Source organism: Impatiens glandulifera, chromosome 1, assembly GCF_907164915.1.
Source record: "Impatiens glandulifera chromosome 1, dImpGla2.1, whole genome shotgun sequence".
Lineage (NCBI taxonomy): Eukaryota > Viridiplantae > Streptophyta > Magnoliopsida > Ericales > Balsaminaceae > Impatiens > Impatiens glandulifera.
In genome coordinates, this window is record NC_061862.1 from 45,369,520 (window position 1) to 45,441,608 (window position 72,089).

Genomic DNA, 72,089 nt, shown 5'->3' on the forward strand with positions numbered 1-72,089 from the left:
CTCCCATTTCAGCGTTTAAGATAATAATATCTGCGGTTAAATTATAATTTCAGCGTTTTTCTCTCTCATCATTTTTAAATATTTTTTTATTTATTCTCTTTAATCTATTTTATTTATTTCTAATCATTTTATTCATTCTCTCTGATTTATTTAATATATTTCTAATCATTTTATTCATTCTCTCATATATTCCATATATTTATAATATTTTTATATAAAATTATTAAAATAAAAAACATATATTTAAATATATTTTTATTTATTATTTATAATCTATGTATCTTAATATATACAATAATTAAACAAAATATAAAATATAAATACATTTTGATATTTTTTATTTATAATTATAATTTTAAAAATCAAACTAGTTTTAATTAAATATCTAAAATACTGATTACAATTAAGATAAATCCCAAATAAATGATAATATTAAAAGTAAGATGAATCACAAATGAATGATAATATTAAAAGTGTGAGAGAGCACAAAAATAAATTGACAATTAAAAAATTGAGTTATAGTGGGAGTGAGAAAATGTGAAAAATATATATTATTAAATATTATTAAATACTTATATTTATATATATATATATATATATATATATATATATATATATATTTTATATCATATTTATATTAAATATATTTAAAATTATATATTTATAAAAATTAATATATTCATATCATTTATTTTAAAATATATTATTTTTTAATTTAAGTCATTTATTAATAATTAAAATTATATATTAACAATAAAATTATAAAAATAATATATTAATAATTTATTTTTAAATATATATTATTTTTTAATTTAAATCATTTATTAATATTTAAAATTAAATTAATATATATATATAACATTATATCTATATTTAATATTAATTATTAAATAATATTAATTATTAAATAATATATTATAAATATTAAAAATAAATAAGTTGGACATACAAGTTGTATCAAACATACTCAAGCTTAACGATTAAATAAGCTAAAATCATATCAAACGTATATCAAACCTGAGAATAAGTTGACGTCAATAATATGAGAATAAGCTGAATTGTCAATATATATAAATATTTTTTTTAACCAATATTTAAATGAGATATTAAAAGAAAAAAAATTAAAACTTTTTTTTTCTTTCGAACTAAGTTCGGAGACATGTTTCCAAACTAAACAATAAGTAATAATAGATATGCTATCAAAATTTAATTTATTTGTCTCATTTATATTTTTTAAGGTAGAATTGTTTAAAAAGATTATTTAATTCGATCATAAATCTTAAACCTATTTTGTTTAAAGACATTGCATGTATAATAAAAAAAACAAATATATGTTAATGCAAATGTAAGACATATATATGAAAAATCTCATAAAGCTAAAAGCTATTTTACATTTAATTTTATTATTAGAAAAAAAAGAAGATAATTTGCATTGTCTTGATATTCTATTTAAATCACATACACAATACAATTCAAGTGAAATTTCACTTGTGCTAACATGATTAGTAATAAAAAATATTTTTAAAGTATGAATTTTATAATAAAATAAAATAAAACAAGAAAAGTAAAAACTTAAAGATTTTGATCGGTAGGTTAACTACCAGGTGACTTGTCATAGCCAATGCAACGTGGCAAGTGAGGTGTCTCGATCTGGGGTCTCTGTGTTAAATACTTTATTTATCAACTCTTTAGTTAATTGATTATTAGCTTTATTCTTTATTTTTTTTACTTTAATTTGATGTACGTTTTATTTTATTTTTATGTACGTGTTTCTTAGGTTAAATTGTTGTAATTTCAATTTCAGTTTTGTATTTTTTTTTTTTTTATCATTTTCGGATCTTTTTAATTAATGACTGACGTATGTCATTTTAAAAAAAAATACTTATTTATTATTTAAATATTTAAATTAAATTAATCTTCCACTATTTTGTAATATGATTTTCTAATATGACTGTTTTTGTTTATTTCTAATAGGTTGTCTTATAAAGAGTAAACCAAAAAATACACAATAAAACTGTAAAATATAATTGATAGAAATATATATTTTAGTTTAAGAAACTAATAATCTAATAATAATGATTTTAATTTAATTTAAAATATTTTTAATAAGAATAAATTTATGACATTGGATTTTTAAGAGTAATTATTATATTTGAGTTAGGTATTATGTTATTAATTTTGTTTTATTTTTAGGAGAAAAGAAAATTTAAGTAAGAAAGATTGTTTGTTTGACCTAGGTTATTTTTTTATATTGTACAATGATTATTATTAAATTTAATTAAATAAATTAAAATATATATATATATATATATAATATTAAAATAGATTTTGCAATAATTAAAAATTACAATCCTTCAATTATTTTTTTTATCTTTTTAATATTAAAATAAAATTCTCTAATTTTCACATATTCATCACAGGCATCCCGACTACTCCATATGCAAGCATGCACATGGCAACTGTACACTTCTGGATCGGTGTCAATCCAAGCTTTCCTGCATTATTCTGCCTTTGGGTGAAGTAATGGTTGTAATTTGTTACGGCTTCTACAATTCGGAGAAACAATTGCCTTCTCATACGAAATCTACGTCTAAATTGCATTTCAGTATAAGTGCATGGCTCATCGAAATAGTCGGCCATGAGCCTCTGATGGGCAGCTCTATGGTCCCTATTTATAAAATTTCTTTTACGTGATCGATTGTTTCGCCTTTTAAGCTATTCGAGAAGTTCTTTTTGCCTTTTGAGTAAAGATTCCTCCAACTCCTATTGTTGTTGAATCTCTTCGAGATTGAAAGGGTCTGGGGGAATATCCATATGATGATATGAAGAAAGGTGATACAAAAAATGATGATAATATGGTGGAAAATTTCAGAATTTTTTTGGTGTCTAAATGACACAAACCAAGTATCTATTTATAGATCTCGAAAAATAAAAAATAATGATATATATATATATATATTTTTGATCAATTATTATACAAAAATGTATTTAAAAAAGAAAACAAAAACAAAAAAGTAACCACCATCGCTGCCACTTGGCACGCTGTGATTGGGCCACATCAAATTTGGTCCCGTATCAAAACTTGATACCCATATTTTAACACTTAATTTTGATACTCTGCTGCACCATTTGATATTTTTTTAACACTAATTTGATACCTTATTTGACACTCTGCTGTGGATAGTCTTATATTTTGTATAATTTTTTATTGGTTCTATTTTTTTTAGCTAATTGAACATAAAATATTTTAAATATGACAGCAATCACATAAATACATTACACAATATTTTACAAATGTTATTCAGTTAAACATGAAATAATAATAAGAACATAAAATAAGAGATTAATTTCCTGCATTATTCATGCTTTTGAGTGATTATCTTGATTTAGTTTGTTTATGTATGCATATTATTATTGTTGAATATGATTGTAACTAATTTAATGATAAAAGAAATGTATTATTATTTTAGAATTTGTGAAAAAAACATATTTAGTTATGTTCTGTTTTATATATATAATGAATTGAAAAAATAGATTACTAGAGAATATAATTTTTAAAAAATAGTTTATGTTAGAGAAGGTTTTTAAAAACATAAAATAAAAGAATTGAGTATGAAAACTAGAGATAATTGTTATTAGTGAAAATTTTGGGATTATATCAAGTCCAAAATGTTATTATTTTTATAATAAACAACATTATTTTAAAATTTTCCATCTAAAAAATTTTCAACACATTAATATTAGGTTTTTTAGCATAACCAAAACAAGATGTTAAAATCAAACTCTAAAACCTTACTGAAAATTTGATGCAATACAAATTTGAGTTTGCCAAATTTTAGAGAGTACAATAATAATTACATCCATGTAATCAATAAAAAAATAAACATTCAAATATTTCAATCAAACCATACAAACACTTATATATATCCCAAAAAAACAATTTGAATTAAAATTAGAATCATCGATGTCTAAAGTTGGATAGAAAACAACATATTTTATAACCGTCAAACTATTCTAAAAATTGGAACAGATGTACAAAAATATTATATGAATACCCTGATTAAAAGAAAAGAAAAAACAAACAAGCCTAGAGTTTGATCTAGGTTAAACAATCAATAATAATAATAATAAAAATAAAGGTGTCCCATAAGCCACATGGAGGGGTCATGACTTTTGTTAGGTTTCCCTTTTAACGAAGAAACCAAAAGCATACAAAGGCTTTAAATATATATATTAATCCTCTAATATATATATAGTACATAGTAACAATCAATTTCAATAAACAAAAATTTATTCACCTTTTAATCCAATTATTTTGATTGAGTAAGTACATATAAATGAAATTTTAATGGTTGGAACTTTAAATTAATTCAATGAATTCCAATAATGAATATAAATTAGAATTTGTGTAAAATAAAATCAAATAAAAATCATAATAAATTTAAACGTGAATTAAATGGTAAAATTTGATTTAAATTTAAATTTATATTTAAATTAATTAATTTAAAATAAAAAACAATTAACAAAATATTGTTAATTTATAGTTATTTTATGAATTGTTATGGTAATTTTATATTATTATTACCAATTAAAAAAAAATGTTAGATTAGTATTAAATAGTATATGTTTTAATTAATATTTTTTTACAAATAATTAAGAATTAAATTCTAATGAATAGAAAATTTAAAAGCAAATAAAGAGGTCAAATGTTATATCAACATATGATTTTATCTTCTGAAACAATATAAAATATTATCTCTCTCTAACTCTTCTTAACATACACAATATTATTTATCTCTGTTAGGGCGTGGAAAATTACCGATATTAAAGGTATATCAAAAATATTGCACCGTAATATATCGAAAATATCAACTTTTAAGGTATACCGAAAAAAATAAGATATGATATCGATACCGTAATTATTGGTACGGTAAATGTATGAGATTTTTAAAATTTTAGTATATCGAGATATACCGAAATAATATTTATAAGTTAATATATATATATGTATATATATATATATATAATATTTATAAGGAAATAATTAAATAGATTTGAAATTAATTTAATTATGAAAATATAATTTTTGAATAATATCAAAATATAATTATACTGAAATATTATTTCATATAATGAAATTGATTTTTTTTAAAATTAATATATTTTTTAGGTATCAAAGTTTTAATATCGATAACGTACCGAAAATAAGGTATATCGAAATTAAGGTAAGGTAAATGTATGATTTTTTTTATACCGAAATTAAGGTATATCGAAACAAGGTATACCGAAATCAAGGTAAGGTAAATGTATGCATTTTTTGCATACCGAAATTTTAGGTAAGGTATAAGGTATGGATAAAATATTAAGGTATACCGTACCGACCCACCCCTAATCTCTATATCTCTTAAATTTCAATTGATAATTTTTTTTTTATATTTTCTTTTGAATTAGTTGATATTTCAGTTATTTTGTCAAGTTAATCGCATATTTATTCACTACAAGATTCATGGTAACTTATTATACAAACATTTACGATAAATAATAACAAAAAAAAAAGGAGACGGTGAAATTATTTAAAAAAATATGATTTAATTTCAAATTTGTAGAAATAAATAATAACTAATAAAATTATAAATAATTATATTTTAATTTCATTTTAATGCACGCCGCCTTTATTATTATTTTTCGATAAGATCAAACGAAAATCAATAAATCAACCAATTTTAGTAACATAAATTCATCCTTTAACCGTATTTGATGTTCAACTTTCAAGGTATGTATTCAGTTTTTCTATTAATCAGTTTATTTTCGTTTCTAAATAGATTTGATATTAATTTAATTGAAGAAATATATTTTTTTAAAATGAATTCAATTAAAGAAATATATTTTTTAAAATCAATTCATTATTATTATTATTATTTAACATTAATTGTATTATCAAATTCTAATATAATTGAATATAATTGAAGATCGTTTTAGTTCTCTCTTCTTGTTCCTACTTTAGTTTAACTTAAATACTATTATTTTTATTAATGTTAATTTGAATTCTTTTAAACTAAATTTAGATTTTAACATTGAATAATTTCTAAAAATATTGTATTCTTAAAAAGAATATTTTATTTTATTATAGATGTATTTAATTTTTAGTTTTGTCTAATGTTTAAGTAATAATCATTTATTTTTTATTTAAGTAAAATGTTTTTCGGTATTATAATATCGATACTGTACTAAAATAAATATATGAATTTTCCTATACCGAACTGTAAATATGAAAATTTGATTTACCATATTTTCAAATAATATTATTATTTTTAATATTATTAAAATAATATTTTGAATTTTTATATTCAAAATAACTTTAAAAAAGAATTAAATCCTAATTAAGAGTTAATTATTGTGATAATTGAACCCTAATTAGGAAAATTATTCAAATATCTAAAAATAATTTGAGGATAAAATATTGTATTTATTTTATCCAAATTAGACCAAAGGAGAAAATATTTAACTGTGATTTAATCATAAATTATGTTTAGTTTATGACTTAAAATAATTAAATAAAATACCCAAAATTCTCAAAAATACCGAAAAATATAAGATATGATCATAATTTTTTTTATGATTCTAGAAATATTTTTTTTGAAATTTTTGGTGAAGAAAAAAATGTAAAAAAGGGAATTAAAATCGATTTTGAATAAATTTTTTTAATAAAAATAAAATATGATAATCAAGTGTAGCTGATTTTTGTTAAAATTCTACATCAGGATTCTAGGCCAACAGATGAACGCCCAGACTTCATCAAACAACCAAGACGCTCCCATGCAGCCGGGTAGCAAAGTCACGCGCACGCACCTTATTGGATCAACTAACGGGATGGACTAACCCCGTTAGTCAATACCACCGACCGCTGATAGAATGCGGATGTCGTTAGCCTAAACGACGCCGTTTTAAGCATCTTCTTCGCTGGGACACAAGGCTCGCCAGAATCGTGACTTGTCGGCGTACGATCTTCCTCAAGAAACAGATTATGCTACGTGCGTCCTTATCCCTTCAAATTTCGGCAAAGTCTCCGCCTCATCCTCGTCTACAAGACGCCCTCATCCTCCAGCCTTATCCTGCCCTGGATAAGGCTGCCACTTTTTACGAATAAGATCGTTGGAGGATATTTTTGACCTTAATTACCCCTCCCAAACGCGGTAAAGGCAGTATAAATACTCCCCCATGGTCTACAGACCAAATCATCAAACCATCACAGCTCCTTACAGCTTCAATCGACAGATTCAAATTTCGGCCAAGAACAGTTTTTGTGAAAACTGTCTCCGTTGATCCCAGCTTCGATCCAAGCTTCAGGAAAGCTTTCAACATCTCCCAAGAGTGTTTTCCAGCTGTTTGTATGCTTCAAGATCATTTGTATTATGATTTGTGATAGAAAATTTGATTTTTTTTTTCAAATTTTTTAAGGTTTGATCTGTTTTTGTACTTGATTATAGAATTTCTTTGTTTAGAATTATATATATATCTTGTATGAATATTTCGTTGAAATAAATCAGATGAAATCGCTATAATCCAAGAATTTAAGAAATTTGAGCTTAAAATTGGATTTTTAAAAAATTATGTGTTCTTGATTTAAATCGGGATTTTCAATCCAAATAGTTGATATACATGTTTGTTGATATGTTATAATATATTCCAAGCAACTGTAATCACGTTTGATCAAATTGAAAATTTGAAAAATAAAGCTCAAAAATTAGATTTTTTAAATTTCGTGTTCTTGGTTTTAATCATGATTTTTTGATCCAATTAGTTGTTATACATGTTTGTTAACATGTGAGGATGAATTCCAAGTAACTGTTTCATCAGTTTGATTAAATTGTGTTTTTGAAATTTTTTGGATTTTGATTGAATCTTCAAAAATTGTTTAAATGCTTGAATGATGTTATTGTTTTGGTTAAGTTCAGCTATATTCATCATTTCAAAGCTAATGGAATAAAAATCAGCCTTTGAAATGACCTAATTTGAAAATTCCCAAAATTTGACCTAGAAATGGTATTTTGAAATTGATCTTTGTAAAGATCTTAAAATCATGATTTATGTTAGGGCTTTTGTTCTTCATGATCATATGTACTAACTGTAGCTTACGGATCATGATTTCATGATCATAATCAAAAGATATGAGCTTCTAAAATTTTGACCAAATTAAGAACACCTCGGTCTTGCATTCGACCGAGGAGTCCGACTAAAGAACTTAGCCAATGACCAAGGAGCCCGACCGAGAAAATTGACCTAGGACCGAGGATCCCAAGACCGAATTTTCAGACCCAGGACCGGTGTTCTTTAGCTCCGACCGAGGACCAAGACCGGTGTTCTTGAGGAAAGACCAAGCCCCATGACTGATGGTTTTAGCTTAGGACCGTGGAGACGACCAAGTTTTTAACTTAGGACTGAGTCCTCCCTTTAGCCTATGATCGATATTTCTAACCTAGAACCGAATCTTGTTTTAACCTAGGACCGTGAGCCTTCAGCCTAGGACCGTGGACTAGGACCGATAACCTGTAGCCTATGACCAATGATTAGGACCGAGCCTCTTAGACATATGACTAGTAAAACTAACCCTAACCTTAAACCTAGGAACAATAGTTGCTTAACCCTAGGACCTAGTGCCTAGACCAATAAACTTTACATGGGACCGAGCCTCCCGAGCCCAGGACTGAGGTCTCCGGTCCATTGACCCATGCGACTGAGCCCTGGTCCGGACCACTCCGGTCTTGACCAAGTTCGACCGAGCCCCGATCGACTAAACCGGACACATACCTTAGGACTCCGGTCCGAAGGCCTATTTGGTTCCACTTTTCAAAATCCAAAATTATTTTTAGAATTTCGAAACCCGAACCTTTTTTCAAATAATCCCGAAAGATCAGAAAATGATATTTTATTTATTTATTTTCGAGATATTTCTTAAACAAATATTTTGGATAAGGCCTGTTTGTGATTTATTTTTAAATTCTAACATTCTCCTCTGATATTTTCAGGTTTGTTAAATCTAAATACCAACGCAACATTTATACACCTCTTTAATATAATTTTGTACAATTATTTAAAGCTCATCTTTGCATAGGACCCTGGACTACTAATTAAAGGTAACAAATGTTATAATTGGATTTATAAGAGCTAAACTTTGTTTATTTTAGAATTTGTTTTGAAAACTGTCCTTAGGCGGGCACGGAGGACATAACACGAAAACCCTTTCCTGAGTGTAAATAGACAACGAACCACATTTTTTTCAAAAACTCTGGTCTAAATACATTTATACACATATCATTTTATTGATTTTCATAAAATCTCTTGGTGACTCCGATTTTCAAATAAATAATCTTTTAAATTTGTTATCTTTGATTAATTTAAATTGGGTTCAAGTTAAATTGTTATTTAGCCTCTTAGATTATTTGAAATTTCAACAAAAGATTAATTATTTTTAGATAATTAATTTTTTATCGCTTAAGATATTTTCAAATATTTTAAAAACTAAATGTTTATTTAAAAAGATGTCTAACATGCAAACCAAAGTTGAAACGGATCAAACCTCGAGCCATCCCGCAATATGATATTTCCCTCTATATTTCCACGTGTCCGCTCACCGCGGCACGTGCTAAGCTATGAAACCAGGAGATGGAGATCTCGTCCGAGGCGTTACAGAACTTTGGTAAGGTATAAATAAAAAAATACGGTACACCCATATACATTATTACACACTGTTAAAACAAATTACAACAACCAACGAATATTAAATAATTAGTGAGAATTATTTACAATCTTTTAATATAAAAGATAAATAAATAATGTATATGTATAAGATAAAGACAATTTTCTTCATAGTGTCTTCTAAAGATACAAATTGGTGAAATTATAAAATTAAAAGTATTTTATTTGTCATTGAAAATGACAATTTCAAACCGCAATAATCTGAACTGAACTGAATATTGTGATTTTTCTCACGTTGATCGGGTCGAGACATATCGAAAAACACAAAATATGTTGACCGGAATTCGGAATGGATATGATATTAACATGCTCCGTACCAACCTCCGAACCAAACCCAAAAAATACAATTATTTTTTTTCAATGACAATTATTTTAAATAATTAATATATACTTATTCATTACCATCATTATTCGGTTTTCCACTCCTATAAATGTATATTATTATAATAATTTAAATATCAATTTTATAGTTTGAGATTATTTATAAATATGATCAAATTTATTGTAATTTTTTATTTTTTAAAAATATTTTAAATCACTTTTATAATCTATTTTGTGTTTAATCATACAAAAACTCTTTATTAAGTCCTCCATATTTTGTATTATTTGAAATAAATATAATTTTAACTCTGTATAATCTTAATTTGGCTTGGGTTATTTTATATTAATAACTCAAACAAAATTAAACATTATTTAACTCCCTTCTCATTCATTAAATCACTTAATTTATTAACTAAAATATTAAAATATTATATATTAAAAATTATTATTATTTATTTTATTTATATATATTAATACTCTTTAAGTTGTTTACAAAAATAATTATCAACACTTCAAAATCATCAAAATTATCAAAATCGTTATTTTTTCCTCACTCTAGATTGTTCAAATAACTTCGATCCAAACAAACTTAAAAGAGGAAAGGAAGTGTCAAATCGACCCTATTTAGTGATTTAAGATTACTGGTGGGCTGGGTGTATGTTTCATATATATTTGATTCAACTATATTGCTATCCTATTTTCAGTTGGTTCATAATCAATTAAAAGGTAAAGTTTACATTGATGTTGGATTTTCTTTTGGGTTGGTTGGGCTTCTTCATCATGTAGTCCGGCCCACCTAAAACAGATACCAAATTTAACATTTAAAATTCGCATTTATTATATTTTATTATTACTTTTAACTAATTTTTAATTAATAAAACTAACTACAAACTACAATTTATTTTTAATAAAGATTAGAAATATAAATAAAAATAATAAATAATTCACAATAATATACATGAGATACATAATTAAAACTTATTCATCCAAAATAAATTATATATATATATAAATAAATAATTAAGCATACAAATTTGACATACCCTAATTTATAAATAATAATATTATTTTAAATGATATTAAAATATTATTTTCATTTTTTAATTTAAAATAACCGAAAGAGGAATTAAAATAAAATTAAGGATTAATTATTGTGATAATTAAACCATAATTAGAAAGTTAAATAAAAATTCAAAAACTAATTTGAGGTTAAAATATTGTATTTTTTTTACCCAAATTAAATCCAAGAAGGGGTTAAAATTATTTAATTGGATTTAAACATAAATTATGTATAGTTTAAAAATAATTAAATAAATACCCCAAAAATTCCCAAAAGTACCAAAACAAATAAAATATGAACATAATTTTTATTATGTTTCTAGAAATATTTTTTTGTGGAATTTTTGGTGAAAAAAACGTAAGAAAGAGATCAAAATACGATTTCAAATAATCCTTTTATTAAAAGTAAAACTGATAATCGGGTGCAGCCGAAATCATTTTTAATTAATGCAATCAGATTCTCATCCATCAGATCAATGTTGGATTTTCATCCAGCACCCTGGAACGCGCCACACAGCCCGCTATAATGAAGCCAATGTGCACCCGCTCCACTAGATCAACTAACGGGATGGACTAACCCTGCTGACGGACAGGAACAGACGTCTAACTACGCCACGAAACAATTCCGTTTCAACTTGTGTTCTTCGCCGATGTAGGACGCTCGCCGAAATCGCGACTAATCAACGACGATTCTTCTAGAAGGCTTATCTCTGCCTAAAACCATCCTTATCCCTCCATTTTTCTTCCACGTGCTTGCCTTATTCCCGCCAGAAATACTCCTAAACCTAGATTGAGATAAGACTAGGGATAAGAACATAGATGGCCAAATTAGACTTGAATTGAACTTCCTCGACCGACCTAGAGCTTGTATAAATAGTCTTTAAGAGTTTCTTAATCAAACCATCACAACATATTACACTACAAATCAAGGATTTGATTTTCAGCAAAGAACTATTTTTTGTGAAAATCTTCTCCGTCTACCAAAGTTCTGATCCAGACTTCTGGAAAGCTTCCAACCCATCCAAGAAGTGTTCTCCAGCTGTTGGTATGAATCAAGAACCTTTGTATATCAATTTGTAATTAAAGATTTGAATTTTTTTCAAAATTTTCAAGTTTGATCGATTTAATATGTTCTAGGGATTATTTATTTGTTTTTTTGTTTAGAATAACTTCCTATATCATGTATGGACTTTCTGTTAAAAGAAATCAAATAAAATCTACCTAAATAAAAAATTTCGAAAAATCAGTTTGAAAATCTGAATTTTTGAAAATTCATGTTGTTGAGTTTTATTCTTAATTTTTTGATTCAAATAATTTCTAAACATGTTTGCAAACATGTTGGGAGGATTTCCCAATCAATGTAACATCATTTTGATCATGTTTTCTGTATTTTTAAAATTTTGTGTTTGATTTTCATCTTAAAAAATTGTTGTAATAATGTAATGATGTTCTTGTTTTGGTTGTGTTCAACTAAATTCATCATTTCAAAGCTAATGGAGCAAATATCAGCCCTTAAAATGACATAATTTAAAAGATTCCAAAATTTTACATAGAAATGGTTTTTAAAAATTGATATGTGTAGAGATTCATTAATCGTGATTTAGGTTATGACTTTTGTTCTTCATAATCATATGAACTAACTAAAACTTACGGATCATGATTCCATGATCTACATTAAAAGTTATGAGACTTGCAATTTTTTCATAGAAAATGAAGAACACTCGGTCCTAGGACCGAGACTACAAGGGACCAAGAAACAAGACTGAGGACTGGTGTTCTTGAGCTAGGACCGAGAATGACGACCGATATTCTTGAGGAAGGACCGAGTCCCATGACTGATACCCAATACCTAAGATCGAGAAATACGACCGAGTTTTCTAACTTAGGACCAAGCACTCCCTTTAGCCTATAATAGATTTTTCTAACTTAGGACCGAGTTTCATCCTGACTTAGGACCGAGAAATACCTAACCATAGGACCGAGGACCTATACCGATAAATTGGACCTGAGACTGAGCCTCCTAGGCCTAAGACCGAGTAGCCTGAGTTTGGAACCGAACCTCCCGAACCTAGGACCGAGCTCTCCTGTCCCTTGACCCATGTTCCCAAGCCTTGGTCCAGACCACTCTATTCTAGACCGAGCCCGCCCGAGCCCAGATCACTATACAGAACCTAGACCCTAGGACTCTGGTCCTAAGACCTGTTTGGTTCCACTTTTCAAAATCTAAAATTATTTTTGTAATTTTGGAATCCAAATCTATTTTCAAATAATCCCGAAAGGTCAGAAAATGATATTTTATATTTTCGGGATATTTCCTAAACAAATAATTTTGCTAAGGCCCTGTTCGGAATTTATTTTTAAATTATAACATTTTCTGATTATTTCCAGGGTTTATACTCAGTATTATATCAATGCAATCGCATGTACACCCTTTTAAGTAATTTTGTACAATTATTTATGCAATCTAAACCTTTCTTTGTTTAAGACCCCGAACTACTAAATAGAGAAAATTAATTTTATAAATAAATCTTAAATAGCCATACTTTGTTTATTTTAAAATTTTAAAACCGCATTTGATGGGCGTGGATGACATAGCGCGAATTCCCCTTCCTGGGCGTAACCAAAAATATGATCCCTTTACAAAAATTCTGGTATAAATACGTTTATATACGTATCATTTTATTGATTTTCATAAAATAATTTTTCGACTATGATTTTTTATAAATAATATTTTAAATTAGTTATTTTTAATTAATTTAAACCGAGTTTTAACCAAATTGTTATTTGGTCCCCAGATTATTAAAATTTGAACAAAATTAATTATTTTTACATGATTAAAAGCTCCCAGATATTATTCTAAAAATCTTTTAAAATAATGTTTTCTTTAAAAGAAGTCTGACACTCAAACCAAGGTTAAAACAAATCGAACCTAGAGCATCCCTATGATAATCCCTCGTATTGCCACGTGTCCACGACATGTGCTAAGCTACCAGGGGAGCGATTTCTGGGGTAATTGAATCCGTTTCTTATATTAATTTGCACAAATAAAAACAAAATTTTCTCATAGATAATATTTTTAAATCAATCACAAATTAATATGAATAAAACGAGTGTTGATTATTATTTTTTTTAAACTTAGATAATTAAATAGTCAACCAAATTTTTTTTAGAAAGAATTTGAAAATTATAAGACATGTCACCTAATATTATATTAAGTACCATTCAATCACGTCAAACTTTTATCTTATAAAAAAAAAAATATAGAAAAAAAAATTATTTGGTGTATTTTACCTCAAATTAAGAAAATTAGAAAAATTGAAGCCACCTGTGTTTTTATTTTTATTTTTTTGTGTGCTAAAGAATTCACGTCACGTAGGCGTGAAATAGCTTTTGATGAAAATGTTTGAAGAGTTGCTTACAAGGATAATATATTACTCCACTTAAACTAATATAAATATATTAACCTGGTTTTTTTATTTATTTATTTATTTATCTTAATTTATTTATAACATAGTGAGATGATACGAGACAAAGTAATACACATTTAAATTGAAAATTATTTCTTGAAAGGTTGAATAATTGAATTTTAAGGGTTGAATTAAGTAAGTATTTAAAAATTAAAGATTGAACAAATGAAAACTATTTGAATTTTTAATGATTTAATAAAATGTGAAAACAATGTAAAAAAAAGTATTTAAATTACTATTTTACTATTAGATAAATTATGTATTTTGAGAAAGCTTGAAATATAGTAATTTTAATAATTTGAGGTTTTGTTTTAAAGACTATTTTTTGCATGTTATCGCGATCTTAACATAGAAAGGTTGAATCTTAATCCATTCAATCTCTCGTGATTTCGAATAGTTCCAATCGTTCGGGAGGTTGAACTAAATGATGTTAGGTAGTTCGGGATTGAAGATAGAATTATCGACCATGATAAGTTGTAGGGGTTGAAATCGCAAACGTAAGTGTAGGGGAGGAAAAAATGACAGAGTGAATAAAAAATATAATATTATTTTAGTTTAATATCATTTAATTTATGGGCTCGACAAATTAATAAAAACAATTAGCAAGTTAAAATAAAAAGATAGATGATTCCAGAGTTTTGGACAGAATCTGGAATAATTAAATTTCAATCTCATATAACATAATTCAAATTCTAACATCTTAATCAAAGTCCTGCATTTGTACATATTTTATCGGTTAGAGAGACCCCTTCACAATGAGCCAACATATAAAGTCAGAACCATTTCTATTTCTCTTGTGATCGATAGTAAGTTAAAAAAGTTTGTTGTGTCCTCTATGATAACCACCCTTTTGCCAGGTCTCTAACGGCCAACCCTATTGAAATTAGGTTTCACCCCTTATTTTATTTAAAATCTCTAACTCTGGCTGTCTTTTTAGACTGGGTCTTAAGCCAGGGAGTTAATTTCACTAGACGTAGCTCATCAGGTGTTAGACTAAGATGGTTAAGCATGCTGAAGTTGATGGTTGAGTTAATAAATGTTTTACCCTCTTAACAAATAAAAATTTGAAATAGGCGGTATTGGTGTGGAGGTGGGATGACCAAATTATTAAAACAAAATTATAATTTTTTTTTTGATATTTGATATAATAAGTATGACTAATCTTATAAAAATGTGTGTAAAATTTTGACAATTGAATTATTATTTTTTAGTTACTTTGACAAAAATATAATATCAAAAAGATTTGATAAGTTTGAATTAAATCGGTTCTTACTAACTTGGGTTGAGGTTACATTTCACTATCAACATGAACAAATACTTTAATTTCATTAAAATAGGAGGGAGTTGTACTGAATTATATAAAATATATCTAATATAAAGATATTAATTACATTTATAAAAAAATTATAATAATATAATAATTAGATAGATATTATCATAATATTGTAATATTGTGTTAATATCTTTAAAATATATTATTCTATATTATAACCTCCCTTCTCAAATCGGAGAAAATTATATATATTATAATATTCCTTCTCAAATCAGAGAAAATTATATAGAATGATATATTAAATTACATAAACATAGACATTACACTTGTTGAAAAAAATCCACCTAATAACAATCGTAAAATAATTGTTTTTCTTTTTCTTTATATACTACAATGAGATAATCAAGAATCAAATCAAATAGCAAACAATAAAATTAAGCATATAGAGTCACATCAATTTTAATATGGAAATCGAATAAGGATTAAAATTACGGAACCTATAAACCTCTTAAAAACATATTTAATATATTATAGTGAGTTACATAAAAATATTCTCTAACACACTAGAGTTTCACTAATAAAAATCTTCACGATTAATGATGGATTATAGGAATAAGACAATAACAAGAACAAATCTCACCGAAGTGGAATACATAAACGAGTATTTGATAGAAATCCAAACAAATATCTAGACATTTCGGATGATAGAGAACGCCGCGAGAATTCATAACATGTGATTTAAGCCAAACCGATACAATTTGAATGTCCAATCGACTAGTAGAATCTCTTAATATATAACCCTTCTTTTATTTTCTCTCTATTTCTTCTTATTATATATTTATTACTATCCTCTTACATAAGAAAAAAAATTGTTTAAAAAAACTTTAATTTTACTTTAAGCTTTCAGTCCATATTGTCCAAGATTATCAAATTAATTAACCCAACAAACTCCCCTCCAGGTCCTAGGACGAGTTCTCACAAACTCGCTCTTCGCCGACGAGCTTCAAACTTTTATTTTGACAAAGGGTTGGTCATCATATTGGATACATTCTCAATGTTATGAACTTTCTCTAAGTCCAATTCTTTTGTTTCGAGCTCATCTCAAATCTAGTGGTATCTTATTTCAATAGGCTTGGATCTCAAATATAATGTGGAGTATTTGAAAAGATAAATAACACTCTAACAATCAATGTACACTATGTACTTTTTATGTTACATACCCAATTCTTTTATGATTTTGTTGGGTCCAGCTCATGTGATTGGCTTGTTCCATATGGGCTGAAAGCTTAAAGTAAAATAAAAGCTTTCTTAAAAAATTTTTGTTTAGAAGATGACAGTTATAAATATACAATAAGATGAAAGAGAGAGTGATAGAGAAAATAAACAAAATTAAGGTAATATATTCAGTGTTTTGGCAAGACAATTAGGCCATCAAAATCGGTTTGGATCAAATCACATTTGATGATTTTTGCGGCATTTTCTACAATCTAACTAGTATAGAATTTTATTTTGATTTTTCTCATATACTCGTTTGAGTATTCCATTCGGTGAGTTTTATTCTTGGTATTGTTCTTTTTCATATAATCCACCATTATCTATGTAGTTTTTATATTTGTGAACCTCTAGGGTGTTAGAGAAGACTTTGATGTAAATCATTATTATATAATTATAATATAGTGAAGTTGTTTTTAAAAGTTTTACGGATCTGTTTTTTTTATCCTAATTGGATTTTCCATGATAAAATTGATGTGTTTTTGTGTGCTTGATTTTATTGTTTCATATTTAGTTTTATTTTCTTGATTATCTCATTGTGTCATACAAAGATGGAAAAATAATTATTCTCCAAATATTTTTAGGTGATTTTCCTAACAAATTGTATTCGAGAATTTGGTTGGACTTATCTAATTTCTTGTGTGAATTCTATGTCATATCAATTATTATTAAGCTAACCTCGACTAATATTTTGTTGTGGAAACACAAGATATTTAATTTGCTGAGTTGTAGAGATTTGTGTAGGCATGTATAAGGCATGACAAAGTTAAACACGATAAGGCATAAAGATAAAAAAAATTATGAATTGGAAAACAATTGCTACAATCATGCAATGGGTTGATAAAATAAATTCTACCATATTACAGAAGAGAACGATGAGAAGATACTTTGGAAGAAGTTGAAGTTGATGTTCGAGAAATGTTCTTAAAATAACATTAAAATAATAAGTCACCGACTCGTGAACTTGAAATATAAAGACAATGGGAGTTTGACAAAGCACTAGCAAGTTAATTGGCTTGGTGAATTGGATAACATCGATGTAGATGATTCTTGATGATGAGCTACAAGCTATATTACTTCTCTTTTCATTACTAGAAAATTGAGAAACATTAGTGATTTCATTGAGAAACTCAACAATATATAATATTCTAACCATGTATATGGTTAAAGATAGTCTTTTCAATGAAGATGCTAGAAAAAGAGAGGAATGTGAATTAGTTTAAGAAGCCCTAGTATGTGAAAATTCAGAGAGGAATGTGAATTAGTTTAAGAAGCCCTAGTATGTGAAAATTCAGAGTCGCATGAAAGGAATAAAAATAAATCACCACACGACATAAATGAAAAAATTGACTTAAACAAAGGAAATTAAAGTCTTTTGATTGTATTAAGTATTATTACTATAAAAAATTAGGACACATGAAGAGAGAATGTTGAATATAGAAATGAGAAAAAAATGAAGGACATAAGGATGAAAAAGAAACAAATATTCATCGAAGATAGTAGGTATCAACGACATTTTCTTAAAGAAAACTGTCGATTGCAAATTGATACTCAAAGATTTGAGGCACGTTCCAAACACTCGCCATAACTTGATTTCTACGGAAAAATTTGAAGATAAGAGTTTCGGGAATTATTTTTTTGTGAAGGTCAGTAGAAAATCAACAAAGGTTTGCTGGTGGTGTCTAAATGAATGAAGACGAACACGTTGTATGTAATGCAAATCAAATTGTAAAATGGAGAGATAAACTTAATCCGAAAAGATGTGAATATTGATTTGTGGCACAAGAGGCTCGTCCACATCAGCGAGAAGGAACTTCAAGCTCTCACTAGAATCAATTATTTTCCAGTTTTAAGGTACGTCTCTAAAAATATGTGATGTTTTCTTAGCTAGATAAACACAGGGTTGCATTTCATACAGTCCCTACGCATAGACAATCAAATGTTTTTGATTTAATTCATACAGATGTTTGTTTTATACAAGACAAATCTCTTAGTGTAGCACATTATTTTGTAACATTTATTGAAGATCACTTTAGAAATGTTTGATTTAGTACTTTGAAATCTAAAAATCGAGTTCTAGAGGTCTTTAAACATTTCATTTAAGAGTTTATAAAGAAACATATAGGAAATTATAATGCATGAAGTTAGACGACAAAAGTGAATACGGAGGGCCATTTGAACAATATTATAAAGATCACATATTAAATTTGTTGGGTCAAATTATTTTGACTAAGTGTCAAAGTAGTTTGACTATTAGAATTTTGATGATGAATGTATATAAAACTCAATCTATGCCGTCTAATCGTTTTTGGTGCAGGTGTATCGAAAACAGGTTATATTAGACTAAGTCTTAATGAGGTTCATTAGACTGAATGGGCATTAGATGCATTGAGTTAGACGTGCAGTCTAACAGATGTAGTTAGACATGCAGTCTAACGGATACATAGTTAGACGTGCAGTCTAACGGATACGTAGTTAGACGTGCAGTCTAACGGATATGTAGTTAGACGTGCAGTCTAACATATACGTAGTTAGACGTGCAGTCTAACGAATACGTAGTTAGACGTGCAATATAGGAGATACGTAGTTAGACGTGCAGTCTAACAGATACGTAGTTAGACGTGCAGTTTAACAGATACGTAGTTAGACGTGCAGTCTAACAGATGTAGTTAGACGTGCAGTCTAACAGACGTAGTTAGACGTGCAATCTAACAAATACGTAGTTAGACGTGCAGTCTAACGGATATGTAGTTAGACGTGTAGTCTAACAGACATAGTTAGATGTGCAGTCTAATAGATGAGAGTTAGACGTGCAGTCTAACTCCTTCAGATTAGTCTAAAGGGATATATAATTAGACGTGCAGTCTAACTAATGCAAATTAGACGTGCAGTCTAACTCATTCAGATTAGTCCGAAGGATGTGTTTTTAGACGTGTCGTATAATCCCATTAGACCAGGTGGTCTAATGGATCTTTCTATTAGACGGGGGCGTCTAATTTCATTAGACGAGGTCGTCTAAGTGAATTACGTCTAATGCTATGCTTAAGAAGTTGCTTGAAACTAGTACCCATCTACCCACGATCAACTAGCTGTACGCTACTCCTGCTCCACTTTCCAATGAAGATCCACGTAATCAAATATTCTTCCCACTACTTGTTTTTTCATAAATATCCTAGAAGAATATTTGGCGCATTACCACATTGGTACGGCCACGATCCTTGTGCTTAGAGTCTGTTGTGTACTATGGAGGCGCTCCAATGGAAGTTTGCAACGTGTTATTATGGAAGATTCGACCGTTGGTACCTTCTCCTTATTTAAAGAATCTCAAGGACAACAGAAGAACTGATAGAAGATAATTTGCTGAACATTGAGAATATACGTGAATATTCAAATTGTTATTTTGAGAGAACTGCTTTCTTGCTTTACTGTCTGTTTGTCTGTTTATCAAGAGAGAGTTAGAATCAAAGTATTGTTTTAGCTGAACGATATTCTTCATCATATTGTAAGTTGAACAGAGTCTGTTATGTTCAACAGTGAGCTAATCGTGCAACTGTATTTGATTCAAAGTAACTTATAGTGAATTCTTCCGGTGGTTGGAAGAAGGGGTGACGTAAGAGAGTTTGCTCTAAACATCCATAAACAAACTGCTGTGTCTTTTCATTCTGTCATCTTCTCATTCTTGGTTCTTAGCTTCAAACCTAAGCAAACGTTTCCGCACTTAAATCGTTCAAGAGTTTGCAAAGGTTTTGCAAAATAGAAAGTGATTTAAATCCATAATAAGATTTCTATCAAGGCTTTTTTTTAAGGCGTCATCAATAGCCAGACCCCATCTCTATTGGTGCCGCCGATCCTATCAATTGGTATCAGAGCTCTGTTTCTATTCTCAAGCCCTCTCCAAGAATGTCGACCATAACCAAAGATGCTAGTGCAACCGCAATCCCCACATTATCTAGAGAAAACTATATATTGTGTGGAAGAAAAGAGTTCGTGCTCATCTCTCTTCTCTTCATGATGACATGTGGAGTGTTATTGTCACGCCTCAAACCGAGTCGTGACCAGCTGCTGCATGTCATCTATCTGAAATACACTTAAAAATAACATGCAAGGCTAGCATAATTCTTTACTAACTTCTTTATCCAAAATATCTCCCTTCTTTCATTAACCAAAAATCCTTTCATCTACAATATGTTCTTGCCACCTCATCAAAAGTCCAAAAATACAAGGTGACAATACTACCATCTTAAGGTTTACAAAATACATCGTTCTAACTCTCCCTTAATACACTACGCTAAGGAGAGGACTAACTTTTCTTACCAAAAGTAGATCAATATCCAAAGTCTTCACTGTCCAGTAGCTTCTGTTGCTTGATTTGGATCCTTCTCTGAAAAGGGGACCCATTAAAATGGGTGAGCTAAACTTGCCCAATAAGAAAATCATAATCTCATTACAGTTGGATCAAGAGACATTTAATAATAGTATAGAAAGATCAAACCTTTATTAAAAATATAATACGCACTATTAATAATTAATATACTCCTTCTATATAACTCTGGGATAGTGATAATGACTACATTATTGTGATAACTTATTACCATCAACCAAGACTTTAATGTCCTACATTGACTCATTAACTTTCAATGAGGATTTGGGGGTCCTACATTGATTGATTAGCCATCAATCAGGATTTGGGGGTCCTGCATTGACTCATTATCCATCAATCGGACGTGACTGTCATGCGTTGACTCATTACCGGTATAAGCACTCGAGGCATTAATAACTATTATCAAATAAATAAGTACAGAATCCTATCCAGAGTAATAAAATCATTCTTGTATTATTCACATAATCAAATCCATACATATGTATCATTCTTTCAAAAATACTTTATCAACTAGTTTCGCAAATCAATTTATAAATCCCATTATCAAGTCATTGTTATCAAACGTTTTATTAAATCCTTTTATCAAAATATTTCCATGTCAACTTGATCCATAAGTTTAGAAACACATTTTAATAAAACCATTTTTATCAACATAATCACATTTTAGTAAAATAAACTATAAGAAGGTATGATTTCTTACCTAACCCCCAATATCTAGTTATTTCCACTCTTAAGCTTTACCAACTATCCTCTGTTATTTTCAAATGGGCCTTTGACACTTTCTTCCTTAAATTATCAAATTAAACTCAAATCAGTCTTTATATTTTCACCTACTAATAATCCATATCATTACTTCCTTAAATCCAACAATCCTTTCAATTCTGTTCCAATAAACATTCAAATTTATACATAAACCCTAAATACCTTTTCTCGTCTTCAAGTTTATCCAAAACCAAATAATCCATATTCCTTCATTCTCTGTTTTCTCTTTCTCCTTCCTAAACAATAAACAACCTTAAATCATTCAACCATATCAAATAAATCAACTTCATTATTTCTTCCAGCAGCTCCATTTCATTTATAACCCTAATACATCCATAACCTTATCAAATCCATCATTTACTTACCTTTAATTCAAATGATCTGTTGATGAAGGAATTAATTTGTTGAAAGAGGAGATCTGTTGATGGAATGATGATCGTGGATCTGATGAAGAAGACGGACAAATGATTAGGTGAAGAATGTTGCTGCTTAATATTGAAGATGAAGAAGCTGCTGGAAGGAATGCTGCTGCTCAATGTTGAAGATGGAGAAGTTGTTGGGAAGATGGAGAAGCTGCTGGAAGGACATAGAGAGAAATTGACTATTGATCAGTACATCCCCTTTTTTATAATCAATATACATGCCACCTACGTGGCCATTTTAAACCACTTTTTTTTTTTTAATTAAAACTTAACTTTACAATCTTACCTCCTTAAAAAAGAAGTTTGGTCCCCAAACTTGATTCAACTTTCAAAGAGTAAAGGATACTTGCTTTTTATATCATCTTCAAGTTCCCACGTTGCTTCCCTCTCAGAATGATTACTCCACTGAACTTTAACATACTTAATAGTTCGTCGACGTAGAATCTGTTCTTTTCTATCAATAATTCAAAGTGGGATCTCTTCATATGCTAAGTTCTTCCCAAGTTCTAGTGGAATGAATTCTATTATATGATTGTTGGAAGGAACATATTTTCTTAACATTGACACATGAAAGATATTATGTACTTCTGATAAATGTGGAGGTAATGAAATTTCATAAGCCACACTGCCAACTTTCTTTAACACTTTAAACGGTCCCACGAACCTGGGACTCAGTTTTCCACGCTTTCCAAATCGCATAACACCTCTCATCGGAGAAACCTTTAGGAATACATGATCCCACACATTAAACTCTAAAGATCTTCTTCGATTGTCCGCATAACTCTTCTGTATGCTCTGTGCAATGATTAAATTTTCGCTGATTTTTCGGATCTTTTCAGTCGTTTCTTGCACAATCTCTAGTCCCATTAGTCTTCTTTCACCTATTTCATCCCAACACAAAGGTGAACGACATTTGCGACCGTATAATGCTTCATAAGGAGCCATTTGAATACTTGCTTGATAGCTATTATTGTAAGCAAATTCTATCAAAGGCATGTGATCATCCCATGATCCACCTAGGTCAATAATACAAGCTCGAAGCATATCCTCCATAATTTGATTGACTCTTTCTGTTTGCCCATCAGTTTGAGGATGAAATGCAGTACTAAAATTCAGCTTAGTTCCCAAACATCGATGCAAACTCTTCTAGAAATGTGATACAAATCTGCTATCTCTATCTGAGACAATAGTAACCGGTATCCCATGCAACCTCAGTATTTCTTTGACATACAGTCGTGCTAAATTGTCCATCGAGAATCCGGTTGGAATTGCTAGAAAGTGAGCAGATTTTGTCAACCTATCAACAATTACCCAAACAACTGAATTATTCATCTTTGTCCTCGGCATTCTGGATACAAAGTCCATAGAGATATCGTCCCATTTCCACTGCGGAATGGGTAAAGGGTGTAGTAAGCCTGCGGGTCGTTGATGTTCTACTTTCACTTGTTGACATGTCAAATATTCCGAGACATATTGAGCAATTTCTCTCTTCATGTTGTTCCACCAATAATGCTCCTTTAAGTCTTGATACATCTTGGTACTACCGGGATGAACAATGTATCTAGAGTAATGCGTTTCCTCTAATAACACTTTCTTTAAAACATCATTTTGAGGGACACATAATCGGTTGTGAAAACGCAAAACTCCATCTTTATCAAGCTGAAATCACTTCGTAGCCTCATATTCCATATCTCGTTTGATTTTAATAATTTTAGAATCATCTTGTTGATAGCTTTTAACCTTCTCAATTAACATAGGACGAATCACAATATTTGAAATCAAACTTGGCTCTTCTCTTGATGGCTGCCTACTCAAAGCATCAGCTACGACATTATCTTTTCCGGGATGATAACTTATCGTCAAATTAAAATCTTGAATTAGATCCAGCCACCTCCTCTATCGCATATTCAATTCACTTTGGGTGAAGATATACTTCAAACTCTTGTGATCGGTATAAATTTCGACTTTTGGACCATACAAGAAATGTCGCCAAATCTTCAATGCAAATACTACCGCTGCTAATTCCAGATCATGGGTAGGATAATTACGTTCATGTGGTTTTAACTGTCGAGATGCATAAGCAATGAAATGCTTATTTTGCATTAACACACATACCAAACCTTTATTTGAAGCATCACAATACACAAAAATCTTCACTTTCAGAAGGTATGGCTAGAACAGGAGCCGTAGTCGTCTTTTGAGTTCTTGAAAACTACATTCACATTCTGTTGACCATTCAAATTTTATTCCTTTTTGTGTCAAGCGAGTAAGTGGCGATGCTATTTGAGAAAACCCTTTAACGAATCTCCTGTAGTAACCTGCCAAACCCAAGAAACTACGTATCTCTGAAACAGTAGATGGTCTATGCCATTCAGATACCGCTTTCACCTTTTTAGGATCAACACATATTCCATCCTTAGATATAACATGTCCTATAAATGCGATACTAGTCAACCAGAACTCACACTTTGAAAATTTAGCATACAACTGATTTTCTCTCAAAGTCTGGAGTACTATTTTAAGATGTTTCTCGTGCTCTTCTTCAGATTTAGAATACACTAATATGTCATCAATATATATTATCACGAATTCATCTAGAAATGGTTTGAATACTCTATTCATAAGATTCATAAAATTAGCTGGAGCATTTGTCAAACCAAAAGGCATTACCACGTACTCATAATGTCCATATCTTGTTCGAAATGCTGTCTTGTAAATATCAGCCGATTTAATCTTTAACTGATGATAACCTGATCGGAGATCAACCTTGCTAAAAACTTGTGCTCCTTTCAACTGATCAAACAAGTCATCAATTCTCAGTAACAGATATTTGTTCTTAATAGTTACCTTTTTAAGCCCTCGGTAATCAATGCAAAGCCTCATTGTCCCATCCTTCTTTCACAAAAAGAATAGGAGCTCCCCATGGGTAAACACTTGGCCTTATGTACCCCTTTTGCAATAGTTTTTCCAATTGATCTCATAATTCTTTCAATTCTGCCGGAGCCATACGATACAGATTCTTCGTTATTGGAGATGTTCCAGGCACTACATCAATAACAAATTCTACCTCTCTATCAGGAGGTAAACCTTGCAATTTATCTGGAAACACATCTGGATATTCATTTATGATCGGAATAGTTTCTAAGGATTTCTGATTCTTTTCGGTACCCCATAACACCACCAGATAGCATTCACAACCCTTTCTAATCATGCGTTTCGCTTATAAAGAGCATATCATCTTTGGAGGAATAACAATTTTACTTCCCATAAAAGAGAATATAGGTTGCTCAGGAATTTGAAATATTATCTTCTTTTCATGACAATCAACTGTAGCAAAGTTGTGAGCTAACCAATCCATCCCCAAAATGATATCGAAACCATGCATATCTAGTACCGTAAGATCTACTGGTAACACTTTATCTCTTATATGTACTTCTCGAGACTTACAAATTAGGTTTGCAATTATTTTATCACCCAATGGAGTTTCTACATTTATACTCACGTTTCGAGGTTCAGTATTCCAATTATGCTTTATGATAAAGGTTTGAGAAATAAAAGAACCAGTAGCACCAGAATCAAATAACACTAAAGCATAAGCGGAAGAAACATAAAGAGTACCTGAGACCACAGCGTTAGACGCACGCGCTTGCTCGACATTCATTGTAGAAAACACTCTAGCTTGGCCTCCTGATGTCTGTCCCATTTTCTGATTTTTGTTGGGAAAGGGTCTTCGATTCATGGAATTTCCTGTCTCGCGCGCAGTAGGCTGAGTGAATGGCTTTCTAAAGCGTGGACAATTTGATCTCAAGTGACCATGCTGCCTACATAAAACACTGCTCCCGATAGCCATCGACAATCTTCCATGCGATGGTTTCCAGAACAATGCGAACATTGCACAGATGACGATGAATTATGTGAAGGCACATTTCTAGAGGCTTAAGCCGGACTGCTCGCAGAAAAGGGCCTTCTATTCCGGAATGAGTTTCGATTTCCTTCATTGGCACTTTGATGATTTCTTTTCTTCGAGATCGCCTCATCAATCCTTCTCGTAATACCCAACTCCCTTTCAATCAATCGTGCCTTATCAACCACCTCAATGAAAGTGTTAAGTTCAAAAGGAACCACAACTTGGCTAATGTGGGGACTCAACCCCATTTCAAACTTTCTCGTCTTCGTAGTCTCACTTCCCATCCATGATTGAGCAAACTTTGCTAATTCCACAAACCAAGCTTGATATTCAGTAACAGTCATATTTCCCTGTTTCAGATTTATGAATTCTATCTCTTTCTCTTGCCTCAAGCTCTTGGGAAAGTAGGTGTTGTAAAAAGCTTTCTTAAATGTATCCCATGAGAGTGTACTTGTATCGCTCTTGTAAGTTTGCTTCTCCAACTCCCACCAGTCGCTTGCATTTCCTTGTAACTGAAATATTGTAAATCGTACGTTTTCCGCATCGTCACATTTGAGTACATCGAAGAACTTCTCCAACTCTTTTATCCACTTGTCAGCTTTTAGCGGATCGCTGCTACCATCAAAGTATGGTGTAGCCAATTTCTTGAATTCAGCAAACTTATTTGTCGGTGCATGCTGTTGTCCTATTCCTGACATAACTCTAATGATATCCTCAACTGTTACCGCTCTGGAGGTCTCCCCCTCCTCTTGACTTACAAGTCCATTTGGTTCATTGGTATCACATCTTTTCCTTGTACGTCGTGCAAAACTGACAAGCACTTAATCATCCATTCCTACATCATTAATACCATTGTTAAATCTTATGCTCTGATATCACTAAAGCTGTCACGCCCCGAACCGAGTCGTAACCAGCCGCCGCATGTCATCTATCTAAAATACACTTAAAAATAACATGCAAGGCTAACATAATTATTTACTAACTTCTTTATCCAAAATATCGCCCTTCTTTCATTAATCAAAAATCCTTTCAACTACAATATGTTCTTGCCACCTCATCAAAAGTCCAAAAATACAAGGTGACAATGCTACCATCTTAAGGTTTACAAAATACATCGTTCTAACTCTCCCTTAATACACTACGCTAAGGAGAGGACTAACTTTTCTTACTAAAAGTAGATCGATATCCAAAGTCTTCACTGTCCAGTAGCTTCTATTTCTTGATTTGGATCCTTCTCTGAAAAAGGGACCCATTAAAATGGGTGAGCTAAACTTGCCCAATAAGAAAATTATAATCAAATTACAGTTGGATCAAGAGATATTTAATAATAGTATAGAAAGATCAAACCTTTATTAAAAATATAATACGTACTATTAATAATCAATATACTTCTTCTATATAACTCTGGGATAGTGATAATGAGTACATTATTGTGATAACTCATTACCATCAACCAAGACTTTAATGTCTTGCATTGACTCATTAACCATCAATGAGGATTTAGGGGTCCTACATTGATTCATTAGCCATCAATCAAGATTTGGGGGTCCTGCATTGACTCATTAACCATCAACCGGACGTGACTGTCACGCGTTGACTCATTACCGGTATAAGCACTCGAGGCATTAATAACCATTATCAAATAAATAAGTACAGATGCATATCTAGAGTAATAAAATCATTCTTGTATTATTCACATAATCAAATCCATACATATGTATCATTCTTTCACAAAGCATTTAGCATAAGCTTATCAAAAATACTTTATAAACTAGTTTCGCAAATCAATTTATAAATCCCATTATCAAGTCATTGTTGTCAAACGTTTTATCAAAACATTTCCATGTCAAATTGATCCATAAGTTTAGAAACAAATTTTAATAAAACCATTTTTATCAACATAATCACATTTTAGTAAAATAAACTGTAAAAGGTATGATTTCTTACCTAACCCCCAATATTTAGTTATTTCCACTCTTAAGCTCTACCAACTATCCTTTTCTATTTTCAAATGGGCCTTTGACACTTTCTTCCTTCAATTATCAAATTAAACTCAAATCAGTCTTTATATTTTCACCTACTAATAATCCATATCATTTACTTCCTTAAATCCAACAATCCTTTCAATTCTCTTCCAATAAACATTCAAATTTATACATAAACCCTAAATACATTTTCTCATCTTCAAGTATCCAAAACCAAATAATCAATATTCCTTCATTCTCTGTTTTCTCTTCCTCCTTTCTAAACAATAAACAACCTTAAATCATTCAACCATATCAAATAAATCAATTTTATTATTTCTTCCAGCAACTCCATTTCATTTATAACCCTAATACATCCATAACGTTATCAAATCCATCATTTACTTACCTTTAATTCAAATGAGCATTTGATGAAGGAATTGATTTGTTGAAAGAGGAGATCTGTTGATGGAATGATGATCGTGGATCTGATGAAGAAGGCGGACAAATGATTAGGTGAAGAATATTGCTGCTTAATATTGAAGATGAAGAAATTGCTGGAAGGAATGCTGCTGCTCAATGTTGAAGATGGAGAAGCTGCTGGGAAGATGGAGAAGCTACTGGAAGGACAGAGAGAGAAAATTACTATTGATCAGTACATCCCCTTTTTTATAATCAATATACATGCTACCTATGTGGCCCATTTTAAACCACTTCTTTTTTTTTCCATTTTAAACCACTTCTCTTTTTTTTAATTAAAACTTAACTTTACAGTTATCACAGATGGTCCTATCAAGATCGATAAGGAGAAATCTGAATGGACCAGTGAAGATAAGAAGAAGAACAACCTCAACAACATGTCCTTAGATGTTCTGTACAAATCTCTCGATGACAGCATGCTCAACTACATCATCGAATGTGATACTGCTAAAGAGGTCTGGGACAGACTCACCCAACTATGTGAGGGCAATGAGAAAATCAAGGAAAACAAGATCATGGTTGCCACTCAACAGTTTGACAGTTTCAAAATGTGTCCCGAAGAAATAATGAACGAGTTCGACACCAGATTTATCCAGATTGTTTCTTCTTTATCTATCCTTGGCAAGACCTATAGCAACATGGAGCTTGCTATTAAGGTCATGCGCGATCTTTCGAGAGAATGTGACATAAAGATGATGGCTATGAGGGAATCCAAAAATCTCAACAAAATCTCGCTCTTCGACTTGTTCGCTGATCTTAAGGCCTACGAGTTCGAGCTGAACTGTAGGATTGAAGAAGATCAATCCACATCCATTGTCATTGCCAAAGCGTTGGTGAATGCTGAAGAGACACCAGTCGCTACTGATATGAAGACGGCGACTCAGCAATTGAGCAGCGATGCCATGTCTCTCTTCGTGAAGAAGTTTGGCGACTTCATGAAAAAGAGAAACTCTAACTCAAGCTCTTCAAATTCTAATGATAATAAGAAATCCAAAGCTAATGTTAAGTGTTATAACTGTGGCATTGTAGGTCATTACCAATCGGAATGCCGAAAGCCTAAGCGTGAAGATTAGAAGGGTGAGGAAAAAGAGCTGAAGGCTCTTATGGCAGGAGACGGGAAGAACAGACGAAACCATCATGATTTTTACTTCTCATCCAGTGATAGTGATGAAGAAGAAGTGACTTGCTTCATGGAAAGAGAAGATGAAGAAGAGACTCAGGAAACTGAGGTATTTGACTTTTCTTTTGAAAAGTTTTCAAGGGAACAACTGGTAGCTGCACTAGATGACATGATCATAGAGTATAGAAAGCTAGCAAAATCCCTAAATGAAACAAAATCGTCACCTAAAGTGTCTTAACCGATCTTATCTCAAACTGAAGATTCAAATGTTTTTTTGAAAAGAAGGTAGTAGAGATCTCATCCGAGAATGAGATACTCAATGAACAGATCCAAAATCTTTTATCCGAAAATAAAAAGTTAAACTATGTTGTTAGTGCTTGAACAAGGTCTGGAGAAGCTGTCAAATATCAGATCAGCATGTTAAAACCTACTAGATCTAGATCCGGTTTAGGATTTGATAGCGATGACCCAAACCGGTCTTGCAAAAAGTCAAACTAATCAACTAACAAGCTTAAGTCAATAAGATTTGTTAAAGAGAGTTTAATTGATATTGAATCTGACCCCATTCATGAAGAAGTAGTTTTTAAGAATGAAATAATTTATGTTCCGTCGATTATCAGCTGACTGAAAAATAAGTTAGAAGCAACTAGCAAGTCTGGAAATCTAAAACCTAACTCTAAGTCAAGGAGTTTTAAAAGAAAATCATCTTCAAAAACTAAGGGATTAGTGGCTAGCAGGAAGACGTCTGCTAAGTCAAAATCATACGCATTAATCACAACACAAAATGGGAAATCCATTAGAATATCTTAAATATGGATTCCTAAGGGACTAATTGATTGAGGACCCAATTGAATGTGGGTACCAAAGTTTGTAAATAGTTTCTTGTGTAGAGAATGCAGGAGGACTACAGGAAGGAAGCATGGAGAATACTCTTTTGAGTATACATCTTAAAAGATCAACAATGACATTTTCCATTCCAGAGGACTAAGTGTTTTTATGTGTTAAAAATATTTTTTGTCCTAAGGACCTCAAAACATTTGTTTATTCATTTTGTACATGCACAAAATGAGAGAGAAAAGTTATTTTGAAAATAAAGATACACTCAGACGAAAGGCCTTAATCGGTCTATTAGACGAGGCCGTCTAAAGGAAAAAGCGTGTACTTAGACATATTTTTGCTCACACTATATGCGTCTAAGTCTGTGTGTCTTGGTTAATAACATGTGCGGGTTAGATGTACACTTCTAATAGACGTTAGACGTTTTTACGTCAAGAGCAAGTAGATGCTCACGTCTAACCAAACACACGTCTAATACGTGTTGTTCATGCGTAATTAGACGTCGACGTCTACTAGACGTTAGACGTTTATAAGACACGTGATTAGACGCTTGCGTCTAATAGACCCATACGTCTAATAGACGGTTAGATTTCATAGCTGTAGGAGTAAGAAAAACGTCTAACTACGTGTGTATTAGACCGATCAAGGACAACTGTCCCACGTGATGTATTATCTAATTTTCCCGCTCAAACATAAATACAGTAATCTCCGAATAACATGAAGACACGTGTCTTTCAAAGTTAAGAGAGAATGACTAATATACCCTCAATATAATGATGACTCTTTGGAAAGGACGTCTAATATTAATTGATGGGCCATACCCCTAGGAAATACGACGTTTATCCTATGACTCTTGATAGTCTATATAAGGACAGTTTTGCATGAGATTTAAAGTTTTTTCTCACTCAAGCTTTCTAAGAATCCCAGATTTCTTTGATCTTCTCTCTAAAAAATCCTTGTTCTTTGTGTGTCTGTTCGTATTCTTCTGAAAATGGGAAACAATAGAATCACGCTTGGTCATTGTACTCTACAGGTTGATTTTTCCTCTATGTACACGTTCGATCAGCAAGAGGTGGTCGAGATGTTCAGAACCCTTGAATACTCCGGTCTCGGAAAATATCTTGGTGGGCCGTTCATCTTCCATGAAAAAGAAGTAAGGGAGTTTTTCAAATCGGCGATGATGGTGGGAGAATCTATTGTGGCAACTGTGAATGGTACTGAAATCTCCTTCAACGAAGCGTCCTATGAGGAGTTCTTTGAACTTCCGTCGGAGGGGCATACTTTCAACTTGCATCTGCCATCGGAGGTCACGAAAGAAATGAAGAAGGTTTTCTCAGCCGACGGATCGGCGATTCGACTCAACGGGAGTAAAAAGGCTCTCAAACCACAATTTATTTTGTTAAATAATGTGGTGGCTAAAGCCTTTCAGGGGAAGGCGGGGTCCTTCCATTTATACAGTCAAGATCGTTTTGACTACATGTCAGCCATTTCAAAAGGGATTTAGGTCAACTGGGCCTCAACGTTGTACCAAAATCTATGTTTTGTAGTCAATTAGGAGAACAAGGAGTGTGTAAACTTTGTTGCTCAACTAAGTCGTTTGTTGGAGCATTTGGGAGTCCTGATGGAGGATTCAGAACCGATCAACTTGACCACGGTGTACATTGTTTTCACAGTTACTAACACCCTCATCAGAATGAAGAACAATAAAGAGTCGCTCTCGGGAGCCTCAAGCCAACAGACAAGTGGAAGGTCTGTTACCCGGTCCAAACATCCAGAGGCTTCTGTCCTGTCTACAGGAGCCAAACGATCCAAAACTATCAACGAGTCTGAGGCTAATTCTACTAGCCTTAAGAGTTCTTCGAAGAAGGATTTTGGAATAGTCGATTCCAGAGTCAGGCAAGGTCTAGTCGAACTTGCCACCATCCCCATGTCTTCCTTGTCTCCAGCTGCGAGTCAGTTGCGAAAGCCATCCAGGTCCTCTATTTCGAGAGGAGAAAAATCAAAGGCGCACCGCGCGTCTAAATCGGTGAAAGCGTCATCGAAGGTAACCACTCCCCAATCTCTAGCCGAAGTGCCCAAATTCAATGTTCCTGAGATGGAACAAGATAAATTTGATTTTATTCCTGTAGAGGAATCTGCTGTCGGGCCGAATGTTGAGCCAGTTGGTCCAAATTCTGAAAATTTTGACAGTGTTATATCTTCTATTTCTCAACTTGATCTAGTAGCCGCTGGTGCTACAGAGTTTACTGAACTAGAGCAAGGTGCAGTTCTTACCTTTGCTGCTGGTGGTGAATCTGAAAAGGCTACTTCTATGTTAATCGAAATGCCTCACGTTTCAAATCCTGTTCCAACGGAGTCTTTGGTGACTAACAAGATAGTTCCATCCGAACCCACGCCAGGACTCTTCGTCAAACCTCTGTTTGCCCACGAAATCATGCGTTCCACAAGATAATCCGCTGAAATAGTTTTTAGGGAACCAAGACCTGCTCCAAAGCCCGTTGGTTATTGGAAAAGGAAAGGACGTTGTAACCAATGAAAATGAGGAAGTTTCTAAGGCAACATGTATTGTTGACCTTATGATGAATCAGGCCAAGACAACTGTTGCTGAAAAGATAGAGATCTTCGATACTTGGGTCCTCAATAGAATGTCGATTAAATATGATGAGGTCATCAAAGGCAAAGGCGTAACCAGTCAATGGTTAAAACTCGTCAGCAATGAGAAGAGAGTCTCGAAATGGGCCAAGACTTCGGAAGTGTATGAAGCTCTTAAGAGAAAAGAGCTAGTTGAAGCAAATCTGAGAGGAAGAGCTCTCTTTCCAATTCTTCAGGCCAGAAGAGCCAATTTCAACCCTCTTGAGAAGAGTGCTAAAGCTGAAGAGAAAGCCTTGAAAAGGTTGGACGAGATTATGGAGGATTACATTTTTGTTGTTACCCGTTATGTTCATGGAGCAAATTGCTCAGGAGCTAGTCCTTTTGAAAGCTCTACAGATGAAGATGAGCTCATGAATCTGTCCGATGACTGTAATGTTGATGAGGATGAGCAAGCTGCTTCTCTTCTTATGAAAATGGGAAATCTCTCAGTAGAAGAAAAACGTCTAATGGCTCAACCTGTAATGGAGAAAGTTGTGGAACCTATTCAAACTAACCCGTCTATCGAAGAAGAAGAAGATGTTCAAGAGCCTTTTCAAGCTCTTGTTGCTCAAGAAAAGGAAGTGGTTGAAGAGCCAATTCAAGCTCTTATTTCCCGTGAAGAAGAATTGGTGGAATCCACTATCATCGGAGCAGAGGCTTTTCCAGAAAATGAGGCTGATGTTGTTCAGCCTAATATAGTTCATTCTGAGGGGGAACCCTCAAAAGACGAAGAATCGGAGAAGAGTTCCTCATCTGAGGGGAACAAGTTAAAAATAGATCTTCCAAGCTTCTACAATTTCCTAGTATCAATGCTCCAAATATTCATGAAAATATTCTAAACCATTTCATGATTCAGGAAAAATGTCTGAAATAGTTCACAAGGTTTGTGAAAATGTTTTGGAAGAAGAAGTAGAAAAATCTGAAAGTGATTCAAAGAAGGATGAACCCGAGAAGTTCATACCCAAATTAGTTCTATTCAGACCGTTCAAGCAAACTCACAAGAAATATCATCCAATGAAGGATCTTCGGCTGAAGGTACATAGCTCATGAAGTCCATGACTGCATTGATGGCAACTCTTCAGAAGAATGTGGAAGAAATTGGATCTAATATGGTGAAAATCATGAAGACCCAGAAAGAGGACAAGAAGGAATTCTCTGATTTTCTTAAAACCCACAAAGAAATGGAGCAGACACTGAAGAAGAACACGTACGAGGTTCATATCGCCAACAAGACATATTCTAAATTTGAAAAGAACTTCTTCAAGCGACAATTCGAGTTGCTTGACTGTGAAAGAGCAATCAATGTTGATCCTCAACGTGAGGTTATGGATGGAATAGGCTTGATTTGAGATCAGATGGTTGAGGTTCAAGGCAACATGAGAAGAGAAAATGCTGAAAGATTAGAATATGTTCAAGGCAACATGAGAAGAGAAAATGCTGAAAGATTAGAATATGCTGATTCCGTTGCAAGGAAGTTTCAGGCTGAAGAAGACGTTAAGGCTATTGCTGAGAAAGAAAAGATTCTTATTTCTAAAGGTGAAGGCAATAGAGATAGAAGAGGTGATGGTGCAGCAACTGGCACCAGGTCCAAGCAAAATCCAACCGGTGATGATAGCGACAGACCAATTAAAAGAGGCGGAGGTCGCAGCGGTGATCGCAGTGGCAGAAGCACTAGCAGTGATCGCGGTGGAAGAAGTTCTGGCGGCACTCGTGGTGGACGAAGTGATGGAACTGGTCGTGGTGGCCGTTCTCTTCCTCCCTTTCGCAATCTGCTAACTGGTCAAGAGATGAGTGGTGAAGAACTCAACTATGAAAGATCTCGTTTCCCGATTGACCCACTCATAAAAAGGGAAGAACAATAATCTCCTTTCTCCTCCCTTGTTAGTTTATGAACTATGTTCCTTGATTTCTATTTCTGAATACTGGTTTTGAAAAGTGTTTGTGTAAGATGGATGAACAAGTTTAACTCTTTCTTTATATGATGGATGCTTATTTTTTACCTATGCAAAGTTTTAACATCATCATCAAAAAGGGGGAAAATTGTTAGGTCAAATTATTTTGACTAAGTGTCAAAGTAGTTTGACTATTAAAATTTTGATGATGATTGTATATAAAACTCAATCTATGTCGTCTAATTGTTTTTGGTGTAGGTGTATCGAAAACAGGTTATATTAATCTAAGTCTTAATGAAGTTCATTAGACTGACTGAGCATTAGATGCATTGAGTTAGACGTGCAGTCTAACAGACGTAGTTAGACATGCAGTCTAACAGACGTAGTTAGACGTGCAGTCTAACAAATACGTAGTTCGACGTATAGTCTAACAGATACGTAGTTAGACGTGCAGTCTAACGGATACTTAGTTAGCCGTACAGTCTAACAGATACGTAGTTAGACGTGCAGTCTAACAGATACGTAATTAGACGTGCAGTCTAACGGATACATAGTTAAACGTGTAGTCTAACAGATACGTAGTTAGACGTGCAGTATAATAGACGTAGTTAGACGTGCAGTCTAACATATGAGAGTTAGACGTGCAATCTAACTCCTTCAGATTAGTCTGAAGGGATGTATAGTTAGACGTGCAGTCTAACTAATGAAAGTTAGACGTGCAGTCTCACTCCTTCAGATTAGTCTGAAGGGATGTGTTATTAGACGTGTCGTCTAATCTTATTAGACCAGGTGGTCTAATGGATCCTGCTATTAGACGGGGGCGTCTAATTTTATTAGACAAGGTCATCTAAGTGAAATACGTCTAATGCTATGCTTAAGAAGTTGCTTGAAGCTAGCACCCGTCTACCCACGATCAACTAGTTGTACGCTACTCCTGCTCCACTTTCCAGTGAAGATCAGTACGATAGCCAGTTACAACCAATTGATTAATGCCACGCAAGCAAATATTTTTACCACTACTTGTTTTTGTAGGAATATCTTAGAAGAATATTTGGCACACTACCAGATTGGTACGGCCACGATCCGTGTGCCTAGAGTCTATTGTGTACTATGGAGGCGCTCCAATGGATGTTTGCCACGTGTCATTATGGAAGATTCGACCGTTGGTACCTGCTCCTTATTTAAAGAATCTCAAGGACAACGGAAGAACTGCTAGAAGATAATTTGCTGAACATTGAGAAATATACGCGAATATTCAAACTGTTATTTTGAGAGAACTACTTTCTTGCTTTACTGTGTGTTTATCAAGAGAGTGTTAGAATCAAAGTATTATTTTAGCTGAGCGATATTCTTCATCATATTGTAAGTTGAACAGAGTCTGTTCTGTTCAACAATGAGCTAATCGTGCAACTGTATTTGATTCAAAGTAACTTAGAGTTTTCTCCGAATATCCATAATCAAACTGTTGTGTCTTTTTCATTCTGGCATCTTCTCATTCTTGGTTCTTAGCTTTAAACCTAAACAAATGTTTCTTCACATGAATCGTTCAAGAGTTTGCAATGGTTTGTGCAGAATAGAAAGTGATTTAAATCCCTAACAGGATTTCTATCAAGACATTTTTCTTAAGCCGTCATCAATAGCCAGACCCCCGTCTCTATTGGTGTCGCCGATCCTATCAAAATTAGAAAAATTTCTTCAAAGACACCTCAACAAAATAGTATTCTAAAAGAAAGAACCGAATGATTGAAGAAAGAGTATGGTGTGTATTATCTCATTCGAAGTTTCCCAAGTCATTTTGGGGGGAGGCAACGAGAATCGTAATTGACTTTATAAACATTTCTCTTATAGAAGCATTGAACAATGACTTTCCAAACATGATTGACAAGAAAAATATCTTTTACAAGCAAGGGAGTCTTTGGTTGTAAGATGTTCGATCATATCTTAAGAGATGAAAGATCGATGCTTGATGATTAGGCAAAATTATGTCTTCATGGGGTACAATCACAAAGAATTCATGTACATGTTATGGGATCGGATGAAAAAAAAGATCATGAAAAGTTGTGATGTTATGTTTCTTAAAGATCAAGTTACAAGTGAAAATGACAAGGGTGAAAAAATCAGTTCCTTTCCTGAATACTAATTTGAATGAAACTTCACTTACTATGAGTTTTGATCACGGGGAGTCACTAATGAAGGCGACAATGATGATGTTAAAGACGATGAGACAAATGAACACATTGAGGAATAAAACAACAACTCTAGTTGAACAACCCAGGAGAGACAATCTAATAGGGAGAACACATCCTCTATTAGATATCCTTCAATTGAGTATATATTTCTCACGTTGGGGGAAAATTATAAATTACCAAAAAGTAATCAAAGTTAATGACAAAATGAGTTGTTGAAGACATGCAAATAATGATTCATACTAATTTAAATACCTTTTTTACATTATACTTTCTTTCCTCAAGGAAGCTTAAGTTAATGTCTTATGTGTGGTTATCAGGTAAGGATTGTATCTCTTTTGCATGACTTTCAACCACCCTTTTCTGTCATTAACTTTGACTATTTCTTGGTAAGTTTCTACTTCTCCTCCATTTGTGATAATAAATTCTCGTTGTAAAATATCAAACAAAGGGTTTATGATCCCTATTAGATCTTCTCAAAAGTTGTTCAACTGACATCGGTTTAGTTTCTTCCTCAATGTGTTTAGTTGGTTCATCGTTGTTAACACCATCATTGCCGCCATCAATTAATGTCTCCCCATGATCAAAATTCATGGAACATATAGTTGCATCCAAACTAATTGTAATTTCAATAAATAAAATGACTTATTCAGCTCTGTCAATATCACTTATAATTTTATCTTCTAGAAACATAACATCTCGTCTTCTCACGATATTCTTCATAATTGGATCCCATAACTGTACTCGAATTCTTTATGACCATACCCCATGAAGATACACAATGTTTCCTTATTGTCAAGCTTCAATCTTTCAACTTATGCGATATGAACAAACATCTTACAACAAAAGACTCTCAAATTCCTTTAAGAGACATATTATTTTGTCCAAATTCTATTTGAGACATTATTGTTTAATACTTCTATAAGAGAAATATTTATCAAGTCAACTGCGGTTCTCGCTATCTCCCCTCAAAAGGACTTGTGCAACTTCGAATGAGACAACATACACTACACTTTTTCTCAAATTGTTTACTTCATTTTCAGCACACTATTGTACTAATGAACTGATCTCTACAATATCATTCAAACTACCCCTATATTCACCTCTGCTGTCTAATTTCAAATATCACAATTTCCTATTTGTCCCTCTCTAAACTCTGACATTGATACATCTCTACAATATCATTCAAACGACCCCTATATTCACCTCTGCTGTCTAATTTCAAATATCACAATTTCCTATTTGTTTCTCTCTAAACTCTGACATTGAAATCTTTAAAGATCTCTAAAACTCGATATTTAGTTTTAGAGCACTAACCAAACTTTTCTGGAGTTATTATCAATAAGAATTATAAAATAATGCACTCCACCTAGACATTTTCTTGAATGGAACAAGTATGAGTATGAATAAAAAAAAGAACATTTTTTTATATTATATTTAGAGGGAGTATATTAAATGCAACTTTGTGTGTTTTCCAACTAAGCAAATATCACATATTTTTAGAGATGTACATTGTAATTGAGAATTAATTGTTTCCTAGCGAGAACTTGAAGTCTCTTCTCGCTAACTTGGTCAAATATCTTTTGTGACAAATCAATATCCATATCCTTCCGGATTAAGTTTATATATCCCTTGTACAATTTTACTTGCATTACATATAACGTGTTCGTCTTCCCTCTTGCCATGACGAGCGAATATTTGTTCAACTTCCACTTACCTTCATCAAAATAATTTATGAACTATTAATAATAAAATTTTCATGTAGAAATGAAGATAAGGAAAATGTATTGAATGTGCCTCACATATCTGAGTATCAATAATTAACGGTAGTTTCTAAGAAAATGTCATTGATACCTAGTATCTTCAATGAATCGCTATTACCCATTTGGAGATTGCCAAAATTTTCATCCGAATACGTAGATAAGAAATTACCATGAGAAATAACGTGAAAAGAAGATCATGAATTAATCACCCATTCACTATCCTGAATTTAGAGATTAACACAACCATCCTCGCACACGACAATGGTGTCTGCCTCTACAACCACATTAGTTTATTTCACCCTTTACCCTTCATTATGTTCTCGTTTTCATATTTGACATTCTCTTTTTATGCGCCCATGTTTGTTACAGGGATAGAATTTAAGCATCATGCGTTTTTTTCGAGTTATTCTATTCATTTCTACTTTATGGAGATCTATTTTTACTTCTTCCATGTGATTTCAAATTTTCACCTATTAGAGTTTATGAAACTTGTTCACATTTCTCTCTTCTTCTAGCCTTTTCGTTGAAAAACTATATTTAACCATGGAATGATTAGAATACAACCTATCTTTGAGTTGCTCAATGAAATCAACAATGTTTCTCAATTGTCTAGTAACGACCTAAGAAATAGTAGAGCATCTATCTCATTATTGAGAGTCATATTTACATCGATGTTATTTAATTGACCAAGCCAATGAACTTCTTAGTATGATCTGTCATACTCTCACTCTCTTTGTATGTCAAGTTCGTGAGTCGTCGAATTATCATTTCTTTATTTATTGAAATAACCTTCTCGAACATCCACTCTAACTTCTTCCAAAGTGTCTGCACATCCTTCTCTTCTATAATGTGGTGGGAAATATTTTGGTCAACCCACTAACTCATCGTAGCAGCTACTTTTCAATTCTAAGTTTTCAATCTTCATCTATTATCGTGTCTAGCTTTGTCATGCATTGTATAGGGCTAAATAAATCTCTGTAAATAAGAAAATTGAGAATCTTGCGTTTTTACATTAAAAAGTTGTCGAGATTATTTTAATCATCCCGATCGAATTTTGCTCATGCATTTGACAAACAAGAATTTTGATGAGTCAAATATTTTAATACTATTTGTTGGAAAAAATACCTGATAACAATTGTGGAATAATTATTATTTTCATTTTTGTATGTCACAATGAGATAATAAAGAAACCAAACCAAATATCTGAATAAATAAAATCAAGCACATATAGACACATCACTTTTAGCGTGAAAATCCAATAAGAAAAAACCAAATATTAAATATCCCATAGGTCTCTTAAAACAACTTTGTTATATTATAGTGAGTTAGGCTAAAGTATTTTTTAATACCTTAGAGTTTCACTAATACAACAGATCTCACAGAATTGACATACTCAAATAAGTATTTAAAAGAAGTCTTAACAAAATATAAAGTAACGCCGCTAGAATTCAACACCCGTGATTCTACCAAAATCGATATAGTTTGACTGTTCAATCGTCTTGTCGAAACTCTAAATATCTAACCCTATTTTTTTAGACTTTTTTTTTCTTATTGTATATTTTTATTTTATTATGATTTTTTCTTGTCCATATTGTCCAAACTCATCATAGTAATGGAACTGAACAACATTAATTTTTTAAGAAAATTAATATAATAATATTTAATTAAAATATAACTATAATAATTATAGTATTATATTAAATATTTTATAAAATAAATAGAACCTATATATTATAAATAATTTATGTAATTCAATATATTATTTTATACCATCCTCTCTATTCTAACTTGATATAAACCAAATTATATTAAATTTATAAAAAAATAATTTAATATATTATCGTAATATTAGAATATTGTGTCAATATCTTATAGATATATTATTTTTTTATAAAAAATTTAAAGATTGCCAAAATTATTATATAAGGTAATTATTTCTCCTTTTTTATCCCTAGTTTCCAAATTTGTTAGTTTTCTTGATAGACAACAGTTTAGTGATTATGCAATGACGTATTGATTATCCCTTTTTATATTATTACTAAAAATAATTCATCTTTATCATCATTATTTTAAGATAATTGATAAGTATCTTAACATGAATTAATCAAGCATATCTACTATAAAAAGAAGAACAAAACAACCAGTATATATGACTATTAGAAAGAACTTTCTTCTTTAACTATCGTCCTCCTTTTGGCAATCCAATACCCAATATTTGCCATCCACAAGCATAATGGCTTCTTCTATACCCCAAGTCATCATAGGTTTCACATTCTTAGCCCTCCTTTCCTCACTTCAATTATCAATTGTAATGGGGGATGATAATCTCATAATCCAAACATGCAAACACACACAGATTTTCAAGCTCTGTCTCAGCACACTTCAATCAGATCCACGAAGCAAGAGTGAAGATGTTGCTGGACTAGGCCTAATTGTTGTAGATGCAATCAAGAAAAATATAAATGTGGGAATTAATCAAATCAAACGATTACAACATTCAAGGCCACGCCTCATAAAGCCTTTAAGCTCTTGTCTAGATAATTATGAGTTCGTTTTAAGTGATCTTGTACCAGAAACAGAACATGCAATTCGAGGAGTCCCCAAGTTTGCTGAAGATGGAATGGTTGGTACTACACAAGTGGCTGATAGTTGCAAGAGTGCATTTGGTTCATCAGTTTCTCCTATTTCTGCCTTAAATACTAGAATTCGTGACTTGGCTGTTGTGGCTAGAGCCATAATAAGGAATTTGTTGTGAATTTTCTCAACCCATTCCGTATAGTTTTCAACTTTGCATTTTCAACTTTTATGTGTTGACACTTAGTTTTCAGTTTTAATCATAAAACTAGTGAAATGAAGAGACTTGAATAAGTGTGGTTAAGTTTAAAATCGATTAAAATCCCATTTTTTACAAAAATAAATGAGGGTATACCTAATATTCCTGTTTGGTGGAGTTTTATTTAAAAAAACTTGAGAAACCAACCCTAAAATATAGACGTGACACTACAACAAAATTACTTTTTACCGAAACATAAATCATGGTTTTGCGGTGTATATATGTGTCACTAAAATATTTACCAGCACATAAATTAGTGTCAGTAAAAGTGGAGTCGACAAAGGTATATCCCGGCACATAAATTTGTGCCGGTTAGAGGTAATATGTGTCGGTAAATAGATTTACCGACATATAAACTTTTGTGCTGGTAAATATAATTATGTGCCAACAATTCCTTTGTATTTTTTTATTATCAATTTTACTATTAATTTTTTTTAATAAATTATTATGCAGATATACAAATATATATATATATACTAAATATATATATATATATACAAATATATATATAATAAAAAAAATCAAAAACTTTCGGTTTTGCCCAATTTCCAGCACTTTAATTTTTCTGGTTTTTTTAAGTCCAAAGCCGAAAGATTTGCTATATCTTTTGGCACCTATAACCTCAAAGCCGAAAGATATACCTAAAACCGTCGCCCCTTAAATTAAAGGAAATACCGTAAGATATACCTAATACTTCCGGTATTGTTCTCGCGAATAGGCTGAAACCCTCCCCTGCGCACTCTCTCTTCGGTCTCTTTTCCTCCGCCTATTTCAGCTGCAATCAAGAACACTTCCGCTGATTGAAGATTTCTTCCTCCGAATCCAGCAGCAATCCACTGAATCCAGCTGCCATCTGCCATTCATCTTCTCCAGCCGATCGAAAGTCCAAAATCCAGCCGCCACTCTTCACATTCTCTAACGCAGTCGTCGCCGCTACTGTTGAACAAGCGCCGTTCTCATCTCCTCCAGCAACTAACCCTTCAATTCCAGTTTTGTTTTCTTCTATTTCAAACTAAATTTATGGTGAATTTGTGAAATTGTTATATATTTAGGGTTTATGGAATTTAGGGTTTTTGAAGATTTTCTAATTTATTTAGCTTTGAGTATTTGAGTAGCTTATTGAAATTTAGAGTTTTTGCAAATTGTTAGCTCAATGTGTTTTTTGTGTTTGATAAATGTTAATTTCGCCAATACCAAGACTGTAGAGGATGTACATGTGCTCTAAGACCGCTCCAATGATGAGATGGTACAAAGAAGGTAGAGTTGAAGGTGATATGTTGAGACATCCAGCTGATTCATACACTTGGAAAACGTTTGATGAGAGGTATAAGAATTTCGCGTCGGACCCCCGTAGCGTGAGACTTGGTTTATCAAGTGATGGGTTCCAACCCTTTACAAATAGAAAAAAGTCATATAGTATTTGGCCGGTTATTCTAATTCCTTATAACGTGTCACCCACTCTTTGCATGGATTCTAGCAATTTCATTCTATCTTTGTTAATTCCAGGTCCAAAGAGTCTGGGAGATTTAATTGACATATTTCTACAGCCATTGATTGAAGAGTTGACTGAACTATGGCATAGTGGTGTAAGAACGTTTGATGCACACACCAAGCAATACTTTAATATGCGCGTAGCGTTGCTATGGACCATTAACGATTTTCCAGCATACGCAAATTTGTCAGGGTTGAGTACAAAAGGGAAACTCGCTTGTCCTGGTTGTAACAAAGACACTATATCTCTTCGATTGGTTAATTGGCAGAAACAATGTTACATGGGTCACCAACGCTTCCTTCCACAAACCACAAATACCGGAGGGATAAAAGCTTTATTGATGGTCAAACAGATTATAGAGAGCCCTCAAAAATATTAACGGGACAAGAAATTTATGAGCAAGCACGAGACCTGGAAGGCACTGTTCTAACTATAGATCAAAGAAAGAAAACCAAGACATATCATAAAATACGGAGAGACAATTGGAACAAACTTAGCATTTTCTTCAATTTGCCTTATTGGAAGTCATTATTATTGAGACATAATTTGGATGTGATGCATATCGAAAAAAATATTTGTGATAGCGTGTTGGGAACAATGATGAATGTTAAAGAGAAGACTAAGGATGGTCCTAAAGCCCAAAAAGATTTACAACTCTTGAACATAAAACACTAATTACATCCTATAAATGTCGAAAGAGTAGTTCATTATCTAGAAGCCCATTTCACTTTGTCCTTTAAGAATAAACAACGTCTTTGTAAATTTCTATAGGATCTTAAGTTGCCTAATGGCTTTTGCTCAAACATTGGAGGTTGTGTAAATTTGCAAGAGAAAAAGATTACGGGATTGAAGAGTCATGATTGTAACATTTTATTAGAATACCTTATTCCTCTAGCAACCCGTGGATTGGTTCCAGATGATGTGTATGATGCTATAGTAAATTTGTCCCGGTTCTTTCGTTTGTTGTGTTCAAAAGTGTTGAGTGAATCCGACCTAGAACAATTGTACTTGGATATTGTGACGACACTGTGCAAATTGGAAATGATTTTTCCACCGTCGTTGTTTGACATCATGATGCATCTTCCGATACACTTGTGTTAGGATCGGGGACGCCCTTGGAGGACCGGGGTGTTTCCGGTTTCGGGAAGGGTGGCCGCTTACAACACACACAGCACTTTGGTGATAGTCCGGTTAGAGACTAAAACCGTTCTCAGCACTACACAAACTGTCACAGACTCTTGAACCGGGTTCAAGGGTGGAAATGTCTGTTTCAGGTTGAAGCAACGTATGCGACTTAGATGATGTTTTAGAAGGAGTCGGTTTTATGGATATGAGTGGACCGGTTTACGGAGTACAATTAGTTTGAGGTTAGGTAAAGTAAGTAAGTAATGAAAGCAAAGAAAGAACATGAGACAAGGATTTTTATGGATGTTCGGAGCAAACCCTCCTACGTCACCCATTCTTCTCAAGTTATGAGAAGGATCTCCACTAACTTTTATAGTTACAACAACACTGCCGGTCGAGCCCAACTCGCTACTCGCCGGTTACACCAACTCACTCTTTGATGTAATACAACAACTCAACACAATACGATACAGAAAGCTTCCGGTTTTAGACACACCGGTTTAGAATGTAAGAGTTTATCTCTCTAACTTATTGCTTTTATGACTCGTTTTCCGTGATCCGTAACTGCATTAAATGAAGACGTTTCGTCTCCCTTTTATAGCTTAGAAGAGCCAACGACCACTTTTCTTCTCTCTCCTTTGGATTGGTTGATCATTATCACGCCGGTGCAGAGAGGTTGCTTGCACGCTTCACCTTCCTCAACACTTGGCAGTCATGCAGGCAACTCTGAGTGTATGATGACATAATCGGTTTTTAGATTTGGACACGTGTTGGACATGCACCTCAGGTTGTCAATTTCAGATCAATAAAGCATCATTGCTTTTCTCGCATGCTTCCGATCGGATCTGATCTTCTTTTATTCTTTCAAGACACGTCTGTTTCGTCATGTTACGTCACTCTTGAAGTTTGAATTTTCCAGTTTTGTCTCTTGTGCAGTATGATCCGGCTGGTATATGAACTTTTGTCTTTGCTGACCGGTTCCTCTGATCTTTGACTTGATCACTTGGAACAGGTTTCTTTGAAGTATTTCAGCAACCGGTTTAAGGTGCCCCAACCGGTTCATACGGTTTTGATCTGTATCTGCACATGAAAGTTAACAACTGTTTAGTTTGTCTAGCCGGTTCCAAAAATTAACTTAATTTTTCTATCAATTTCTCCCTTTTTGATTATTTAGAATAAATATTCAAAACTTGTAATGTGTGGTCGGTTTGAAAATTAACTTACTTAATTTTTCTATCAATTTCTCCCTTTTTGATTATTTAGAATAAATATTCAAAACTTGTAATGTGTGGCCGGTTTGAAAATTAACTTACTTAATTTTTCTATCAATTTCTCCCTTTTTGATTATTTAGAATAAATATTCAAAACTTGTAATGTGTGGCCGGTTTGAAAAACTTGTTTAGCGATTTCTCCCTTTTTGATTACTTTATGTTTGAAGAAAATGTTTCAAAAACATGTGTTTGATTTTTTTTTTTCAAAAAGATATGTGGAAACTAATAGAGAGAAATATGATAGAATAACCAAGTTCTGAAACATAGTTAAACATAAATTGTTTTGAAGGAAAGGAAGAAAAAGACTAAGGCTTGGATGGTCCCCCCTTTTCAAGATCTTTCTCCAGTTCTTTTTCAAGCCGTCTTCTTTCTTCCTCTTCCCTTGCCTTCCACTCCCTGTCGCGTCTTTCAGCGTCAACCAGCATTCCGGCCCATACACTTGAGATGCCGGGAGTCTTTTTGCCGAATCCAAAACCGGCACAGACTGGTTTTGGTGGAGGAGGCGGTGGAGCAACAATTGGTCTGGAGCTTGTAATTGCGGTTGAACTTTCAATTGTCTTCTTCTTGCGCCGGTTAAGTTCTTTGATATCCTCTTCTTCTTCATCAAGAGGTTGCACATTCAGCCCGACTGGTTCCTTTGTTCTTTGGCTGCTTTGTTCTGCCCGCTGTATTACCTTCACAACCGCCCTCCGTTTCTTCTTGTTTCTTGTGTTCATAGAATGGGACGGTTCAACCGGTGTAGGTTCCTGCATACCTGCCTGTTATTCCTCGTTGCATTTCTGGGCAAGCTCATAATCTTTGTCCTCAATTTCCTTCTGCACCCGTTCCCTTTCTCTTTCCTCATCTTGCAGCCTCTTAGCGGTTTCGGCATCAGACTCGATTTGCTGTTGAGTCTTGCTGACTTGGAGTTCGGACATCTCCCCAATTTGAAAAGTCATTGCCTGCAGCATATCTAACAGTGGAGCGGTTGCGGTTTGAATGGACTCTGCGATCAGGGATTTTACGTAGGTCTGCACAGCCTCATCTATGATGGACTTGATAGACGTTTGAACGGTGTTTGCTATTTCGGTTTGTACGGATCCCCGTATAGTGTTTGACTGATTAGCTTCGGCCGTTGCAATCCTCTCATCGGTTGCGGTTTTATAATTTCCAAGACATGAATCAATTGTATCAACTACCGCTTGCTTCATTTGATCGATTTCCGGAGCTTTAGCAGTTTGAGAAAGGTCTTGTTCCAGGTTCTCCGCTGTTCTAGATGACTCCCCGACCACATAGAATGGCTTACTTTGATGTAGATCGGTATTATTGAGTTGGTTTCGGCAGCCTTTTCTCCATTGTGCATCAAGATGGTCGAGGCTTTGTGTGAGCTTTTCTCGCACCGCATGGAACCGTTCAATCATTCTCATTTTGATCGGAGTTAGCGTCGCCCCTTCAGCTTCTTTTAATGCATCCTCCACTTCTTGTAACCGAGCATATTCAAGAATTACCGCGGTTTTGCTGAAGGCGGGTTGGATAAGATTGGTGTGAGCTAACTTGAGGGCCATTTCTTCCAGCTTGATGAGTCTATCCCAATGCTTGTTGCCGCTCAATCCTGGAGCCATATCGGATATCTTTGTTTCACAACGGAGTTTTACCCACATGAGGTATGGTGCTATCGCATCACTGGCACCCTTGTTCATGTCCCTGAGAAGTTCCTCAAATACTTCATCTTCTTGTTCTGCGGTAAAAGGGACCTCGTCCCCGGTTATGACTTCTGGTTGAGGGCCTGTTTGAAGAGTACCTTTTCCTGTCACCGCTGAATCTTCAACAAGGACCTCTTTTCCTTTGTTGACCTGAATAGATCTTTCAGGTATGAATGCTGAGTTAGATGGCCCATCTCGAGCCGATTGGTTATCTGGAGCTGACTTGTCCTCTGCGAAACCGGATGGTTCTTGTTCTTCAAAATTACCTTCCTGAGCCGGAGGTGTAATATCTGCGGTTTTGGCCGTTTCTTCGATCGGTTGAACTTCACTCTGATCGGGTATCTCAACCTGATCAACTAACTTGCGACGACTTGACACATCGTCTTCGGTTTCCCTTGCAATGTCTTGGACAACGTCCTCAATGGCTTCAGAGGTATTTAAGCCTATGTCGGCTATTACCTCTTCGATTCTTTTGCTTGGAGACTTGGAGGTTTCAGAGTGGATACTAACCTCTACTTCCTCATTCGATGCTGACTCGGTCTTTTGGCTCCCCGAGGGTTCGGTTTGCCTTGGTGAGTTAGATGGAATAGGAATGGGGTGAACGGTGTTGATGGGGATGGATTGGAAGATGTCTCCGGTTCTTTCTGGTGGATTATCCGAGGAAAGGGTTTTCTCGGAGTCCGCCGGTTTGTTGGAACTCTTCCTTTCAGTCGACTTCTTCCTCCCCTTCGGTTCTTGTGCGGCTTCAGTTTCAACCGCCTTTCTTTTCGGTTTCTTTTGTTTGGAAACTTTTTCAGCCGGAGCGGAAGAACTGGTCCCTTTGGAGGACTTCGTTCTGGAGGACTTCGGTTTAACCGCTTTCTTGGGCTTCTCAATCATCGACTCTGAGTTGAGAATATTGTTGAGTGGGAGCGGTTCACCTTCACCAAGTTCCACATTAAGGAACTTAAGGATTTTGACGATTTGCATTGCGAAGGCCTGAACCCGACCATCCTTTTGAATCACCATTTGGCAAAATTCTTCGAAAATAACGAATCCCCAATCCACCTTGTCACCGCGGACAATGGCCATCAACATTTTCAGCTTAAGTTTTGTCAGGTTATCGAAGTTACCTCCTTTTCCCTGAAGTGAACGGGCGATGATGTTCAGCAGCCACCTGAACTCCGGTTTTAGCTTATTCTTCCGGCTGGAGTGAATCACCAGATCCTGATCTGAGAACGATATCACCAACCGGACAGCGTTTGATTCTGCAGCGGTTAGGTCAGTCTTGAGATCCAGACCGGTGTTGGGCAATCCGAGAGCTTCAGCAAATAGCTCCTCGGTGATCAGAATGTTCTTCCCGTTGACGTTGGCGGAGACCTTCCTCTTTGTGAGCGTCGCCGTCGCCAGAAACTCCGTCACCGCCGCCGGATAAACAGTTAATGGACCAGATAGAAACTCCTCCAACCCAGAATCTCTTAGAGATTGAAGAACAACCTTGTTTTTATCATCGGTGTGTTCATCAATATCCGCGAAATCGACCTGCAACATCCATTGGAAGGGAGATTTGCCTAGATCCATGATAGTTTTTGAGAAGAGATGATGAAGAACGATGATAATCGGAGATTAGAAGGCCTTTGAAGATCTGGAAATTTTAGAGAGAGAAAGCGCATGTATCGAATGGGCTGATTTGAACTTATATAGATGGCGGTTCCGAACGGTTGGAAGACGAACCGTCGCTTGATGATGTTTTGGCGCCAACTTTCCCTCCAAAAGTTACTGCAGTAACTTTCGGCGGTAAATGCGGAAAACCCATGGGCGGTAAATTTCGGGAGGTAAAACCGTGGGCGGTAAATTTTTCGAATTTTTCATTTTTGCTGAAGATTCCGGTTTTAATTGAGAACTTGTTAACCGAAAGTTTTGGTTAACATTAAGGTTTTGTGTTAAATTTTAAAAACCGGAAGGGAAGATATGAATGAAAACCGGAGACTTTTAAAATTAGATATTTCATAAATGATAAAAATGAACATTGAGCGGTTTTGATCGTACAACAAAATGACCAGAAACCGGAAAGAAAAATAGATAACTTAGTTGTCTTTAAACTAGTCCCCCTCCACCATTCTCTCGTACCACTTGTTCACGGTGTTTACAGGTGTCCGTTCCTCAATCCTTGATATCCATCTCTCCAGCATGAGTATGGTGATGGTATTGGACGGTCCGACCGGAACACCGGGTTCAAGGTGACGGCGCTGAGCCATCAGAAACCGGGTGATTTGAGGGGCGAAACTGGTCCTTCCTCTTGAAGCTGTCATGAGCTGCTTCAGTTTGTTGAAGAGGTAGGTTGCCCAGTTGATCGACGAGTTGCGGATGATGGCTATCATGATGTCGAAAGCCTCCCGGTTGTAGTTCTGGTTAGGCATTCGACCCATGATAGACCTTTGAACCAAGTCATGCAGGACTTGTTAGTGAGGAGCGAGTTTCTCTTTCTTCCCAAAGTCCTTGATCGGAGTGTTGGAAGAAGAAAAGATCTAGAGGAAGTCTTCCTTAGCCGGCAGGAATGGCGTGGGGAAGTCAGAAAAACCTTCGGTTGGAAGGTGAAAGAAGTTGGCAAATTCTTCTTCGGTAAAACGAAGAAATTGGCCGTCGATGATGGTGCAGATGCTGCCATCATATAGAATGTGACCATTGTTGAAGAACTCACACACCTCCTCCACGAGGATAGTATTTGAGCCTTTGAGAAAACCTTGGAGCCCCGATTCTATGATCGGTTGGAAGATGCAGTCATGATATCTGTAGTCTTTGACGTCTTCGAAGTCGACAATGAGGGTGTTTCTGAGTTCAGCAGACATTGTGAGAAAGGTTTGAAAGTATTTTTCTGAACTTTCAAGCTTTAGAGAGAAGGAATGCAGGAAGCGTGTTTTGAAAATGAAGGAATGAGTCCCCTTTTATAGCTTGAAACGGTTGGATGCATTTAATGAAGATATTTGAAAAATCTAGCCGTTTATGTCTGGTCATTAATGACTTTGTGATTTTTCAAGAGAATAAAGACATGTCTTGTCGAATCAAGTCAGGCATGCTTATTGAGAATGAAGATTTCTGTTTCCAAGAGTGATTTGATTTTATTTGGTACGACGCATTAAATGTTTGATCATTTATGATTTTTAGATTTTAAATTAAAGTGGAAGGAAATATGCTTCATTAATTGAGGTGCCAAACCGGTAGTACAGCAAAATTACCGGTTTTGGAAAAGAAAGGAAATAAGACAAAAGGAAAGGTAGGCTAAACGTTAGATGACTCAGCCGCTTGATTTCTTCTAGCCTTCACTGCTTCCCACCGGTCGACCAGCTCTTGTACTCTTTCCTTGGTGAGCACATGTCTTGGATGGAGGGTTACGAATGGTCCGGAGTGGATGTCTAGACTGGCACAAAAACCGCTCAGCTGAGGAGCGTAGCCGGTTTTGTTGGAGAGGAGCATCTTCTTCAGGTTGCTGAAGATGATCCAGGACCAGTTAACCGGTGTCCCAACCGTTACAGCAATCATCATCTCGAAAAGCCTTTGGGTAAGCTGGTACTTGTGAGAGAGTTGGCTTTTAGCACCCCAGGGTCTAACCGGGATGTTAGATCCTGAGAACCGACGACACATTTCTTCCATGGTCACCGGGGAGTATGTTAGGTCGGTTACCCCTTCAGTGGGCAAACCGCAGTATACAGCGAAATCCGTCTCGCTGAATAGAAATTTCTGACCGTAAACTTGTGCAACGATTATGTCTCGATGCACTTCCTTTGCGGTCTGGAAGAATTCTTCGACTACTAGGTAGTCGAGAATAAATCTGTTTTCAAGGAAGCTTCTGAGCCCGCTTCTTTCGACGACTAAGAACATTTCTTTAACTTCGTGATCTTCATATTGGTAGATTGAGTTAAAATCTGCCAATAGAATCTTCTTTGCTAGAGAGTTGGAGTTCATGTTCTTGAGAGAGAGAGTTTTAAGCTCAAGACTGATATTTGTGAATAGTAATTTTGTGAAGATTTGTGAAGGTTTAAGGGTGGTGGTTTATATATCCAGGGGTTCGGCTAGATTAATAGGTTTAAGCATGCTTGATGATGTCATCAGTTATTTAATAGGCTTTAACTTGTTGAAGTAAATAATGTTTATTTCCAAGGCAAAAACTAATTATTACCAAGATATTAATGATGACAAAAATCTGTTGACAAGATGTGAGTCTCCCTCTCTTGATGATGGACACATGTCGTCATCTTGATCGTGGTAGACTGTTTTTATTTATTACAGGCTTCATTTTTCAAAATATGCATGAAAACTCAGTCAGTCATCCCAGGTTAACCGGAGAAATTCATTCCATCAGACCAGAATGCATTTGTACTAAGCGGTTTTCCATGACCGGTTTTAGTAGGATGTTTTTGTTCCGATTGTGAATAAAAGTTGAGTTATGTCAACATTTGTTCAACTTTAGGTTTATTATATCCACTTCAACCTGGTTATTTCAACCGTATAGTAAGTATACATGTGATTTGAAGTTATGAAGTAATCGGGCATAACCGGAGACTTTCTCCCGGTTAGCATTTTTGAATTATCAATGGCCTATTTGAATATGGTTTGAGAAGCGAGAGCTTCTCCCTGAACACATATCCCGGTTTTATAAATGCATGCATAATCATGATATGAGTTGATTAAGATTAGTAAGTCCCAAAATATTTCGAAAATGAGAAAACTTAGCTTCCTGTAGCGGTTTCGTGAATATATCCGCTACTTGTTGCTCGGTCGAGACATATTCCAGCCGGATGTGTTTCTCCTGAACGTGCTCCCGGATGAAATGGTGTCTTATATCGATATGCTTTGTTCTTGAGTGCAACACCGGATTGTATGTAATCGCTATAGCGCTGGTGTTGTCACAGAAGATTGGAGAATCCTTGGCTTCTATCCCGAAGTCCCTTAGTTGTTGTTGGATCCAGAGAAGTTGTGCACAGCAGCTTCCGGCCGCTATGTACTCTGCCTCTGCGGTTGATGTTGCAACAGATGTTTGTTTCTTACTGCTCCAGGTGACTAACCGGTCACCTAAGAACTGGCAGGTTCCACTTGTGCTCTTTCTATCAATCTTACATCCTGCGTAATCGGCGTCTGAGTAGCTAATAAGATTGAAGCTCGAGTCTTTTGGGTACCAAAGTCCCACTTCTTGAGTTCCCTTCAGATATTTTAACATTCTTTTGGCCGCCGTATAATGAGATTGCTTTGGATTTGCTTGGAATCTTCCGCATACTCCAACTGCAAACAGAATGTCAGGTCGGCTGGCTGTTAGATATAGCAGTGATCCAATCATTTCTCGATATGCTGTGATGTCAACGGCTTGACCATCATCATCTTTGTCCAGCTTTACGGAAGGACTCATTGGCGTGGCCGCTTCGGCGCATGTATCCATTCCAAATTTCTTCAACAGTTCGGCTGTATACTTCGGTTGACTTATGAAGGTTACGGCTTCTATCTGCTTAACCTGAAGTCCTAGAAAGAAACTCAATTCTCCCATCATACTCATTTGAAATCTATCAGTCATCATTTTTGAAAACTTGTCACATAACTTTGGATCGGTTGATCCGAATATGATATCATCGACATAAATCTGAAGAAGTAATATTTGTTCCTTTCTTTCAAATTTGAAAAGTGTTTTGTCTACTGAACCTATTGTGAATTTGTGATCAAATAAGAATTATGTCAATGTATCATACCAAGCTCTTGGAGCTTGTTTTAAACCGTAAAGGGCTTTGTTCAATCGGTAAACGTGATTTTCGTGTTCTGGATTTTTGAAACCTGGAGGTTGATTAACATATACCTCTTCATTTACTTTACTGTTTAGAAAAACACTCTTAACATCCATTTGAAAAACTTTGAAATTTTTAAAGGCTGCATATGCTAAAAATATTCTAATGGCCTCAAGTCTAGCTACAGGGGCAAATGATTCTTCAAAATCAAAGCCTTCTTCCTGTTTATAGCCTTGAGCCACTAATCGGGCTTTGTTCCTCGTAACTAAACCGTCTTCATTGAGTTTATTTCTGAATACCCATCGTGTTCCTATAACCGGTTTGTTTTTCGGTCTAGGGACTAGGTACCAGACTTTATTTCTCTCAAACTCGTTTAATTCCTCTTGCATTGCTAGGATCCAATCGGGATCTGACAATGCTTCATCCACCTTTTTCGGCTCAATTTGTGATATGAAAGCTGAGTTTTCATAGTGATCCAAATTCTGTTGCCTAGTTCGGACGGGTGAGGATATGTTACCTATTACTAGTTCAAGAGGATGATTTTTGTTCCTTCTGAGGTTAATCCGAGACGTGTCTATCAAGCTTTTGGTTGGCTGATCAAGGTTAGACTGATCGGTAGGTTGAACAGAGTCAGACCGACCGATTTCTTCAGTAGAAACTGAAGTGTCAACTTTCTGCGGTAAAGCAGCTTGATCAGGCTGAGGTTCAGCATCAACCGCTTGGTCCTTGACAAATCGTCTGAAAATCGGAACCTCGTCTTCATCATCAGAATAGATATTAAAGTTTTCCATTCTGTTGTGAAGATCGAAGGGTAATGCAGTGTTTCGTTAAACCGATTCATCGAAAACAACGTGTGCGGTTTCTTCAACTGTTAAAGTCCTAGTATTGTATATTCTGTAGGCTTTACTCACAGCTGAATATCCCAACATTATTCCCTCATCGGATTTAGCATCAAAAGCGGTCAAGTAATTCTTGCCGTTATTGTGAACAAAACATTTGCTACCAAAAATTCGAAAATACCGTACGCTTGGAATTTGATCAAAGTAAATTTCAAAAGGAGTTTTAGAAAATCGTTTAGTTACTAAAGATCGATTTTGTGTAAAGCATGCGGTATTGATATCTTCAACCCAAAACTTTTGAGCAATACCCGAATCAGCTATCATTGACCTTGCGGCTTCCTTGAGAGTTCAGTTTCTTCTCTCATCCAGGCTGTTTTGTTGAGGAGTTCTGGCACTAGACAACTCGTGTCTAATACCGGAGTCATCAAGAAAAGTAGTTAAATTACTGTTTATAAATTCAGTTTCTCTATCACTTCTGATTTTGTTCACTCGAATACATTTTTCATTTTGTATTCTCAAAATTAGTTTAATCAGGTTTGGAGTTGCTTGGTTTTTAGAAGCTAGAAAGGTAACCCAAGTAAATTTAGAGTAATCATCAATAACTACCATGGTATAATGCATGCCTCCTAAACTAGTTACTTTAACCGGACCAAACAGATCCATATGCAAGAGTTCTAAGCATCGTTCAGATTGATAGTTTCATTTACTTTTGAAAGATGATTTTACTTATTTGCCCATTTGACATGCAGCACATACTTTATCTTTTGAAAACTTAACTTTTGGAAAACCGTGAACTAGTTCTTTAGAACATATGAAGTTAATCGTTTTGAAATTCAAGTGATTTAACCGTTTATGCCAAAGCCAGTTTGGATCATTTCCGGCTATCATACACACAGGTTTTTCAAAATAAGTTTTCCAATTAACTTTGTAAATATTTCCCATCCGGTTACCGGTCAAAAGAATGTCATTATCCTGATTTTTAACTAAGCATGAGTTTTTATGAAATTCAACTTTGTAACCCACATCACACATTTGACTTATACTTAACAGGTTAAAACGCAATTCTTCTACCAATAATACATTGCTTATGGATAAATTACCATGGACAATCTTACCCTTGCCCACGGTTTTACCTTTCGAGTTATCCCCGAATGTGATGATTGCTCCGGTTTCGTACTTGATGTCGGTTAATAGCTCTTTGTTTCCGGTCATATGCCTTGAACATCCACTGTCCAGGTACCATTCTGAATTCTTTAGTCGGTTGCTCCTCCTAACCTCTTCGTCGTTTGCCATGAAGCAGGTTACTCTCTCTTCACCGTCTTCATTATCGGAGTATGCCCACTCGCTTCCGCCGTCGGATGCAATGAGTGCCTTCTGAATCTCCTTTCCTTCGTCTGCATGCTGATCATCGTTTCTCCGGTAGTCGTTTCGTTGGTTGTCGTTTCTCCGGTAGTTGTTTCCCTGGTAGTTGTTTCCTTGGTACCGGTTGCCTTGATAGTTGTTCCCCTGATAGTTGTTTCTTTGATAGTTTCCTTCCGGTTTTCTATCGTCTCTCCTTGGTTTTCTACATTCTGACCTGAAATGTCCAAAACCGTCACAGTTATAACATCTTTTATTTGATTTGTCTACATAATTATAATTAAAATCATTGTTAGATGGTGGCTGGCTCTTTTTCATGAATTTCCCGAATTTCTGAGCTAGCATCGCCATCACATCTTCGGTGATCTAATCGGTGCTTTTGACTGGAGCCGGAACGGTTGATACTTGGACCGCCGGTTCCACCGATGTAACCAAAGCTCTGGTTGCGGTTGATGTGGATGCTTCGTCTTCGATCCGAGACTTGATCTCGAACTCGTAGGCTTTTAGATCCTCGAACACATCATGCAACTTCATCTGCCCGAGGGTGCTTGATTCCTTCATCACCATGGTCTTGATATCCCAAGTGCTTGGCAGAGATCTTAAGGCTTTGATGATTACTTCTTGGTTTTCATACTTCTTTCTAAGTGTTTGAAGCTCGTTGATTACACTGGTGAACCGGTTGCTGAATTCCTTCATGTTTTCCCCCGGTTTCATCCCGATGTTTTCATATTTCTGTGTAGCCACCAAAATTTTGTTCTCCTTAGTTCTTTCGTTTCCCTCATTGATCTGAATGATCGTTTCCCAGGCTTCCTTTGCATTTTCGCACTCTGATATTTTGTTCAAGGTGTTATCATCTATAGCCTTGTAGATGTGCCTCATGCAATGGTTGTCCAGGTTACTCCGTCTTCGATCTTCATTTGTCCATTGGTCTGCCTCCTTGTTGATCTTGATCGGTCCTTCTTTCAGGACTCGGCTCATCTCATCATCTAACGTAATCAGATGTAGGTACATCTGTTTCTTCCAACTGCTAAACGCTTCGCTGTTTAGCATTGGCGGTTTGTCGCTGTGGGTCATGCTTCCCATCTTCTTCGGTTGCTTGAGTGCTAAGAACCTCGCTCTGATACCACTTGTTAGGATCGGGGACGCCCTTGGAGGACCGGGGTGTTTCCGGTTTCGGGAAGGGTGACCGCTTACAACACACAACACTTTGGTGATAGTACGGTTAGAGACTAAAACCGTTCTCAGCACTACACAAACTGTCACAGACTCTTGAACCGGGTTCAAGGGCGGAAATGTCTGTTTCAGGTTGAAGCAACGTATGCGACTTAGATGATGTTTTAGAAGGAGTCAGTTTTATGGATATGAGTGGACCGGTTTACGGAGTACGATTAGTTTGAGGTTAGGTAAAGTAAGTAAGTAATGAAAGCAAAGAAAGAACACGAGACAAGGATTTTTATAGATGTTCGGAGCAAACCCTCCTACGTCACCCCTTCTTCTCAGGTTATGAGAAGGATCTCCACTAACTTTTATAGTTACAACAACACTGTCGGTCGAGCCCAACTCGCTACTCGCCGGTTACACCAACTCACTCTTTGATGTAATACAACAACTCAACACAATACGATACAGAAAGCTTCCGGTTTTAGACACATCGGTTTGGAATGTAAGAGTTTATCTCTCTAACTTATTGCTTTTATGACTCGTTTTCCGTGATCCGTAACTGCATTAAATGAAGACGTTTTGTCTCCCTTTTATAGCTTAGAAGAGCCAACGGCCACTTTTCTTCTCTCTCCTCTGGATTGGTTGATCATTATCACGCCGGTGCAGAGAGGTTGCTTGCACACTTCACCTTCCTCAACACTTGGCAGTCATGCAGGCAGCTCTGAGTGTAGGATGACATAATCGGTTTTCAGATTTGGACACGTGTTGAACATGCACCTCAGGTTGTCAATTTCAGATCAATAAAGTATCATTGCTTTCCTCGCATGCTTCCGATCGGATCTGATCTTCTTTATTCTTTCAAGACACGTCTGTTTCGTCATGTTACGTCACTCTTGAAGTTTGAATTTTCCGGTTTTATCTCTTGTGCAGTATGATCCGGCTGGTATATGAACTTTTGTCTTTGCTGACCGGTTCCTCTGTTCTTTGACTTGATCACTTGGAACAGGTTTCTTTGAAGTATTTCAGCAACCGGTTTAAGGTGCCCCAACCGGTTCATACGGTTTTGATCTGTATCTGCACATGAAAGTTAACAACTATTTAGTTTGTCTAGCCGGTTCCAAAAATTAACTTACTTAATTTTTCTATCATCCGACCTAGAACAATTGTACTTGGATATTGTGACGACACTGTGCAAATTGGAAATGATTTTTCCACCGTCGTTGTTTGACATCATGATGAATCTTCCGATACACTTTTCACTTGATGCTATACTTGAGGGTCCTATCCAGTTTCGATGGATGTATCCTATAAAACAATACATGGGCACAATGAAAATATATTTACGGAATAAAAATCACCCAGAAGGCCTAATAAGCGAGACATATCTTGTGAATGAAAGTATTCGTCTATGTGCTAAATACATGGAAGAAGCTCCTAAACCAAGTTCAATCACGGGTCTCTCAGTATTTTAATCGTTGGAAGAACTATCCAACGACACAATATATAACTTGGATTATTGCGATCGAGATATGGCTCATTCATACATCTTGAAAAATTGCCTGAAGTATAACCATTTTACATTCATGATTTCATATTTCTTTGTTAGTACAAATTATTAGCATTAAAGATATGATCTTAGAATTTAATATTGTGAATACACGTGCAGCGAGTATGTACAGGATTGCAATAACATGGAGTCCCGTGGAGAAATTCCCCCAACGTATGCTATCTATTTTAAGCATAGAGTGAGTAGATACCAGAACCATGGATATATCTGATAACTTTAACTTGATTCTAAAATTTACGAATAATTTAACCTGAGTCTTAATTTACGTATATAAGTCGCCCAATTAACAGACGATAACGATATATCAAAAGACCTTAAGATCTTAAGCTCCGGTCCAACTATGTACTCATTTAGTTTTGTTTGGTGTAAAATAAACGAATACAAATTTTGTACAGAAAAACACGACGAAGGTCTATCCACTCAAAACAACGGAGTTATTGTTGTAGGCAACAATGGATTAGATACTCTATCATACTACGAAGTTTTAACGGACATAATCCAAGTACAATACTATTCTCACAAACAGGTTGTCCTCTTCAAGTGTTAGTGGTTTGATTCACATTCTAGGGAACGTGGAGTGAAAGTGGATAAATATGGCTTCGAAAGTATAAACGTCAACCGCCTTTTAAAAACTTAAATGCAGGAACCTTATATTTTGGCGAGTCAAGCAAAACAAGTATTTTACACCCCTGATATGTCATCACGACCCGAATGGAAGATTGTGACAAATAAATCCACGTTTTACAAATATCTAGTTAAGAATGGATTAGTGTTTTTTAGCTTAAACTTCACATCATATTGATTTCATACTAATAAATATTCTCGTACTATCTTTGTTAACAGGTACATACAATGCCGCTAAGAAAACTCTTCAAGACATTCAAGGGGTTGATTTCACAAGTATGCAACTTTACGACCCGAGGGGGGTCTTCAAGGAGTCGGGGAGATCATTCAGGCGAGCTAGAAGTGGGTCTGATGTTAAATACTGTCCCAATATCTTCTTTCATACCAAACCAGCCACAAGAAGAGGATGATGATGATAATTTTGTTAAGAGTACGTTTGCGGGGGCAAAGAAAGATGAGGAGGAGCATCATGAGGATGACAAGTCCACTCCGGACACTGCTGGTACCGGTAAATTATTATAAATATTTATTGTTTATTGTTTATAATATTTTGACCTAATAATATTAATTATTTGTTTTTTACAGGTCTCCACGCGTAGTGTCACAGGCTCAGTCTTTTCACTGACGATCCGTGCGACACTAGTTACGATCTTCTCAAGAACGAGTAACTAGTTAGCCTTACTCGACGCAACACTCGAAGTTTAATAGAATTGACACAAGAATTCTAGAGAGAGAAGTTTAAATATTACAAAGAATAGTATTATATTACTCTAATACTTGGTGATTTACAATGTAATACCTCACAAGTATTTATAGGACTAATTCTAGCTATTACATTAATGACACACTAATTTAAGGCATTCCTTATAAGTGTCAATCAGTGATGCACTAATTTAGGGATTCCTTCTAATTGTCAATCAGTGATGGACTAATCAAGGACATTCCTTTTAAGTATCAATCAGTGATGCGCTAATCAAGGACATGCCTTTCAACTCTCAATTAGTGATGCGTTAATCAAGCACATGCTTTCCAGCTAGAATATTCATTGCATTGGGCTTAAGCGGGCTTAAGCCTCCTCCTCTTCTTGGGCCAAGAAGATTGGGCCGTGACATTCTCCCCCACTCAATCTGGCGACGTCCTCGTCGCTTCCTCCTTGTAGGTCTGGATGGTGTCTCCACATAAGATAAAAGTTTTGAGCGACATGCTGGTTTTCCAACCCATTTCTTCTCTAAGAAAGGGCCTTCGTATTGCCTCCCAAGCCCCTTGTGAACTTTGGAAAATTGTCTCTCTTGATGGAGGAGAAGTTTTACTATCACTCGGTTTCCTCCGAGCTCCAAGTGTCTTCTCTTCTTGTCCTCCCATTTCTTCATTCTTTTGGAAGTCTTGGCTATTTCACAATTCTCTTCCTTGAAGGGAAACTCCTCTGGTTTCCTCTTCAATTACTCCAATTTGGGAGGTTTAGTGCGATAAAGAACCGTCGCCGATGGTTTAATACATTTGACTATCTCTTCTATGTAATCCACCTCTCTCTTATGGTGGAGTTTATCTGATAAGCCAGCGGGCATTACATTGTGACCTTTCTCTAGGACAGTTGTAACTTCTGGAGATATCTTCTCTTTAGACGCAATTTTCTCATCTTCTTTCACAATGACAAAAGATGATGGGTAGATCTTCTCCGCTCCTTTTGAGAGTTGCATGGCAGATAGGTGCATAACTTCTCTCTTGCTCTCTCTTGTTAAAGGTATTGTGCGAATATTACCTTGCTCTAGAATATACATCATATTGGCAGAAGGGAGTAGAATGTCATTTACCTTGTCAAGGAACTCTATGTCTAGAACCATTTTTTAGTCGTCCATGTCAATAATGGAGAAATCCTGAAGGCCGGTCCACTCCCCTAAGTTGATCTTTACATTACGAGCAACTCCATAAGTTGCACTTGGTGCCGAGTTGACTGCTTTAAGCCACCCTTTCTCCTTAGTGTACTTGATCCTTAGTCTTCCCGCCTCCTTTACCTTTAGAAAATTGTTGTTGGCTCTCGTATCCAACAAAGCTTTAACCATATGGTTTCTTACTTTTGTCTCCACAAATAGTCGTCCTTTCTTCGCGGACCTTTTCTCATCAAAATTTGCAGTAACAACACTAAGTAAGTTTAACGACCCAATCGAGCTTCATCGTGAATGCGTTCTTGCTCCTCCATCAATGTTGATAGTTTATTCTTCATAGGGCACTCTCTTTCTTTGTGCGACCCTTCACAAAAACACTTTATCCGGGGTCTCTCTACATGTTTCTCCTCCCGATCTTCTCTACCATTGGGTTTGGTAGACTTAATTGGGTCTTCATTATTGTAAATATGGTTTCCACCATTTTTCCCCTTGTCATTCCTCTCGTAGGTCGACTTTGGTTTCTCTTGCCTTCTCATTTCGAAAAGTGATTCAGCCACAGCAATAGTAGTGTTTAGATCTTGGAGACCACGCCATTCTAACTCCAGCTTCGCCCACATTTGTAGACCATTAGTGAAGGCGAACAAGGATTCGTCGTCTGAGTAATTAGGGATTTTAAGGAGAGTAGCGGTGAACTCCTTGACATACTCCTTAATACTCCCTCTGTGTGAGAGCCTCCGCAACTTGGCCCTTGCTTCTCGAATGGCGTTTTGAGGATAGAACTGTCTCTTGAGTTCCTCCTTGAATTCACCGTAGGTATTGATAGAACATGTACCTCTTTCAATGTCGCTACTCCTTCTCCTCCACCACAGCATTGCGGTGTCTTCTAGGTATGTCCTGGCAGTATCTATCTTCCTCGCCTCTTCTACTAGGACGAGTGCTTTAAAATACTGGTCTAGACTCCATAAGAAGTTGTCGATCTCTTTCGCAATCCTCTCGCCCAAATACGCTTTAGGCCTTGGAATGTCTATCCTTATCGGATTGGGGACTCCTACAAGCGCGCGTCCGCACTCTTGCGCAACCGCATTCTTGAGTAACGCTACATCCTCTTCGGTAGCTTGTAACTTAGTTTCTCAGTCAAGCATCTGATTTCACCAAAGAGGGTCTGCTCCACGATCTGAGCTTGATCTTGACATTTGGACAAGCCTTCGTTCAGGGCACCTTGCATTCCTCCTCGGAGCTCGTCTCTCTCCTTCTCAAGCTCGACAATGCGTTACTCTAGGTCCCAGTCATTATCTTGTCCGTACGCCACTGTGAGTTCTACCTTCTCTAACCTGGCGATAATGTCAACGATATCGTCTCTTGATCTTTCTCTTTCTTTGGTAGCTTTGGATCCTCCCGTCTGAACTTTACGAGAGTTCCTACCATCTTCTCCGGTCCTGTGGGGAGGATTCTCTACTTCTTCCACGACCTTTGAACTTTCCTCCGATCTCTTCGTCATTTCAGCTCTGATACCAATTGTCACGGGCTTAGTCTTTTTACTGACAATCCGTGCGGCACTAGTTACGATCTTCTCAAGAACGAGTAACTTGTCAGCCTTACTCGACGCAACACTCGACGTTTAATAGAATTGACACAAGAATTCTAGAGAGAGAGTAAATATTACAAAGAATAGTATTATATTAATCGAATACTTGATGATTTACAATGTAATACCTCACATGTATTTATAGGACTAATTCTAACTATTACATTAATGACACACTAATTTATGGCATTCCTTATAAGTGTCAATGAGTGATGCACTAATTTAGGGATTCCTTCTAATTGTCAATCAGTGATGGACTAATCAAGGACATTCCTTTTAAGTATCAATCAATGATGCTCTAATCAAGGACATGCATTTCAACTCTCAATTAGTGATGCGTTAATCAAGCACATGCCTTCTAGTTAGAATATTCATTACGTTGGGCTTAAGTGTGCTTAAGCCTCCTCCTCTTCTTGTGCCAAGAAGATTGGGCCGTGACAGTAGACGAGGTCGGAATAAGAATATTGAGCTTGATAAAAAGGCTTAAGGATCTAAAGTGCTACTGACTTTCTAAGACATGGATGGGATGCCAGAAGGTGATGCGAGGCGTATGTGGTCTCGGCATGTGGGGTCGATGGTGCGGGACCCTCAACTCATCTCGCATCACCAATTAAAGTGGAAAGTTTTGAGTACCGACCAACTCGATTCACTGTGGCATGCTATGACGGTAAAAAATTGAACCTTAATTAACATTCAAATGAAGTTTTATAACATTTGGTTATTTCATATTTCAGGATCCATTTGAGAATATAGATATGTCTATAGATACGTTTAGAGAGGCCGAAATTGCCCACATTAAACAAATATGGGATAAGTGGCGCTCCGATTTGAGTCGGGATTACGTCCGGATTCATAACGGAGATGAGGCGGCCGTACTTGCGAATCTACCACCATGTTATGATTCAGCAGATTGGGAGTTCCTCTGTAGACACCACTTCTTCATAGAGAATTTCAAGGTACGTATAATTTCAGAATTGAAATATGTACCAACGACGCTAGTTTTAACTTTTTTATTTTAAATGCAAAAAAAAAGCTCTATCAATATTGACAACAAAAAACAAGTGAAGTTCACGCACCATATAGGCAGTAAACCATTTTCGCGCGTAGAAGAAGAATTGGTATGTACATTATTCAGTTTATACCTATTATAAATAATTTAACTAATTTATTGATGAACACTAACTAAATTATTTGTATAGACGATTGAAATCAGACGTCAACCAACTATCATAGAGAGGTTCAGAAAGACTCAAACTCCGAGACCCACCAAAGACAACCCGATCCCGACGTTGAACCCATTATCACAAGAGAAGATTGTAAGTTAATAAATAAGTTTAATTGAAAATTTAATAGAACTATATATACATCTTATACAATGAAACTTTAAAATGTTTAGGCGGAGATGGAGCAAATAATTATTGAAACACCCGATATCTGCGACTTTGAGGTGACCGGAAAGCCTTCGGGCCCCAACGATACGGGCAGGTGATGGGTATGGGGTCAGGCGTCCGACCATCATGCTTTCACGGTGATCGGCGGAGGGGCGGCAATTCTCAATGTGGAGGGTCGTCGTTAAAAGAAGAGAACCAGCAACTCCGGGCGCAGGTCAATGAACTTGAAGAGATAGTTCAAGTTAATAACGAAAGAACGCAACAACAAATTGCATAAATGTTAGCAAGGTTATCGAATTAACCACCGAGTTAGTACGTTTATTATGTAGTTTTTGGATAATGTTATCGTGTTTGGAACAAGTATGTTGGATTATGTTTTTGGATTAGTACATGTGTGTTTATAACACATGGTTATAATACGTATTGATTTAGAATTTTGGAAAATGTAATGATTTTTTTATTATTGTATTTCTTTGGTTTGACTGATAATTAAACAGGTTAAGGTTATGTAAAAAACAAACAAAATATTAAAAATCTGTAAACAGAAAATACCGAAAGATATATGCATATCTTTCGGTAAAAGCAGTAAAGCAAAACCAAAAGATATGCATATATCTTTCAGCAAAAGCAATAAAGAAAAACGGAAAGATATGCATATATCTTTCGGTAAAAGTAGTAAAGAAAAACCGAAAGATATACATATATCTTTCGGTAAAAGAAGTAAAGCAAAACCGAAAGATATACATATATCTTTCGGTAAAAGAAGTAAAGCAAAGCCGAAAGATATGCATAAATCTTTCGGCAAAGGAAGTAAAGTAAAGCCGAAAGATATGCATAAAACTTTCAGGAAAGGAAGTAAAGCATTTCCGAAAGATTTCAATAAATCTTTTGGTAAACGTAGTAAAATCATTTCCGAAAGATCTCACTAAAACTTTCGTAAAAGGATATACTGAAAGATATAAAATTTGTCGGCTTAGGTCTCCACACCTTTACCGATAAAATCACTACCGACAGATGCCAACAGTCTAACGGGTTGTCGGAAAAAGACTTTTATCGACAAATATAGGGCTTTTACCGAGAGGTTATACTTTTAGTAAAAGACCTATTTTTACTAGTGCAACCAAACTTTTTTTTTGAAAGAATTTGAAAATTATAAGACATGTCACCTAATATTATATTAAGTACCCTTCAATCACGTCAAACTTTTATCTTACAAAAGAAAAAATAAGAAAAACTGTTGAGTTATGGAGCCTACACTTATAATAAACTGTACATCGTTAATTAGAGTTTATTGGGTTTTTTTTTGGTTTGGGCTTGGGCCTGACCAAAGTTATTTAGGTTTATTACCTGAATGTTTACCCTATAAATATGTGATTATTAAGGGTTTACATGACAAAAGACATAATTCTAGAGAGATAAAGTGTGAGGCAAAAAAAAAACTCTGTTATCCCTTTTATTCTTCATAGTGAAATCTGGTGATGACAGAAGTGGACGTAGCTCAATTTGAGTGAACCACTATAAATCTGTGTCTTCTTGTGTTCTTCTTTCTTGCATTTTTACAGATTGTTTCAAGCTTGTCGGATTTAGGAGATACAAATCCTAATAATTGGTATCAGAGCAACTAGGCTAGATCTGAGCATTCGAAACAATGGCAAATGAGAATAGTATAGGACATGGGATTGGAAGATTCGATGGGATAGATTATGCCTTCTAGAGAATGTAGATTGAAGATTATCTCTATGGAAAGAAGCTTCATGTTCCTTTGAGTGAGAAACCAGAGAATATGGATGAAGCTGAATGAAAACTCCTTGATAGACAGGTTTTAGGAGTTGTCTAATTGACACTAGCCAAGACAGTTGCTCGCAATGTAGCAAAGGAGAAGACCACTATGGGTCTGATGAAAGCTCTTTCTAATATGTATGAGAAACCATCTGCTAACAACAAGGTACAGTTAATGAAAAGACTCTTTTACTTAAGAATGGTTGATTGTACTTCTGTCACTACTCATTTGAATGAATTTAATACAATTGTGAATCAATTGCTATCTGTTGAGATTGATTTTGGGGATGAAGTTAGAGCCCTGATTATGTTAGCATCTCTACAAAATAGTTGGGAACCTATGAGGGCAGCAATTAGTAATTCGGTTGGAAATGCTAAACTGAAATTTGTTAATGTTAAAGATCGTATTTTTGCTGAAGAGGATTGTAAAATTGACTATGGTGAAACGTTCAAAGGTTTTTCTCTGAATGTGGAAAACAGAGGCATAAGTAATGATAGAAATTTCAACCAAGGTAAGAGCAGATCTATGTCGAGGAGTAGGAGAAGTCAGTCCAAGTCTGGGCGGACATTTGAGTACTGGAATTGTGGTAAACAGGGTCATTTAAAGAGGAACTGCAAAGCACCGAAGAAAAACGGTGATGATAAAAACGATGTAGCCAACGTTGTTACAGAACTGTCACTTATGCGTTACTTCTTTCTGTTGATAGCCTGATAGATTCATGGGTTTTGGACTCGGGAGCTTCTTTCCACACCACTACTCACAAAGAATTAATGTATAATTATGTGGTTGGAAACTGTGGGAAAGTTTATCTCGCAGATGGTGAGCCATTGGATAATGTTGGCATGGGGGACATCAAATTGAAGATAGCAAATGGTTCTGTTTGGAAGATTAATAAGGTGATGGTGCATGACATGGGGGACAATTTAATGCGCAATCTGATTTCTGTTACACAACTTGATGAAGAAGGTCACAATGTTATTTGTGGAAATGGTGCATGGAAGGTGACTAAATGAGCAATAGTTGTTGATCGAGGTCACAAAACTGGAACGTTATACACGACTTCAACTTATAGAGAAACAGTTGTTGCTTTAGTTGATGACTCGAAGAATAGTGAGCTGTGGCATTGCAAGTTGGGCCATATGAGCGAAAAAGGGATGAAAATTCTTTTGAAGAATGGAAAAATTCTAGAACTGAAGTCTATTGAACATCAGTTATGTGAAAACTGCATTTTTGGAAAACAGAAACGGGTGAGTTTCTTAAAGATTGGGAAGAAGCTCAAGAAAGAAAGGCTAGAGTTGGTACACAATGATGTGTGAGGACCTGCACATGTTTCTTCTATTGGCGGATCACAATACTACGTAACATTAATAGTAAGGGTATATTTTATGAAGCACAAGTCTTAAGTATTTGTTATTTTCAATAAATGGAAGGCTTTGGTTGAAAATGAAACAAATCAGAAAATTAAGTGCTTGAGATCCGACAACGGAGGTGAATATATCAATTCAGATTTCAAAGAGTATTGTGTTGTGAATGAGATCAATATGGTGAAGACTGTTCCCCAAACGCCTCAAGAGAATATAGTAGTTGAACGAATGAATCGAACATTGAACGAGCGTTCTAGAAGCATGAGATTGCATTTAGGCTGCCTAAAACCTTCTGGGCAGAAGCTATTAATACTGCTTCCTAATTGATAAACAAGGGACCCTCTGTTCCTCTTAGATTTAGAATTCCTGAAGAAGTCTGGAGCAATAAAAAGGTAAACCTTTCTTATTTGAAAGTGTTTGGTTGTTTATCATATGTTCATATTAATGAATGTGATAGGAGCAAGCTTGATCCAAAGTCTAATAAATGTTTTTTCATTGGGTATGGTGATATCGAGTTTGGTTATCGTTTCTGGGATAATCAAAATCGGAAGATCATTCGTAGAAGAAATGTTATCTTCAATGAATATGTTTTCTACAAAGATTGTGTTGGGAATACATCAGATGGTGATTCCAAGTTGGAAGAGACTGGTACCGTCGATTTGAGAGAATTTTCAGCTGAATATATACAGACTGTCGAAGAAGAACAATGTGTTCTTGAAGATGAAATCGTTGAGAACGTGGCCACAGAGGTAAATCAGCAAACACCGGTTATACAGTTGAGAAGATCGTCAAAGAATCGAAAACCAGTTGAGAGGTGGTCTCCATCTCTAAACTATATCTTATTGACAGATAGAGGTGAACCTAAATTCTATGAGGAAGAAATACAATCTAATGAATAAGTTAAGTGGGAGTCTATGATGAAATATGAGATGGACTCTTGAACATTGAATCAGACTTGGGAGCTAATTGAGCTACCAAAGGGAAAGAAAGAACTTCACAACAAATGGATTTTCAGGATTAAAGAAGAACATGTTAAAACCATGAGGTACAAGGCAAGGTTGGTTGTGAAAGGATTTCAAAAAAAAGAAGGTATTGACTATAATGAGATCTTCTCTCTAGTAGTTAAATTGATGATAATCAGAACTACTTTGAGTTTGGTTGTGAAAGAAGACCTTCATCTTCAATAAATGGATGTCAAAATTGCTTTTCTTCATGGTGATTTAGATGAAGAGATTTACATGCGATAACTAGAAGGATTTGAAATCAAAGGAAAAGATGAGTTTGTGTGTAAGCTTCAGAAAAATCTGTATGGTATGGTTTGAAACAGGCTCCAAAGCAATGGTACAGGAAGTTTGATAGCTTCATTAAAAGTAACAATTTTCTGACATGTAAAGCTGTTCATTGCTGCTATATCAAGAGGTTTGATAAATCGTACATTATTCTATTCCTCTACGTTGATGACATGTTGATTGCTGGAGCAAGCTTGTATGAGATTAACAAGCTCAAGAAAGAGATGTCTGAAAAGTTTGCAACGAAGGATTTGGGTGCTACAAAACAAATCCTTGGGATGAGAATTTTCAGGGATGAAGAAGTTCTCAAGCTTTCACAAGAATAATATGTGAAGAAAGTTCTTAGCTAGTCATTTTAGACTATCTAATGATTAGTCGCCTTCAACAGAGGAGGATAAAAATTACATGGCCATTATTCCGTATGCCTCTGTCATTGGTTGTATTATGTATGCGATGGTTTGCACAAGACCAGACATAGCACATGCAGTGAGAGTTGTTAGCAGGTTCATGTACAACCCGGGTAGACAACATTGGAAAGTAGTAAAGTGGATACTACGATACTTAAGAGGAAGTGCGGGTCTCGCTTTATGTATTCGAAAGTCTAATATGGGTTTGGAAGGATATGTTGATGCTAACAATGGTGGTGATGTTGATAGTAGGAAGAGCACAACATGGTACATTTATACTCTGGGAAGTACTGCAATCAGCTGGGTTTCAAGATTGTAGAAGATTGCTGCTCTTTCTAGTTGTGAGGCAGAGTATGTTGCAGTGACAAAGGCTGTTAAGGAGATGATGTGGTTACAACCCTTTTTGCTATAATTGGGTCAAGACTACGAGGAAAGTGTGTTGTGATGCGACAGTAAGAGTGTCATTCATTTGGCAAAGAATCCTGTTTATCATGGTAGGACGAAACATATACAGGTTCGTTATCATTTCATTTGGTCTGCTTTAGAAGATGGAGTGAGAATCCAGTTGATATGTTGACGAAAGCTGTGACAAATGAGAAACTGAAGTTGTGTGAAACTTCAGTTGGTCTTTTTCGTTAAGACACCGAATGGAAAGTCACTACCGATTGAGAGATGATGAAGTTAGTCTCCAAGTGGGAAATTTTTGAGTTATGGAGCATACACTTATAATAAACTCTACATTGTTAATTAGAGTTTATTGAATTTTCTTTTTGGTTTTGGGCTTGGGCCTGACCAAAGTTATTTAGGTTTATTACCTAAATGTTTACCCTATAATATGTGATTATTAAGGGTTTACATGATAAAAAAACAGAATTTTAGAGCGATAAAGTGTGAGACAAAAAACTCTGTATTCCTTCTTTTTATTTATAGTGAAATTTGGTGGTGCCTGAAGTGGACGTAGCTCAATTTGAGTGAACCACTATAAATTTTGGTGTATTTTACCTCAAATTAAGAAAATTAGAAAAATTGAAGCCACCTGTATTTTTTTTTATTATTTTTTTGTGTGCCAAAGGATTCACGTATGCATGAAATAGCGTCTGATGAAAATGTTTGAAGAGTGGCTTACAAGGATAATATATTACTCCACTTAAACTAATATAAATATATTAACCTGGTTTTCTATTTATTTATTTATCTTAATTTATTTATAACATAGTGGGATGATACGAGACAAAGTAATACACATTTAAATTGAAAATTATTTCTTGAAAGATTGAATAACTGAATTTTAAGGGTTGAATTAAGTAAATATTTAAAAATTAAAGATTGAACAAATGAAAACTATTTGAATTTTTAATGATTTAATAAAATATGAAAACAATGAAAAAAAAAGTATTTAAATACTATTTTACTCTTATATAATTAAATTATGTATTTTTAGAAAGCTTGAAATATAGTAATTTTTATAATTTGAGGTTTTGTTTTAGAGACTATTTTCTGCATGTTATCGCGATCTTCAACATAGAACGGTTGAATCTTATTCCATTCAATCTCTCGTGATTTTGAGTAGTTCCAATCGTTCGGGAGGTTGAACTAAATGGTGTTCGGTAGTTCGGGATTGAAGATAGAAATCATCGACCATGATAAGTTGTAGGGGTAGAAATCGCAAACGTAAGTGTAGGGGAGGAAAAAATGACAGAGTGAAGAAAAAATATCATATTATTTTAGTTTAAATATCATTTAATTTATGGGCTTGACAAATTAATAAAAATAATTAGCAAGTTAAAATAAAAAGATAGATGATTCCAGAGTTTTGGACAGAAATTGGAATAATTAAATTTCAATCTCATATAACATAATTCAAATTCTAACATCTTAACCAAATTCCTGCACCGGTACATATTGTATCGGTTAGAGAGACTCCTTCACAATGAGCCAACATAAAAAGTCAGAACCATTTCTCTTGTGATCGATAGAAAATTAAAAAAGTTTGTTGTGTCCTCTATGATAACTACCTTTTTTCCTGGTCTCTAACGGGCCAAACAGGGACGGATCCAAGAATTAGAATTAGGGTGACCTTGAAAATAAATGAAAATAGGTTAATTTTTTTTTGAATGGGGTTGAATAAAATAATGATAAAATTATAAATTCAATTAGGGGATATACGTGAATTTAACATTTTTCATTTATACAAAGAAAATTATGAATAAAATAAAAAATTATTAATGAGTCATGTCCCTCTCCTACTATATATATATATATATATTTTGTTAAAGCTCATTCTCAGTCTTAACCTAAATCCAGACCAAAAGAGAATTATTCGTATATATAAGGGAATATTACAAAAATATATGTTATGAAATAGAAATAAATTTAATAAAGTAAAATTTAATTAAGTTTTTATATAATTAAATGTAATAAAAATACTTTAAACTCAATTTGTAACTGATAAAATAATAAAATAAAACTGTCCAACCAAATAAGTGATCACATTTATTACTTATTACATACCAACATTTAAATATAATTATATCATACATTTGTTATTAAATATAAATGAATAAAATAATAATTAATTATCATAAAAATAATTAATTTTTATTAAAAGACTTTCTTATATATATTTTTATTGAACATTATTATTTGGGATTAACTCCAAAAAAAAATTAAAAAAATAAATAATATGTAATTAAAAATAATCATAAGATATAATTAAAAAAAGGGTCAAAATAACTATTATGCATATAATAATAATATTATTATTTTTGAAAGATTGAAATATACTAATTTAATATAATTATTTAAATAAAATAATTATTTATTATAAAAATATGATTTGAATATAAAAAAATAAATAAATTAAAAGTTAAAAAATACCCATAAATTATAAAAATACTATAAACCATATCAAAACAAAATCTAAAACATAATTAAAATCTAAATAATCATTCTAAACAAACAAAATAAAATAAAATAAATATATTTAACTTCTCTTTCTTCTATCTCTCAAACAATACCTAAGAAACTCATTTTTCTATCTCTCTCAAATAATACCCAAGAAATTCATGAGATACTTAACCTCCTCACCTTCTCTAAATTGTGTATATATAAAAAAATAAATTATGAATGTGCTAGGGGTGGTCTTAAGCCCACCTCAGCCCCAAGCTGGGTTCGTCCCTGGGACCAACCCCATTGGA

At 34.5% G+C, this 72,089-nt stretch overlaps 2 protein-coding genes across 2 annotated transcripts; one reads left to right on the forward strand and one right to left on the reverse strand.

The window, feature by feature from the left end:
• Positions 1–26,649: 26,649 nt before the first annotated feature.
• On the reverse strand, positions 26,650–27,318 carry LOC124926508. The gene has a single exon (XM_047466749.1). It carries the CDS (start codon positions 27,316–27,318, stop codon positions 26,650–26,652), a length of 669 nt encoding a protein of 222 aa, XP_047322705.1.
• Positions 27,319–41,726: 14,408 nt separating this feature from the next.
• On the forward strand, positions 41,727–42,248 carry LOC124926516 (cell wall / vacuolar inhibitor of fructosidase 1-like). Its single transcript, XM_047466762.1, has one exon. It carries the CDS (start codon positions 41,727–41,729, stop codon positions 42,246–42,248), a length of 522 nt encoding a protein of 173 aa, XP_047322718.1.
• The last annotated feature ends 29,841 nt before the right edge of the window (positions 42,249–72,089 follow it).

What these genes read in the sequence shown, in the direction of transcription:
- LOC124926508 (XM_047466749.1), bottom strand. Translation starts at nt 27,318, where the DNA reads ATGTCAGGAATAGGACAACAGCATGCACCGACAAATAAGTTTGCTGAA.
- LOC124926516 (XM_047466762.1), top strand. Translation starts at nt 41,727, where the DNA reads ATGGCTTCTTCTATACCCCAAGTCATCATAGGTTTCACATTCTTAGCC.